The 56,781-nt window shown below is 42.9% G+C and overlaps 1 protein-coding gene across 1 annotated transcript; it reads right to left on the bottom strand.

The window, feature by feature from the left end:
- Positions 1–8,535: 8,535 nt before the first annotated feature.
- LOC141134039 (nodal homolog 2-A-like) lies at positions 8,536–16,699 on the bottom strand. The gene is made up of 3 exons (XM_073623628.1): positions 16,411–16,699; positions 10,892–11,646; positions 8,536–8,688 (listed from the first exon to the last, which is right to left on the bottom strand). The coding sequence occupies exons 1-3, from the start codon at positions 16,697–16,699 to the stop codon at positions 8,536–8,538; spliced, it is 1,197 nt and encodes a 398-aa protein (XP_073479729.1).
- Between the last annotated feature and the right edge of the window lie 40,082 nt (positions 16,700–56,781).

Raw genomic sequence — 56,781 nt, 5'->3', positions numbered from 1 at the left:
TCAGATCAGGAGTGGAGATCAGCGCACAGTCACATGTGCGCCGAGCGGCGCTCTGAGATAAAGTATTAGGCAGCATATTTTTTATGAATCGCATACACTGGGGAACATCATGTTATCTAACACAGGGAACTATAGTAAGGAAAAAAAGTGGCTTTACAAACACTTTAAAGAGGGAGTCCACCTAAATCCACCTAAAAAAAAAAAATATTAAAAGCCAGCAGCTACAAATACTGCAGCTGCTGACTTTTAATAAATGGCCACTTACCTGTCCCAGGGTCCAGCGATGTCGACAGCCGACGCCGATAACCCGCTCGATTCTCGGCAGCTGCCGCCGCCATCCTAGGTGAGGGAATTAGGAAGTGAAGCGTTGCGGCTTCACTTTCCAGTTCCCTACTGCGTATGCGCGAGTCGCGCTGCGCATCGTAACTGGTTCCCGCTCTCTCCTGGGACCTGTGTGTTTCCCAGGAGACAGCGCGGAGGGACAGGAAGAGGCATAGACTCCCGTGGGAGTCTATGCCGGAAGTGGATGCAATCTTTGACAGGTATCTGCACCCCCCTCCCCCCTGAAAGGTGCCAAATGTGACACCGGAGTGGGGGAGGGTTCCGAAAAGCAGAAGTTCCATTTTTGTGTGGAACTCCGCTTTAACTCCTGGATCGCTATAGGGAGTAGTTATCCAAGAACAGTGCATAATTTAAGGCGAGGGCTCTGTACAACTACTGAATTTTGAAATTACATTTACATATTAAAGTTTATATGAGATTTTAGTGATTAGGGTTACATATGCTTTCTGTTTAATACATTTATATTAAAACACAATAAACAATAGAAAGATAAAAGTTGATACATGACTTTACCAGAAAGATGAAGAGAACAGAAAGCTTGTGATGAGATAAGTTGACCTTCACAAGGTTAGATGTATATGATCTGCTCTCAGTACTTGACTTATGGCCCATAGGGTGTCAGCTATAAGCCCAAGTAGATTGTAGCTAAGGATTGAATTTTCGAAAGAAAGAAACCTGATACAGCCACCACAACTAAGCTGCAATATATTACATGTTTGCTTTTGGTTTTAATACCGCTTTAAGGCTAACCAAAACTGAAAGTACTATAAAATCTTTATCAGAATCTTCAATGAAATCCATAATAATTACTTTTTCAAAGGAAATTGATGTTCGGTCCGAGTCACTCTGCTAGTTTATGCCAGAACTTCTTAATCTTGTCTAAATCATTTAGCATGTGGATTAGGTCTGGAAATGCACCTATTAAAGCCTTCTATTATATATTTTGCTGTACCATTCAATAGTAATATACTGTATGTTCCATTCATTCATAATTTTTGAATATACTTTAGTTAAATCTGTGCTTGTCATGGTCCTGCAGACCCTAATGTATACACCTGACACCAACTCTCCTACTTTATCTAAATGTGGGAATGATTTACCCCACTTTACCTTATAAAGGTCATCCACTCTCCAATCCTCAGACCTCAGCAAAAACTCATAAATATGGTACATCTTAATGGGAATTTACTGATTAAGTTGATAATAGCCTCGGTTTCATCTCCTAATTGCTTGTTTTTCCTAAAATAATCTCCAATATGTGCCTAGGAAGAGTCAAGTTCCTCTGGGATGCCCACTTTCTCTTTAAGTTTATCAAAAGGGCTTAGCTCCCCTATTTGTCCCTAAAAGGGATTCAACTATAGAAAAAGGTCCAGCCCTCCAAGCTTGATATACTTTATACATTAATCCTGGTACAAACCTGGGATTTCCCAGTTAGGGCATATTGTTATAATGTTCAAAACAAAATTTTAATCCATTTGAAAACGACTCCAAGCCTTAAAGGAGATGTCCAACCTAAGTTTGTTTAACTTGGCTTCTCCTATGGGTCACAGGAGTGCAATTCGTTTTGCACTCCTGTGACCCGTTTTCAGTGCGCTCTCTATGCTGACGTCACAGGAATCAGTCCAGGGACGCGTCGGGTATCTGCGAGAACCGAGCCATCGTGGTGTTCGATCGATCGATTCTCAGTGTATAGGCGTCAGGCGACAGATGCAGCATCAGACCGGTGCTGCATCAACCTAGGTAAGTATGATGGGGGAAAAACCCCCAAACCCATACTTCTCTTTTAAGTGTGCCCCCCCCCCCCAAAAAAAAAAAAATAAAATTCTACAGAATTTGTAGTATTTCCTTTTTTTTTGCATGCAGCCAGTACACCACTCCCCTTTTCCAGAAGGGAAAGGGGAGACATGATTGAAACCCAGTACATCAAGGCGGTGAATAAGGTTCAGGAGGGCAGTTTTTTTAATATAAAACAAATATCAAGAACATGGGAACATGACCATAAAATAACTGGAGGAAAGTTCAAAACGAATCTTAGAAAGTATTTTTTTACTGAAAGGGTAGTTGATGCTTGGAATAAACTTCCAGCAGAGGTAGTGAGCCAGTCAACAGTAAATGGCTTCAAACATGCTTGGGACAATCATAAATCTATATTTAGACAAAAATAATAACTGAAAAAAAAATATAAAACATGTATAAAAAAAAAAAGGCAGACTCGATAGACCACTCAGTCTTTTTATGCTGTCACTTTTCTATGTTTCTATGTAGACCCTCCTTAACCACTTGCCGACCGCCTAACGTAGATATACGTCGGCAGAATGGCACGGGCAGGCAGAATCACGTATATATACGTGATCTGCCTCCCGCGGGCGGGGGGTCCGATCGGACCCCCCCCCGGTGCCATCGGCGGTCGGCATCTGACTGGGAGCGTCGGGAGGCGAGGGGGAGACCATCCGATCGTGGCCCCCCCCTCGCGATCGCTCCCAGCCAATAGGAATCCTCCCCTGCCTGTGTGTAGTTTCACACAGGCAGAGGATGTGATGTCATCTCTCCTCGGCTCGGCAGTTTCCGTCCAGCGCCGAGGAGAGAAGACATGTAAGTGCACACAACACACACACACACACAGTAGAACATGCCAGGCATACCTTACACCCCCGATCCCCCCCCGATCGCCCCCCGATCCCCCCCCAATCACCCCCCCCCCCTGTCACAAACTGACATTAGCAGTATTTTTTTTTTTTTTTTTTTTTTTTTTTTCTGATTACTGCATAGTGTCAGTTTGTGACAGTTACAGTGGTAGGACAGTTAGTATTACCCCCCTTTAGGTCTAGGATACCCCCCTAACCCCCCCTAATAAAGTTTTAACCCCTTGATCACCCCCTGTCACCAGTGTCACTAAGCGATCATTTTTCTGATCGCTGTATTAGTGTCGCTGGTGACGCTAGTTAGGAACGTAAATATTTAGGTTCGCCGTCAGCGTTTTATAGCGACAGGGACCCCCATATACTACCTAATAAATGTTTTAACCCCTTGATTGCCCCCTAGTTAACCCTTTCACCACTGATCACCGTATAACTGTTACGGTGACGCTGGTTAGTTTGTTTATTTTTTATAGTGTCAGGGCACCCGCCGTTTATTACCGAATAAAGGTTTAGCCCCCCGGTCGCCCGGCGGTGATATGCGTCGCCCCAGGCAGCGTCAGATTAGCGCCAGTACCGCTAACACCCACGCACGCAGCATACGCCTCCCTTAGTGGTATAGTATCTGTACGGATCAATATCTGATCCAATCAGATCTATACTAGCGTCCCCAGCAGTTTAGGGTTCCCGAAAACGCAGTGTTAGCGGGATCAGCCCAGATACCCGCTAGCACCTGCGTTTTGCCCCTCTGCCCGGCCCACCCAAGTGCAGTATCGATCGATCACTGTCACTTACAAAACACTAAACGCATAACTGCAGCGTTCGCATAGTCAGGCCTGATCCCTGCGATCGCTAACAGTTTTTTTGGTAGCGTTTTGGTGAACTGGCAAGCACCAGCCCCAGGCAGCGTCAGATTAGCGCCAGTACCGCTAACACCCACGCACGCAGCATACGCCTCCCTTAGTGGTATAGTATCTGATCGGATCAATATCTGATCTGATCAGATCTATACTAGCGTCCCCAGCAGTTTAGGGTTCCCACAAACGCAGTGTTAGCGGGATCAGCCCAGATACCTGCTAGCACCTGCGTTTTGCCCCTCCACCCGGCCCAGCCCAGCCCACCCAAGTGCAGTATCGATCGATCACTGACACTTACAAAACACTAAACGCATAACTGCAGCGTTCGCAGAGTCAGGCCTGATCCTTGCGATCGCTAACAGTTTTTTTGGTAGCGTTTTGGTGAACTGGCAAGCCCCAGCGGCCTAGTACACCCCGGTTGTAGTCAAACCAGCACTGCAGTAACACTTGGTGACGTGGCGAGTCCCATAAGTGCAGTTCAAGCTGGTGAGGTGACAAGCACAAGTAGTGTCCCGCTGCCACCAAGAAGACAAACACAGGCCCGTCGTGTCCATAGTGCCCTTCCTGCTGCATTCGCCAATCCTAATTGGGAACCCACCACTTCTGCAGCGCCCGTACTTCCCCCATTCACATCCCCAACCAAATGCAGTCGGCTGCATGAGAGGCATTTTCTTTATGTCCTCCCGAGTACCCCTACCCAACGAACCCCCCCAAAAAAGATGTCGTGTCTGCAGCAAGCGCAGATATAGGCGTGACACCCGCTATTATTGTCCCTCCTGTCCTGACAATCCTGGTCTTTGCATTGGTGAATGTTTTGAACACTACCATTCACTAGTTGAGTATTAGCGTAGGGTACAGCATTGCACAGACTAGGCACACTTTCACAGGGTCTCCCAAGATGCCATCGCATTTTGAGAGACCCGAACCTGGAACCGGTTACAGTTATAAAAGTTAGTTACAAAAAAAAGTGTAAAAAAAAAAAAAAAAAAAAAACACATACAAAAATATAAAATAAAAAAAAAAATAGTTGTCGTTTTATTGTTCTTTCTCTCTCTCTATTGTTCTGTTCTTTTTTACTGTATTCTATTCTGCAATGTTTTATTGTTGTTATGTTTTATCATGTTTGCTTTTCAGGTATGCAATTTTTTATACCTTACCGTTTACTGTGCTTTATTGTTAACCATTTTTTTGTCTTCAGGTACGCCATTCACGACTTTGAGTGGTTATACCAGAATGATGCCTGCAGGTTTAGGTATCATCTTGGTATCATTCTTTTCAGCCAGCGGTCGGCTTTCATGTAAAAGCAATCCTAGCGGCTAATTAGCCTCTAGACTGCTTTTACAAGCAGTGGGAGGGAATGCCCCTCCCCCCCCAACGTCTTCCGTGTTTTTCTCTGGCTCTCCTGTCTCAACAGGGAACCTGAAAATGCAGCCGGTGATTCAGCCAGCTGACCATAGAGCTGATCAGAGACCAGAGTGGCTCCAAACATCTCTATGGCCTAAGAAACCGGAAGCTACGAGCATTTTATGACTTAGATTTCGCCGGATGTAAACAGCGCCATTGGGAAATTGGGAAAGCATTTTATCACACCGATCTTGGTGTGGTCAGATGCTTTGAGGGCAGAGGAGAAATCTAGGGTCTAATAGACCCCAATTTTTGCAAAAAAGAGTACCTGTCACTACCTATTGCTATGATAGGGGATATTTACATTCCCTGAGATAACAATAAAAATGATTAAAAAAAAAAAAAATGAAAGGAACAGTTTAAAAATAAGATAAAAAAATAATAATAATAAAGGAAAAAAAAAAAAAAAAAAAAAAAGCACCCCTGTCCCCCCTGCTCTCGCGCTAAGGCGAACGCAAGCGTCGGTCTGGCGTCAAATGTAAACAGCAATTGCACCATGCATGTGAGGTATCGCCGCGAAGGTCAGATCGAGGGCAGTATTTTTAGCAGTAGACCTCCTCTGTAAATCTAAAGTGGTAACCTGTAAAGGCTTTTAAAGGCTTTTAAAAATGTATTTAGTTTGTCGCCACTGCACGTTTGTGCGCAATTTTAAAGCATGTCATGTTTGGTATCCATGTACTCGGCCTAAGATCATCTTTTTTATTCCATCAAACATTTGGGCAATATAGTGTGTTTTAGTGCATTAAAATGTAAAAAAGTGTGTTTTTTCCCCAAAAAATGCGTTTGAAAAATCGCTGCGCAAATACTGTGTGAAAAAAAAAAATGAAACACCCACCATTTTAATCTGTAGGGCATTTGCTTTAAAAAAAATATATAATGTTTGGGGGTTCAAAGTAATTTTCTTGCAAAAAAAAATTATTTTTTTATGTAAACAATAAGTGTCAGAAAGGGCTTTGTCTTCAAGTGGTTAGAAGTGTGGGTGATGTGTGACATAAGCTTCTAGATGTTGTGCATAAAATGCCAGGACAGTTCAAAACCCCCCCAAATGACCCCATTTTGGAAAGTAGACACCCCAAGCTATTTGCTGAGAGTCATGTTGAGTCCATGGAATAATTTATATTGTGACACAAGTTGCGGGAAAGAGACAATTTTTTATTTTTTTAATTTTTTTTTGCGCAAAGTTGTCACTAAATGATATATTGCTCAAACATGCCATGGGAATATGTGAAATTACACCCCAAAATACATTCTGCTGCTTCTCCTGAGTACGGGGATACCACATGTGTGAGACTTTTTGGGAGCCTAGCCGCGTACGGGACCCCGAAAACCAATCACTGCCTTCAGGCTTTCTAAGGCCGTAAATTTTTGATTTCACTCTTCACTGCCTATCACAGTTTCGGAGGCCATGGAATGCCCAGGTGGCAAAAAAAAACCCCAAATGACCCCATTTTGGAAAGTAGACACCCCAAGCTATTTGATGAGAGGTATAGTGAGTATTTTGCAGACCTCACTTTTTGTCACAAAGTTTTGAAAATTGAAAAAAGAAAAAAAAAAAATGTTTTTTCTCGTCTTTCTTTATTTTCAAAAACAAATGAGAGCTGCAAAATACTCACCATGCCTCTCAGCAAATAGCTTGGGGTGTCTACTTTCCAAAATGGGGTCATTTGGGGGGGGTTTGTGCCACCTGGGCATTCCATGGCCTCCGAAACTGTGATAGGCAGTGAGGAGTAAAATTAAAAATGTACGCCCTTAGAAATCCTGAAGGCAGTGATTGGTTTTCGGGGCCCCGTACGCGGCTAGGCTCCCAAAAAGTCCCACACATGTGGTATCCCCGTACTCAGGAGAAGCAGCTAAATGTATTTTGGGGTGCAATTCCACATATGCCCATGGCCTGTGTGAGCAATATATCATTTAGTGACAACTTTGTGCAAAAAAAAAAAAAAAAAAAAAAAATTTGTCACTTTCCCGCAACTTGTGTCAAAATATAAAATATTCCATGGACTCAACATGCCTCAAAGCAAATAGCTTGGGGTGTCTACTTTCCAAAATGGGGTCATTTGGGGGGGTTTTATGTCATCTGGGCATTTTATGGCCTTCAAAACTGTGATAGGTAGTGAGGAGTAAAATCAAAAATGTACGCCCTTAGAAATCCTGAAGGCAGTGATTGGTTTTCGGGGCCCCGTACGCGGCTAGGCTCCCAAAAAGTCCCACACATGTGGTATCCCCATACTCAGGAGAAGCAGCTAAATGTATTTTGGGGTGCAATTCCACATATGCCCATGGCCTGTGTGAGCAATATATCATTTAGTGACAACTTTTTGTAATTTTTTTTTTTTTTTTTTTTTTTTGTCATTGTTCAATCACTTGGGACAAAAAAAATGAATATTCAATGGGCTCAACATGCCTCTCAGCAAATTCCTTGGGGTGTCTACTTTCCAAAATGGGGTCATTTGTGGGGGTTTTGTACTGCCCTGCCATTTTAGCACCTCAAGAAACGACATAGGCAGTCATAAATTAAAGGCTGTGTAAATTCCAGAAAATGTACCCTAGTTTGTAGACGCTATAACTTTTGCGCAAACCAATAAATATACACTTATTGACATTTTTTTTACCAAAGACATGTGGCCAAATACATTTTGGCCTAAATGTATGACTAAAATTGAGTTTATTGGATTTTTTTTAGAACAAAAAGTAGAAAATATCATTTTTTTTCAAAATTTTCGGTCTTTTTCCGTGTATAGCGCAAAAAATAAAAACGGCAGAGGTGATCAAATACTATCAAAAGAAAGCTCTATTTGTGGGAAGAAAAGGACGCAAATTTCGTTTGGGTACAGCATTGCATGACCGCGCAATTAGCAGTTAAAGCGACGCAGTGCCGAATTGTAAAAAGTGCTCTGGTCAGGAAGGGGGTAAATCCTTCCGGGGCTGAAGTGGTTAAGTTGCTCCTCAAGGTCTACCTTCTGACTTCCTAATTGACAGAGGTTATAAACCTTTCCTATTCTACAGAAAAAAACATCTGCCTAGAGGTGAACTTTAAGAAAATAATCATGTAAAAAAAAAAAAACTTGAATTATATTTAGCATTTCCCAATCAGATAGTATGTTAATTTAGCAGCGTGTTTGTTAATCTGATTTAGCCAATTCAGTCAAAATAAATGGCAAAACAAGGGAAAGTGAAAGTGCGTTTGTTTTTATTACCAATAAATATACAGTTTCTTTAAACATCTCTTATTTACAATATTTACAAACTACACATTTTTATGACAAATTTGGAAATAAACTAACAAGACATAGACTTCAGTTGCATCCGCACGTATCGACCACCATGTCCTCGTGGTGCTTCAGTGAGATTTTGTTATCTTCATACATCAACATTGACCTTGAACTCATCTTTACTGGTACACAGGAGGAACACTCAACTTTCTCTGAATCAAACATCTTCACCAGACTCTAAAAAAAGTGTAAAAAAAAAAATATTTAAGATAAATATAGCCCAGAATATACTGTATAAAAGACTCGCTGTTCACTTTATAGATTTTTTACGTTATTGTTTTACATAGCATTAACATATTCAACAGTGTTTCAATCAAGGAGAAAGCTGTATGTATTTTTGGGGCACAAGAAGCACATGGGACCCAGCATCATCTGGATACCCAGTGATTTATATTGGTAGCAATGGAATTTGGCAAATACATTTGAATTAAATTATTGTATAAAACATTTCAGCAATTTATTTTTGCAAATTTAGTATTTTCTATGAATAGAGGATTTGCCTTTGAAATGAATATTAGAAAGGCAGGGGGACCCTTAATGGTTTTGCTATGGGGCACAATATACAATTATGTATTTGCAGTGTAATGTCCCTTTCACAGTCATGCAGACACACACAAAGCCAGAATTAGGATGTAAGCTGATTAATCCATGATATGGTTGGATTGTTGGTTGGAATCTAGACTACCTTGAAGATGCTCATGAACTGCGATGAAACAATTATATCACATAACTATTACCAGCTTACACATTAACATACCAATTGGAAAAGATGCCCAAAGACATTACATCTAGCATGATTCTCAAAGTAATGGGAAGGTTGTGTTATAGGACTAAATAGCAACCTCTAATTGACACAGGCTAAAAATGTTCAGCAGCATTTTTTTATTTGCCAAACATGCTGACATCCAGGGCTGGCCCAAGACATTGTGCTGCCTGGGTCCAAGAATGAAATGCTGCCCCCCCCCCCAAAAAAAAATCATGCCCACCAAAAGGGCTGCATTGTGGGGGGAGGGGGTTTAAGGGGCTGCTTTGTGTGTGTGATGGGTAAGGGGCTGCTTTGTGGGGTATAGGGGCACCCCCCCAAAAAAAAAAACAGTAATAACTCTATAAAATATAAAATTTAGAAAATATTATATATACTATTATCTTCCTCTATAACTCACCACTGGACCTGTCCACCAAACACCCACTGTCTGTCCTCAGTCCTCCTGTCACTCCTGTGTCTGTCACGGTCACCACCCTAGAAGATCCAGCCCGCCCTGCGTGAGATGGAGTGCGCTGATGTCTGACATCATTGCGCACACCAGGATCACGCAAGGGATGTTCCCTGGAGGAGACGCTCCGCCTCCTCATACTCATCAGTTTGCACTACAGGCAGCAGTATGAGATGGGAAAATGCCGCCTGTAACGCTCGCAAACTGATGACACACAAAACTACTGGAAAAAAAATCTTGGGCGTCAATTTGCTGCCCCTCTCAAAGTTCCGCCTGGGTCCAATGGACCCAGCGAGACCCATTATATGGTCAGCCCTGCTGACATCGCAATAGGTTTTTGGCATTGGCTGGGGAGTTTTGGGTGTTGTTGGATTTGTTGGAGTTATTTATAAAACTTTACATCTGAATTAAGTGATGTTTTCACTGAAGAGGTGTTTGAAAATCTTTAAAAAGTAAGTGAGGAATCAAGCAGTAAGGTCTGGTAAGTGCTGAGTGATAATTTCAAGAAAAAGGGAAAATATTAAATTGGGATAAGAACGGAATGATAGATCTGTTTGTTTATGGCAAGCATTATGAGTTCATTAGATCAAGTAGTTTTGCAACATTTTTCTTGAGACGATAAATAAAAATGTATACTTTTTTCTTTGACACTTAATTTAAGCGTAGGTCTGGGCAAAAAGAATATACATGGAGTACTTCTATGCAATACATGCACATTTTTTCAAAGCAAAGTACCTTTTGATCTGCCATAAAACCAGTGAGCACCTAACTTCATTTAGTGAGCTGACAGCTGTGACTTTGCAGCATTGAAATTGCAACAGTGTTATCACCCCTGCCCAGTTTTCCTATGCTGGACAACAAAACAGTTTTGCTACAGAGATGAGAAGAGGAGGAGGAGTTCTGTAGCCCATCTGATCAGGGATGACAACATTGCTTGGGATTTTAATGCAAAGAGACACTGTGTTGTCAGCTTAAACATGAAGCTAGGAGTACATTGGGTTTCCGGATGATCAGAAAGTATTTTTCTGTATTTGCTGCATTTTAAGATGTTCTGAATATGTTTTTTTTCTGAGACATACATTTTCATATATCTATTGAGTCAAATATGCTGAAGTAATTTTTCCACATTCTTTACTAAATTAAATGGGTGCTTGTTAAATAATTACCTTGATGAATGCATGATTGGTTGACTTGAAGTTCTCATTCAATGGAATTGGACATGCCCCCTCACATCTGTAAGCATTGTACCTTCTTGGGTAGATGATTTGATTTCCCCATTCGATTTTGTCAAACTCTACCCACATGTCTACCCTTCTGCAGAGCGGTCCACTAGATTCTGTTCTTGTTGGGAGTCCATTGACAAATATGCTGTTTTCAGAAATGTGGTTTCTCCGATGTCTCCTTAGACCAGTCACCTTGGTTGGCCAATCTCTCATGACGTACTTTGAAGACTGGACAGTCTTAATGAGGCTTGGAGAGCCAAAATGGTTGTCAGAGGTCTTTTCCCGAGCAAACACAACTAGCATCACTTTTTCTGCAGAGAAGTGATCTTTATTTTGATGTGGAACTTGACCAGGCTCTCTAACATTACCAGATTCTGTGTGTCGCTCTGTCGTGTCCTCTGCTGCTACGAAATCAGTATTTAGCATTGGCTCCCCATGGTGGATGAAGTACTGGACAATTCTGGTCAAATTAAAGATCTTCCATGAGTTGCCTTTTGCAGCTGAAGGGTTAGACATGAATGACCCCATGAAGAGTTTGTCATGACCGTCCTTGGAATGGTATATCTCCACTGTGATATTGCTTGCCTTTTTGAAAGAGGGAAGACGAATCCGGAGTTCCACCAGCTTGAGCTCGGTGTTGGTTGAGATTGAAGACATATCAAACGACATCTTCCAAAGGTTTCCTGCTTCACTGCAACCTGGATTAATGAAAGAAAGAGTTTAGAGTTCTAAATATGCAAATCTTACCAGTTTCAAATAGTTTTGAAAATATTTTTGTAAATGGCATACAACTTTATTTGAAAACTTGATACCACAAAAATAAGTTACATTGATAGTTGATACCCTGAAAGATAGCTGAACTGATAAAGTTTGACTATACTTCTGAAGGCTGTGTAAACCAGACTTTGTGCCTCTTGCTTAATTTTGCCCAAAATGTCTTAGCTTCATTTCTTTTGCTATATCGTTTTATATTGTTTATGAAAATGTTTGAATAAAAATTTAAAGCAGCTGCATTGTAAATATAAATCATAGAAGAACACTGACAACACAAGCTGATTATACTAGTGAACAGGAGCAGTATTATTAATGACAAATGGGTATGGGAATTGGCACATGCTGTAAAATCTCTTAACCAATAGTGATCATTCTTTTATTTCACAGTAGCACGGATTGATTCCGTCTCTCTGTAAATGAAATAGAAACTTGTAAATCAGTTGGGAACGGTTATTGTAGCATTACTAGCAGATAAATATGATTTTGAGGACAGGTGAATCACATACTGTTAAGAGGTTAAGGATAGTTGTACTTTAAGAAAGTACAGTTTTATTTTTGCCTACCCCATCCCAACCTAAAGTCCCCCCGTCCCCAAGGCTCTAGATACGCTCCTACCTAAATTGGATGTTCACAGCCTGAAGAAATCTTCAGAGCCTTTGGGCAAAATCTAATTTCTCCTGGCTGTGCCTGTGTAGCTGATCCTCTCCTCTGAGACTTCTATGAGGCTGTTCCTGGGCATCTTCTGTATCAGGAGACAGGTGACAGTCCCAAAAAAGTCTATGGGGATTGACAGCTCAGACATGGCTAGGGGAAAGAAATAGTTCAGCTGAAAGGCTCTGGAGATTGCTGCAGGTTGCTGCCATCTGATTCAGGTAAATATACAAATATAAAAAAAAAGGTCCTTTAAAAAAACTAACATTGATTGATAGAAAATATAAAAAATAAGAAATCTGATTAAGCCTAAGTTCACACTGAATGCGAGTTTGAAATCGTGTGAGTTCAGCTGAACTTGCAAGATTTCAAACCGATATTTCAGTCCGACTTTGGGGGGCGATTTGGGAGACATCTGTGCTGGTTCATGCACAGATGTGTATTCAAATCGCCCCCCGAAGTCGCCAAAAGTAGTGCAGGAACTGCTTTTGGGAATCGGTGCATTGCCACAAAGTCGGCGTTGCACGATTCAGACCGTGCCGTTGCTGGCAATAGGCTCCGATTTGGCATGCGATTTGACATGTCAAATCGGCCCGTTGTGAACGAGGGCTAAAGAGCTTCCAGTAAATGTTAAGTTGATTTCATTCATACTAATTTTAAGAAAATATACAACCTCAGAAAACATACAAGACTCGGTTGAATGAAAATAGGAAACAAAGCAAAAAGACAAACAAGGATACAGTAGAATAGACTGGAAAAGTCTTTGCAAGTGGAGTTTGACACTTTAGGCCCAGTTATCAGCAACATTAGAATTTACCCAGGTGTGCCGAGATTATAATAGAATATAACAGCTTAGATATTTTATTGTTAGGATCATAAGCGTGGTCATGAGATAACTGCTCTACAGGTTGTTTGCATGCTAAATTGGTATAAATGTGAATGCAGCTATCCTTGTGAATGGCTAAATGTATTAATAATTAGTGATGTCATGTTCTTGGGCCAGCATTTTGTAGGCTTGTATTGCTGCATTGAAAGAAAGTTCTTGCTACTCAAAAGATTGTGGTAAATCCAACAGTCTCAAATGTTTAAGCATTTGCTGAGCAAACTCTCCAGAATATGCTGTACAGGCATACCCCACTTTTAAGTACACAATGGGGTTTCTTTACTAAAGCTGGAAAGTGCAAAATCAGGCTCACTTCTGCATAGAAACCAATGAGGTTCCAGGTTTTATCACCAAAAATTGATTGAACAAGCTGGGATTAGAAGCTCATTGGTTTCTATGCAGAAGTGAGCCTGATTTTGCACGTTCCAGCTTTAGTAAATAAACCCCATTGTGTACTTAAAAGTGGGGTATGCCTGTAGTTTCATCATCTTTTCTCTCACTTATTTTAGTCATAAATAGCATCTACTATAAAGCATTGATTACAATAAATGGGCTTCTTCTGTTGTCCTAAGGGGCAAAAAATCTTGTACTTGTACTGTACTTTAATGCCTGTACTTTACTTGCACTCATTTGTAGGAGGTTAAATAAACCCAGACTCAACAAAAAACATTTAGACAATTGTCAGAAGTAAGGATGTGTATTGAGCCGACTGCATGCTTTTTCAATACAGGGCTGATGCTGAATACACATAATCTAATGACATAATGAGTGCTTAGCACCCAGCGTCTACATAGTGAGGTCTGCCTACCAGCCATCCATCAGTGCGCTGAAAGAGTAGTGTAAATAAACAAATCACAAAAAAAGGGGGCACTTAGACTGCCTGATTACAGTATTTCGACTCCTCTGGAAAGTGGGAAATGATAGGCAATTTAACCTTACAGATAAAGGATCTTATCAAGAACTAAGCAAATACAGGCATACCCCACTTTTAAGTACACAATGGGGTTTATTTACTAAAGCTGGAAAGTACAAAATCATGCTCAATTCTGCATAGAAACCAATGAGCTTCTAACCCCAGCATGTTCAATCAAGCTTTGGTAATAAAACCTGGAAGCTCATTGGTTTCTATGCAGACGCGAGCCTGATTTTGTACTTTCCAGCTTTAGTAAATAAACCCCATTGTGTACTTAAAAGTGGGGTATGCCTGTATAATACTATTCAAGCACAATTATCACATGCAATAGATAGCTATGAAACAGAAAACACCTAGGGCAGATAAAAATATAAAGATTGGTCTGGATTTTTCATTTATACATAATTATCTGACAAATCAGACATTTTGGCAGCAGTCATCAGACAGTGTATAGAGGAAGGAACCAATGATTCCCTGAATTATCATTATTCCTTCAGATGTGGGCTGTGCATTACACATGCATGACATCATTAATGGTTGTTTCAGAAGCCTCCCAGGTGATCTAGACAGTTGGCAGAATCACCAAAAGTCTGAATCTTTCAGGCCAAGCATACATCTTATGTGACTGTCAACTTTTTTCTATAATATTAATTTATCTGTTTAGGAGGTACAGGCATACCCTGCTTTTAAGTACGCAATAGGGTTTATTTACTAAAGCTGAAAAGTGCAAAATCATGCTCACTTCTGCATAGAAACCAATGAGCTTCCAGGTTTTATCACCAAAGCTTGATTGAACAAGCTGGGGTTAGAAGCACATTGGTTTCTATGCAGAAGTGAGCCTGGTTTTGCACGTTCCAGCTTTAGTAAATAAACCCCATTGTGTACTTAAAAGTGGGGTATGCCTGTATACAATACAGAGTACTGGTTATAGACAACATGTATAGTTTTTCATAGTTAAAAATGTTGTAATCCTGAACAATCTTGATACACTAGAAAGCGATAGAGATTTGCTTAATATAGTGAAAATATGGCAAACTTCCATTAAATTCAGGTACATGCATATAACCCTGTGGGTTGATTTACTAAAAGTGGAGAGTGCAAAATCTGGGGCAGCTCTGCATAGAAACCAGAGAGACTTAGACAAAAAAAGCTATCCCAAAGCACTTATACAAAGAGATCTTTGCATAGCCACTTTTAGACTCCAGCATTGATTGTAAAAATAAAAGTAACAAACAGCACAGTAAAAAGTATAGAATTAAAGATAAATTAATTCAGTTGCAAATCCTAGTGCAGCGCTGCAAAGAAACCAACCAACTTCCTGTTTTTTTGTCAAAGCTTAATTGAACAAGCTGATATTGGAAGCTGATTGGCTACTATGCACAGCTGCACCAGATTTTGCACTCTCCAGTTTTAGTAAATCAGACCCTGTAAGTTCTATCAGAAGTAGATAATGAAATTAAAGTGTGGACAAACGTATTAAACTAACAAACTGAAGAATAGAAAAGGACTTGTCAAGGACTTGTCAGGGAAACAAGTGCCGTGAAAGTGCTAGCAAGGTAGCTAAGACAAAAAAAGAAAAGGAAGGAAATGACAATTCAATACAAAGTTAGAAAATAATTCTGAGTCTCATTGCTGTTTCTAGTCATCTATCTGTGTCAAATATAAGTACATTATGGAGGAAGGTTACACATAGAGCCATGTGTGAGGTAGCTTATGAAGCTTCTAAGCCATTACCTTTACATGGGTATGGAATGGGCAAGGTTGTGTGAGGCCTAAGATGTAAATTGGGCTGTCTTGATTTGGGGAAAATGACTGTCAACTTTTTTCAACCTTTTTTTTTTTTTTACTATGACCTAACCTTAATATAAGAACAACCATATAGTGCGCAATACATGCAGAAGTGTCCAGTTAAGGCAGTTAAGAGTAACAAAAAACATTTCTAATGCTTGATGTGTGCCATGCTTTAAAATTGTTAAACATGCAAAGAGACAGCCCTTACCTGTGCATATATAACAAAGTCACAAGAGTAAAGCCCCATACACACTATCAGATTTTCTGCTGAGTTTTTCCTTCAGATTTACCAAAACCATAAAATATGAGGTCAAACCTTCAATTTGTATGCAATCAGGCAGGCCCTTGCACTACATGGTTTTGGTAAATCTGAAGGAAAAACTCTGCAGAAAATCTGATAGTATGTATGGGGCTTAAGTAAGGTATTGCACAGTAGAAAGAATGACTTACTCTTGGCAGTGAGGCTCAGAACCATGTCGGATTCCTGCAGGACTGGATGTTCCACGCCAGGAAAATCAGTCCTATTTCCCATGATGAGTGACTGGTAAAGCTGCATCATATAGACCGGGTAATCCGTTTTGTGTGAGTGCCTCTTCCAATTTGATGGATTCTGTTCATCTGTATGCCTACCCAAAGGAGTAGCAAAAACGAAGGAGACAAGTGCAAGGCAGATGATGCTGCCAAGTAGAACCATGTCTGCAGTGGACTCTTGCTTGTAGAGTAGATCTGAGCTGAACATTGCCAACTGACTTTATATAGCGCTGAAACTTTTTCACACCTTTGGCCTGTCACACCTAATGCCTATTCATATGAATAGACTGTACATTGTAAGACACAGGTCGGTCTTTGACAGCGTCTGGCTAATGTTTCCTAAATGTTATGTTAATGCCGGTGTCTGAATCTGCTACCTGTTAAGTTTATTCATGACCTGCTCAAGAATAAGCATTCATCAGAGTATCTGTAAATCACATATTCACCAGCAATAGGGTTGAATTAGCATAGATTCATTTACTGTCAAGATAATCCATTAATTCCAGCTGTACAAGTTGATTATTGGTTTCAGTTAACACCTGATAAGTGTTTAGGAGCGTGCAGAATGAAGGTGGCCACAGACCTTTGCGAATAGTCGGTCTCTCCTAAAATTCTTATTTTTTTTTTACATAGAAACTCACACTTAAGTCAGAGCATGGATGTTTCTGCTGCCAGACACCTTAACCACTTCAGCCATGGAAGGATTTGCCCCCATAATGACCAGGCCATTTTTTGCGATACGTGTCTCTTTAACTGACAATTGCGTGGTCGTGCGAAGCTGTACCCAAACAAAAGTGATGTTGTTTTTTTACCCACAAATAGAGCTTTCTTTTAGTGGTATTTGACCACCTCTACGGTTTTCATTTTTTTGCACTATAAACAAACAAAGACAGACACTTTTAAAAAAAAATATATATATTTTTTTTACTTTCTGCTATAATACATATGCAAAAAAATGTATTGATCAGTTTAGGCCAATATATATTCTTCGACATATTTTTGGTAAAAAAAAAAATCACAATAGGCGTATACTGATTGGTTTGCGCAAAAGTTATCACGCCTACAAACTACGGGTTAGATTTATGCCCTGTACACACGGTCGGACATTGATCGGACATTCCGACAACAAAATCCTAGGATTTTTTCAGACGGATGTTGGCTCAAACTTGTCTTGCATACACACGGTGGCACAAAGTTGTCAGAAAATCTGATCGTTCTAAACACGGTGACGTAAAACACGTACGTCGGGACTATAAACAGGGCAGGAGCCAATAGCTTTTGTATCCTAATTTATTCTGAGCATGCGTGGCACTTTGTGCGTCGGATTTGTGTACACACGATCGGAATTTAACCGATCGGATTTTGTTGTTGGAAAAATTTATAGCCTGCTCTCAAACTTTGTGTGTGTCGGAAATTCCGACGGAAAAAGTCTGATGGAGCCCACACACGGTCGGAATTTCCGACAACACAATCCGATCACACTTTTTCCGTCGGAAAATCCGACCTTGTGTACAGGGCATTATTGTTTTTTATTGTTTTTACTGGTAATGTGAAGGAATGTGATGTAGATAATAATAATAGTAATCTGAAAATGTCTATTTTCTTATGTGCATACATATTTTTCTCCTTACTCATTATATAAGTATACAGATTTGCTCTGTTCCTATATTTTCTCAAAATGGCGTGTACCCCCTACCTCCCACACACAGAAGAACGCGGAACTGGAGATAAGAACAAAGAGAGCCAAACCTCGTTATGAAAATTATCCATCTTCTTTTCTATCTTAACCAATGAGATGTACCTATTAGACTGACATAGCAATGACGTATTTGTGTGTATAAAACATTAACACCGCCTTGAATAAATTAGAAGTGTAACAGTAACGAAACTGAGCGTGTCTCAGTGTGTTTACTTTTATATGCATGCATATCAACACTTTTCAAATTAGAGACAGCAGCAGATAACCTTGAGCTCGATTGGAGCTCTTAATCATTTCCATAACAGTTGGTGCCGAAACCCGGGACCTCAGGCTACGGTCGAAGTTATACCGCGACAAGCATTCGGGCGTTAACTGATTAATGAGAGTGGGGTTTGCGCAGCCCTAACAGTACCGGTGAGTTGATTTATATTCTTACCACTGTACGACTCTCTTATCTTTCGGTTGACGGCTGGATTCTGTCGGTATGCTGAGACTGTTTTAGAGGCAGGTATTTCCTCGCCTGAGGTTGTTTTAACGAACCTGCCAATGGGTTTCTGCTGACTGTATTCTTTGTTCACTGTCTGCCATTCTTTGGGCTACGAAACTCAGCAGTCTAAGGGTGCTACATGTGTGAATGGGTAGTCTCATCTCCAGATGAGCTTTTGGCCTCTGGCATGAGATTGTTTCCCGTGTAGCAAACGTTGTAGACTTGTTACTCTAGGTTCGACGAACCTTTGAGGGGAATTTCAGCTGCTGGCTTTGCAGCCTGAAGTGCTACATGTGTGAATGGGTAGTCTCATCTCCAGATGAGCTTTCGGCCTCTGAGATGAGATTGTTTCCCTTGTGGCAAACGTCTATAAACGTGTTTATTTTGCAGGGTGGTCTGCCCTTGTGGTCATTTTAGCCTGCTGAAATTTTGCAGTTCGAAGAGTGGCAGGTGTAATGTCCTGTCGTGATTGTATTTGTGGTTTATTGTTTGATATACACGAGAGGGGGAGGGGGGCTGCCCGGGGGATCTGTTGGGTCGCGGGCCGTTGCTCCTCACTACCCCTGATGTGTTTGTTCTTGTTCTGAGATTAACTGTACATTAGTCTTATGTGCCCACACCGAAGGAATTTGCTGATAAGAACGCTGAGAAAAATATTAACTCCTTGGTTGTATGTATTCCCCTCTCAAGCCGTTAGCCGAGAAACAGAAAGTGATATTGTAATGAAAGTGATATTGTAAAGAAGGAGAGAAGAAGATGTTGAAATAGTTAACAAAGTTGAAAGAAGTGACGAAAGTTATGTTGCAGAAGAAACAGGGAGAAAAATCCTGTGTGATAAAGAAAATTGGATAAAGGAAGTTAAGAAAGATGGCGATTGTATTATGTATGTTTATCACAAAACTGATAATATGTTGGAACCTGAAACAAAGGAGGGGAGGGACAGCACTGCCCTCCGTCTAACAACCACTCCTTTCTCACTACCCAAGCACAACCCACTGTGACAACTCAGCCCGGCGGCCATCTTAGTGCACCCATGCCTTCACTTTCTACCCAGTCCAGTGCACTTCCTGCCGGCGGCCATCTTGGTACACCCAGTAAGCTTAAACAGCCTGTACCCAGCCCTCCCTGTTTTAGACCAAGATGGTTCATACCACACACCTGTCTTCCCCAATACGGGAGCATCACATTCCCAGGCCGGATATGTTAATGATGAAGAAGCATCTGAGTGGGAAGCCCGACAGCAGGCAGCAAGGCCACCCACTGATTTAACCCCCAATCCGGCTCCAGACTCTCAGTTCCGAGAGGATCTCAAACACATGCTGGCAACCGTAAAGAACAGTGCCTCTTGTCAGCCCCCGCCCCAACAACAGTCTCGGTTACCAGAAGGGGCACCAGTGATGTATGTCGCTTTTACTCTATCACAAGCAGCGGCCTTAGTGACAAGTCTGCCTGACCCAGAGAAGCAGCCAATTCCCTTCTACCACAGGATAGTGCAAATACAAGAAACTTACTCAGCTGCCTGGAGAGACTTGATCAGCCTATGCCAAATCAAAGCAGGATATGTCTTTTGGCCAGTCATGCAGATGGCCTTCAATGATGCCTGCCTGACAAGTGCCACTTCCTACACCTCAGGCGTGGAGTTCTGTGCACAACTCCACGACTGGGCAAAGGAGAAGTTGACGGATCAGAAGACCACAATCCAAGATATTACCCAAGATAAAGGGGAGTCTGTGAAGAAGTATCATGCTAGACTCATAAAGGCACACACACACATGTTATCAACTGCTTTTGTTTCAGGGCTCAGAGAGGATATCAGAAAAGGCCTGATGGTGGCCCGCCCTGAATACTATTCAATGAAAATGTCTGATTTATTGTTGGTGGCCAGAGGTATAGAAAATCAAAAAGGTAAAAAACCAACGCCCCTCATGGTAACCCATGACGAAGATCCCACCTACACTAGTCCACCACCACTGCCCAATACCAGGGAAAGGATCACCTGTTACAACTGTGGGAAACGGGGTCACTTCAAAAAAGAATGCAGAGCCCCAAGATGTCCCAGACGAAAAACCTACCACTTTCCTCATTGACAGGGGTGCAGCCAAAAGTGTGTTGAGAGCGGTGAACCTGCCTAATAATTCTTTCCTTTCCACTTCCTGATTTGCTTGCCAGATTTGTGGTGTCCTCTACATGTCCCTTGAATCTACTAGGAGCTGATGTGTTGTCCAGACTACAGGCCTCAATCAGGACACGCCTGAAGGGGGGTGAAGTTACATACTCCCCTATCTTTAGAAGACTCATCTGCTTTGTGTTCTCTGCCTCTCCTGATGACACTTAATGAAGAAAAAAACTTCAAGTTCAATACTGCAGGAAGTACTTGACAGAATCCCTGCGTGCCTATGGTCCACAGGACCGGAAGACAACGGTCACTTAAAAGGTGCCACCAGTTTCAGTCAAGCTAAAAGAGGGCGCTTCATTGCCCCGGAAACCACAATAACCCCAAGAAGAGAATCCTAAAAAGAGAACCAGGTACCTACTGTGGATGCCTTTGACTGCAAAGTACCTCACAGAGGTGGACCTTACAAACGTTTTCTTCAGTGTCCACCCTCACCCCTCCTGCTGGTACCTTTTCGCATTCATCCACGGAAAGAAACGGCAACATACCTAAACCGTTGTGCCACAAGGGGCACAGAACTTTCCAAGCCAGTTTGCAAAAGCTATGGCTATCATCCTTGACACATGACAAGAGGAACACCCGGAAGTGATTCTCTTCCAACATGTTGATGACCTTCTCCTTTGTGTAGCTGACTTACCCCCTGTTGAAGTCACCTCAGAAAGCCTGTTGTGCTATCTTGCCAACCAGGGCTGCAGAGCCTCAAAGCCCAAATTGCAGTGGTGCTCAACACCTGTCATTTTCCTTGGACTAATTTCCTAGTGCAGAGCATGGATTCCAGAAGCCTTCCTACTGATGCTCTGCAATCAGACCCTTCCAGATGTCTCCTGAAGAAATATCTAAAGTTTGAAACCCTTGAGTGCGCCACCCCCGGCGCTAGGGCTCCCAGCCTACGACAAAACGCTCAAGCTCTTTGTATCCGAACGTCTGGGACATGCTGCAGGTGTACTCACCCAATCACACGGCATCAGCCTACGCCCCATAGGATATTATTCCTGTCGGCTGGATGCGGTAGCAAGAGGAGGCCTATTGTGTCTGCGAGCTGGATTTGCTACACAAGACTTGCTTGACAAAACTTTGAACTTGGTCCTCGGACACTGCCTCGTTCTGCTTGTTCCCCATGACGTTGTTGCCATATTCAACCAAGATCCAGCCGAAACACTTGTCCACTACCAGACACTTGAGACTCCTGTGTTCCCTCCTACTGGACAGCATTACTCTATTAAGTTGTCAAACACTGAACCCTACCACCCTTCTTCCACTTCTCGAGGGGGGAAAGGAGGAGGAGGAGTAGAGTCTTGACTTGTTACCCCCGTGACCGCACAGGACACGCGGTCACCACTGAAAACACTGTTCTACAAGCTGAAGCCTTAACACCGGTGATGTCTACACAGGAGGCAGAGCTATAAGCACTTACTACAGCACGTAAATGGGCAGAGGGAAAAAGAGCCAACATTCATGGACTCAAGATATGCTTTCAGCATTGCCCATGATTATGGTGTTATCTAGGACAGAGGATTCCTGATGGCTGCAGGAACACCTGTGAAAACTTGATTGATGCCTTGCTTCTCCCAACCCAAGTGACTATTCTGAGTAAAAGCACACGACAAAATGAACTCAAAAGAAGCTTAAGGCAATCATCAAGCCAATACAGCTGCCAAACAGACAGCTGGTGGTCCGCGGGAAGTGGACAGCAGGGTGGTAGAAGAAGACCACCCCGTGCTTACCTTACAGACTTTCCCAGTGGACAGAGTTTATCTAAAAGAACTACAGGAAACAGCAAGTCCGGATAAGAAGGAAAGCTGGAAACGGAGAGGAACAACTCTCAGAAATGGACTATTCGAGTGCAACAAGAAGCCTTGTCTACCCAGGAGTATGTACCCAGCCGTGGTGCAATGGGCACATGGAGCTGCCCACTTGACAAAGACTTTTATGAACTCTCTTATCAACAAGTGTTGCACCAAGAGTTACTCCACTGACCGACAGCTTCTGCAGATCATGCATTATCTGCACCAAATGTAACCCAGAATGCACAGAAGAAGCACCTGGCAAAAGCCCTATACCCCATTCCAGAGGATGCAAATTGATCATTCTCAAGTGCCAAGAAGTGGCAGATTCGAATACGCCCTAGTGGAAGTGGTCATGACTGCCAGGACCACAGCTAAGAAATTACTGAGTGAGATAGTATGTAGATTTGGGGTCCCAGAGGTGATATTGAGAGATCAGGGACCAGCCCTAACAACAACCCTTACTAAAGAGATTTGGGCAGCACTGGGGGTTCAGTTGGCACTACACATCCCATACCACCCTCGAAGTAGCGGGAAGGTAGAAAGGATGAATGGGACACTAAAAACAGGATGTTAAAGATGGCCCAATAGACTAACATGAGTTGGCCCATTGCCCTGTTCAGTGTCAGACACACCCCCAGGGGAAACATGCCCTATCCCCTTATGAAATTTTGTTTGGTTCAGCTCCCAGACTTGGTTGTTACTTTCCACAACAGTTACAGTTACAGTCTGATGTGTTGACTAATTATGTAACCACATTATCACGAGAATTAACCTGAATGCACGTCCAGGTGTTTTCTTCCATTCCAGATCCTGAATTAGATACAGGAACACACCAACTACTGTCTGGAGATCCTTGAGCCAAGTTATGATGGTCCATTCCAAGTTTTGCTGACCACAGCCACCTCAGTCAAGTTGGCCAGGAAGAACACCTGAATGCACGCTTATCACTACAGGAGAGCGTGTTTTCGGGTGCTGCATATCCTTTTTCTGTTTGATCTAGGGGGGAGGGGCCCAGGAGGTGGCCATCACAAAAATGATAACATAATTACGTTTTGGTGTAACTCTTCAGGTACACATGTGACCACCTTTACCTTAGATTACTGTGACATAGTACCTTGTCCGTTTGACCCTTCATGGTGATGCCATTGGTACAGTGATATCCCTGACGGTAAGGACATATATGTATGCCACACAGACAGTTACTGGGGACAGAGTTGTGGTTTCTGTGGGGGCCAGTGGGTTGGAACACAGGGCCAAAATGGGCGACCACAGAGTGCATTAGACAAAAAAGATGAAAATAGAAAGCCCCCATATCCTAACCAAAGATATCCCTGATACATACACTGACCCAGCACACAGTCAGAGGAGGAAGCGAGCAGCTCTCTCCGGAAGCTTTGATCCTCATGTATACATACATGTCATAGGGGTTACAAGGGGGGTCCCTGATGAGTTTAAAGCCAGGGATCTGGTAAAAGCTGGTTTTGAGTCTTTGGTCCCCATAACAACTGTCAGCAAGAATGTAGATTGGATTAACTACATGTCATGGTTATGCAATAGAGTTTGTCGATCAGCATACCTGTCTCCATGTGTTCATCTCTAGAGACCAGCTGACCCTCACCTGACTGCTTTTGTAACCTCCCCTCTAAGCATGACCCCACCCCAGGCCCTATCAGGGAACCCTATATTAACCTGTGCACTGCAAGCCAGCAGTGCTGATCAACCACTGTGTGTTAGCCTATGTGTGTACTTGCTATGTTTCCTACATCTGATTTCTGTTACCGACTTTGGCCTGTTCCCGGCCATCCCTGTTTGCCTGTGACCCTGATGTTCCAGCCAGCTCCCTCCTTCCTCTGCTCCTGTAGTCTACCGTGAGCGTGAGCTGTGAGACCCTGGGGGCCGCGACCTGGAGCCAGACTGCAGCGCAGTCCATCCTCACCACTAGAGGCTCTGGTGAACACCTGCTGGCTCTTAGACTCCGCGCCCTGGGGAATCTATGCTCTAGCTCCCAGTGGGATCTGTGTCAGTGATCCAGTAGACCTGCTTCCTGAACCTCCCAAGGTACAATCCGCAGCAGTCACCCGTAGGGTCCACTACCTTGCAGTGCACTCCTGATCCCAACGGTGTGCATCTGTCACCCAGCCTCTAGGTGACCTGACACTACACATATTATAACCAACAGAGATTTGTAAATTACTCTAAAGATGCCCTCCAGGGAATTTCTGATCAGTTAGCCCCCACTTCCTACATGACATTCCAGGACCGGAATGTCATGTAGGAAAGGAGGTGTTTTGTAAAATCTGGGAAAGGAGGTGTTTTGTAAAATCATAGGAAAAAACGGGAACCTGTTGTACATCCATTCCTGATAATACTGGCCCAAATGGTAAGGTTACTTTAGCTATAAAGAAATTAGAAGATCTGTCACTAGAGTTGAAGAAGAACTCAGGTATCACAGACCCATGGGACCAATATTTTAGCTGGATGAGTGGGTGGCAGAAGGTGCTCGCCCAGATACGGGTAACGGTATTAATAATCCTGGTCCTTTTAGCCCTGATTATATGCTGTATTCTACCTTTTGTAAAAAAGTTAATGAGCAAGGCTGTAGACAATAGCACACCTACATTTCTCCACCAAGAAGAAGAGGACCTCCTTATGATGGAAGATGACAAACCCTTCACTCCTCTACAATCACTCCCTGTCCATAATCTCACAATCCTATAGGGTTATAGGGATAGATAGCGCCTGACTGCACCTCTCCAGCTGTATCGAGGAGGGAAGTGAACAGTTGCTGCCCAATTCTATATACAGCCTAAAAGAGTTGCTGAGGAGAAGGGCCAGGCTAAAAAGTAGGACCTTTAGTATTAGGGACAGAAAAGAGAAAATAGTCATTTTAGGGGGGATTGTGAAGGAATGTGATGTAGATAATAATAATAGTAATCTGAAAATGTCTATTTTCTTATGTGCATACATATTTTTCTCCTTACTCATTATATAAGTATACAGATTTGCTCTGTTCCTATATTTTCTCAAAATGGCGTGTACCCCCTACCTCCCACACACAGAAGAACGCGGAACTGGAGATAAGAACAAAGAGAGCCAAACCTCGTTATGAAAATTATCCATCTTCTTTTCTATCTTAACCAATGAGATGTACCTATTAGACTGACATAGCAATGACGTATTTGTGTGTATAAAACATTAACACCGCCTTGAATAAATTAGAAGTGTAACAGTAACGAAACTGAGCGTGTCTCAGTGTGTTTACTTTTATATGCATGCATATCAACACTTTTCAAATTAGAGACAGCAGCAGATAACCTTGAGCTCGATTGGAGCTCTTAATCATTTCCATAACAGTAATGGCGTCGATCTGCGATTTTTAGCATGACTGCGACATTGCAACGGGCAAATCTGACCCCAAATGACACTTTTTGGGGACCAGTGACATTATTACATTGATCAGTGCTATAAAAATGCACTGATCATTGTAAAAATTACACTGCCAGGGAAGGGGTTAACACTAGGGGGCGATCAAGGTGTTAAGTGTGTTCCCTAGGTGTGTTCTAACTGTAGGGAGGATGGGCTGCCAGGAATATGACAGAGATCAATGTTCCTGATCACTGGGAACAGTAGATCTCTGTCATGTCATCTGGCAGAATGGGGAATCGCCTTGTTTACATAGGCAGTTCCCGGTTCTGCCTCTCCTCGCCGCTATCCTCCTTGCACGGACTGACGTACAGGTACGTCAGTTCGCGCAGGAGAGCTGACCTGCCGCAGTATATCTGCGTGAGCTGGTCGGCTAATGGTTAAGCACTCATTTATCTTGAGCAATCACTAGAGGTTTTCAACTACAGTGCCTTGAAAAAGTATTCATACCCCTTGACATTTTCCACATTTTGTCATGTTACAACCAAAAACTTAAATGTATTTTATTGGGATTTTATGTCATAGACCAGCACAAAGTGGCATATAATTGTGAAGTGGAAGGAAAATGATTTTCAATTTTTTTTACAAATAAATATCTGAAAATTGTGGCATGCATTTGTATTGTAAAATTGAGTGGAACCAATTGCCTTCAGAAGTCACCTAATTATTAAATAGAGTCTACCCGTGTGTAATTTAATCTCAGTATAAATACAGCTGTTCTGTGATGCCCTCAGAGGTTTATTAGAGAACCTTAGTGAACAAACAGCATCATGAAGGCCAAAGAACACACCAGACAGGTCAGGGATAAAGTTGTGGAGAAGTTTAAAGCAGGGTTAGGTTATAAAAAAATATCCCAAGCTTTGAACATCTCACAGAGCACTGTTCAATCCATCATCCGAAAATGGAAAGAGTATGACACAACTGCAAACCTACCAAGACATGCCCGTCCACCTAAACTGACAGGCCGGACAAGGAGAGCATTAATCAGAGAAGCAGCCAAGAGGCCCATGGTAACTCTGGAGGAGCTGCAGAGAACCACAGCTCAGGTGGGAGAATCTGTCCACAGGACAACTATTAGTATGCACTCCACAAATCTGGCCTTTATGGAAGAGTGGCAAGAAGAAAGCCATTGTTGACAGAATGCCATAAGAAGTCCAGTTTGTAGTTTGTGAGAAGTCATGTGGGGGACACAGCAAACATGTGGAAGAAGGTGCTCTGGTCAGATGAGACCAAAATTTAACTTTGTGGCCTTTATATTGTAAATCGCTGCGTAAACTGTTGGCGCTATATAAATCCTGTATAACAATAATAAAAATGAAACGCTATGTGTGGCGGAAAACTAACACTGCACATCAACCTGAACACACCATCCCACCATGAAACATGGTGGGGCAGCATCATGTTGCGGGGACACTTTTCTTCCGCAGGGACAGGGAAGCTGGTCAGAGTTAATGGAAAGATGGATGGAGCCAGATATAGGGCATTCTTAGAAGAAAACCTTTAGCATCTGCAAAAGACTTGAGACTGGGGTGGAGGTTCACCTTCCAACGGGACAACAACCCTAAACACACAGCCAGAGCTACAATGGAATAATGGTTTAGATCAAAGCATATTCATGTATTAGAATGGCCTGGTCAAAGTCCAGACCTAAATCCAATTGAGAATCTGTGGCAAGACTTGTAAATTGCTGTTCACAGACGCTCTATATCCAAACTGACAAAGCTTGCGCTATTTTGCAAAGAAGAATGGGCAAAAATCTCACTCTCTAGATGTACAAAGTTGGTAGAAACATCCCCTAAAAGACTTGCAGCTGTAATTGCAGCGAAAGGTGGTTCTACAAGGTATTAAGGGGGGCTGAATACAAATGCACGCCACACTTTTCACATATTGATTTGTAAAAAAATTGGAAAACCATTTATCATTTTCCTTCCACTTCACAATTATGTGCCGCATTGTGTTGGTCTATCACATAAAATCTCAATAAAATACATTTATGTTGTTGGTTGTAACATGACAAAATGTCAAAAATGTCAAGGGGTATGAATACTTTTTCAAGGCATTGTATGTTATTACTTCCCCTGAAATCAGTTGGTCAGAAATGCCTGATGGTGCCTATAGACATGTGATTGGCTGGCCATACATTATACAATCTCCCTTTGGATTTACCAAAATCATATAATATGAGGTCAACCCTAAACACTTTTAGCCCGGGTTCACACCACGACGGGCTGCGGATCGCACAGGAGCGCTGTGCGTCCCTGTTCACCGTTTCAGGGGCGAATCAGGGCCGATTCTATGCCTGAATTCGGCCCTGAAACGCAGCCAAAGACGCACAGCGTTTTTGTGCAGTGCGCACCGCAGCCGCCCCGGAGATATGTGAACTGGCTCCATAGGGAGCCAGTCACATTCTCCTGCTATGCGAATTAGAGGTGCGAAAACGCACCTCTAATTAGCATAGGTGTGAACCCGGGCTCAAGTTGTATGCACTCAGGCAGGCCCTTGCACTACCTAGTAAAGGAAATTGAATAAAAAAAAATGTATAATGTACAGCCAGTCATTGTCACCCAGTCCAGTTAAAATAGGTAAGATTGGGATACAACCATCTATGCAGCCAGCTTAAGGAAGCCAAAAAATATAATATGACTATTGTTGATCAGTGGGTCTAGGATTACAGTATATGACAACACCCCAGATGATTGCTCACATTGGCTGGGGTTGGATATTGATGGTCAGTCACTATTATTTCTCCAATGTAATGCATGACAACTATGCTAGGGTAACAAAAGGGCTTTTGCTTAATGATCACTTTAAGAAAGTAGTTGCTTAGTGAGTATATCAGGGCAACTTTTTCCAACAGACATCTTAGGTGCAGGGTGTAAACTTTTCAACCCCTACTTGCTTATAATGCAGAGGTAAGCCACCTTCTTGCAAGAGACCTGAATAGACAGATTGTCCATCAAGCACTGTTTAGTGAATGAGCACCAATTAATTATATGATTGTTTTAGATCTCAACACCTTCGTAAAGCATGCTTTACAGAATGGAAGAAAAAAGTAATGTTTATAAGTTCCATATTAACAATGAAGTTTGGTTCATACTGAACCTTACTGAGAAATATGTGGAAACTATGATTGCTGACCCTCACTTAGGCAAAGTAGTTACTGCCCTCAACCCTATTACAGTTATGGTAATTGAGAGAAACTGGTGCTCTGACCCAAAAATAAGTTAGGCCACCTGTAATTTAAATTATGGAGTATTGTTCCCAATTTAAAGATCCACCATACCTCTCTTTCTAATAACTTACAATGTATATTACCTCCTCTAATGCCCCGTACACACGATCGGAAATTCCGCCAGCAAAAGTCGGATGTGAGCTTTTGGTTGGAAAATGCAACCATGTGTATGCTCCATCGGACTTTTGAGAAGATTGAGAGCAGGTTCTCTATTTTTCGGTCGGAAAAAGTTCCTATCCAAGAATGCGATCGTCTGTATGCAATTCCGACGCGCAAAAAACCACTCATGCTCGGAAACAATTCAACATATGCTCGGAAGCATTGAACTTTATTTTCTCGGCTTGTCGTAGTGTTGTACGTCACCGCGTTCTTGACGGTCGAAAGTTCAGAGAACTTTTGTGTGACCGTGTGTATGCAAGCCAAGCTTGAGCGTAGGAATTTTGCGCGTTGGAATTGCTACAGCGATTGCATTTTTTATAGGAACTTTTTCTGACTGAAAAATTGAGAACATGCTCTCAATCTTTTGCTGGCTGGAATTCGGCCAGCAAAAGTCCGATGAAGCATACACACGGTCGCTTTTTCAGACCAAAAGCTCTCATCGGTCTTATGCTGGCTGAATTTCCGATCATGTGCACACAGCATAAGTCTCTCCTGTATACCATCACACTCCGCTGAGAATGCAGTATCATTTGAGCAATTTCTCCTCTCCTCGCACTCCTCCAGGAATAGCCTCAATTGTGTGAGCAGGATGATAGCTCACCACCTGCAGAATGAAATACATATATTTAGAGGGCAGGGACAGTTAACCCTTAGCACCACATCCCTATTAGATAGGAAAAAGAAAGAAGGGGGTTGGGGTAAGGTTACCCCTGGGACTTTTAAGGTGCTTATCAATATTAAATTGGATCAATGCAATAGATCAAAAAAGGAAAATAATAATGTATGCAAAATGCCAAACTGTCTAAAATTAATCTTTTAATTCAAAATCTTTAATAGTTACAAGTATCACCAAGACATCTAAAAACAAGCAAAATTTCTATCAATCTAAATTAGTCAATAGTGAATAGGATGTTTAAATAAACCACTTTATGGATACCACTCTCAACATGTTTCGCTCAACTCATGAGCTTCATCAGGAGTTTTTTGGTACAAGTGTGGCATACGAGCCCAATTAAGTTTGAAGAAAAATAGTAGACAACTAGATTGTAGGTATAAACAAAGTTAAGTGGTTCAAATTCACAGGTAAATTGGATGCGTCTCACCCGCCTAGAACCTCCCAAACCATTTTGGTCCACAGAGGGGCCAAAGTGTAGAGTAAGATAGCTGAAAGCTTTGGGTAGAATCAAGGAGTAATTGTTCAGGGCTGATATAGCCTTATAAACAAAATCAAAGAAGAGCTATGCTCAAGTATCTCCACTGGGTGGCACTCCAAACTAGCAACCCTTATATGTCAGACAAGGAGATCCATGTTCAGACAGCCCCAATAAGCTGAATGATGAGGTGGATGTGTACGGAGGGGGAGAAAAGCATACACCTCCCCTTGCAGCCTCAGAGCCACAGTGGCTCTGAGGCTGCAAGGGGAGGTGTATGCCTTTCTCCCCCTCCGTACACATCCACCTCATCATTCAGCTTATTGGGGCTGTCTGAACATGGATCTCCTTGTCTGACATATAAGGGTTGCTAGTTTGGAGTGCCACCCAGTGGAGATACTTGAGCATAGCTCTTCTTTGATTTTGTTTATAAGGCTATATCAGCCCTGAACAATTACTCCTTGATTCTACCCAAAGCTTTCAGCTATCTTACTCTACACTTTGGCCCCTCTGTGGACCAAAATGGTTTGGGAGGTTCTAGGCGGGTGAGACGCATCCAATTTACCTGTGAATTTGAACCACTTAACTTTGTTTATACCTACAATCTAGTTGTCTACTATTTTTCTTCAAACTTAATTGGGCTCGTATGCCACACTTGTACCAAAAAACTCCTGATGAAGCTCATGAGTTGAGCGAAACATGTTGAGAGTGGTATCCATAAAGTGGTTTATTTAAACATCCTATTCACTATTGACTAATTTAGATTGATAGAAATTTTGCTTGTTTTTAGATGTCTTGGTGATACTTGTAACTATTAAAGATTTTGAATTAAAAGATTAATTTTAGACAGTTTGGCATTTTGCATACATTATTATTTTCCTTTTTTGATCTATTGCATTGATCCAATTTAATATTGATAAGCAACTTAAAAGTCCCAGGGGTAACCTTACCCCAACCCCCTTCTTTCTTTTTCCCACCTGCAGAATGAAGTTTCAATAGATCTTCTGATATGTCATTGTTCCTATATCCCCTGAATCACTATCCTCTTTTAGTGTAATGTCAAGGTAATTGTTGGTCTTGACATTCTTAAGTGAAATTCAAGTCTAAATCGTTGTAGTTATCATATCATACAAACTTCTGTAGATATCCACCATCATCATTCCAGATGAGCAGGAGATTGTCAATAAACCTCCCATACCAATAAATGGAATCTTTAATGTTTTTTCAGGGAAAATTAACATCTCCTCCCACCAACCCATGTTAAGGCTTGACCAAGGAAGGGGTGAACTTTGCTCCCATGGAAGCCCCACATAATTGTAGGTAAAAGGCACCATCAAAAAGGAAAAAAATATGTTTAAAAAAAATCCTGTAGCTAAAAGCAGGGACTCTTGATGCTCACACTATACCTGTCAAAATTACGTTTAAGTGAAAGTAAAGCCAAATGATGTGGAATTGATGAGCACACAGCTTTTACATCAAGAGTGACCCAGACCATTTTAGTCTCCCAACTGTATCTCAAGATGGGGCTGTAGGTCCATATTTATCCATTCATCTTGACGTTCCAAGAGAGAACCCATTCCGGCTACAATGGGTCACCCATGGATCAGATCAGTCAATTACTGTCTTTGATGCATTATAAGTTGATGATCTGGAACAAGCATGGAGTCAACAAAGGCAGAATACCTAATTTTCATACATGTTTGTGTCAGTGGCGCAGACAGTTTGGAGCCTTTGGATTAGTGTTATAGCATTTTAAGGGGTTCAACTGTGGCATTTTATATATCTTTCAAAGTACAAGTTTACATCAGATCAGATCTAAAATGGTCACATTTGTTTTAAATGAAGTTTAAATGAATCTTAAGTTAAAGTATAACTAAATGCAAACCTTTTTTTTAGTTTTGGATAGAGTGGAGAGGTATTAGAACATCTGTCAATTACCGTATTTATCGGCGTATAACGCGCACAGGCGTATAACACGCACATTCATTTTAAGAGGGAAGTTTCAGGAAAAAAACTTACATTTTAAATAAGGAACTTGGAAGCAAAATAAGGGTCAGTGCCCATCTGCAGCCTCACCATTGCCATCAATGCAGCCTCATCAATGGCCATCTGCAGCCTCACAAGTGCCATCAATGCAGCCTCACCATTGCCATCAATGCAGCAGCCTCACCACTGCCTTCAATGCAGCAGCCTCACCACTGCCTTCAATGCAGCAGCCTCACCACTGCCTTCAATGCAGCAGCCTCACCATTGCCATCAGTGCAGTCTGATTGATGCCCATCTGCAGCCTAGAGGGGACAGGGAGGGGGTGGGACAAGCGCCGACAGATTACATACAGTGAGAATCTCCTTTTATAGACAGAATAGTGATCCAATGGTGGCCCAGGAAACGGGACTTCCTATTACAGAGGCCGTCAAGTAAACAGGAGATTCTCACTGTATGTAATCTGACAGCGCTCGTCCCGCCCCCCTCCCTGTCCCCTCTGAGGCAGCTAAAATTGAAGTATTGGCGTATAACACGCACATGCTATTTGCACCCGATTTTCATGGTGAAAAAGTGAGTGTTATACGCCAATAAATACAGTATTTTTGCTGTCTGTGTCCCCGTTAAAGAGATTTACCCTCTCTATTTGTCCTGTTTACCACTATCATTGAAATTGAAAGTAAAAGAAAATCCCAAATTTTGGATTGTCCCCAGAAAAATAATAGAGGGGAAATCTTCCAAATGGAGGCACCAGTTCCCTTAATTTTCAGGGTTTTCTTCCCACTTCCTGTTTGTCTATGGTACAGGAAGTAAAGGGAAATCTCCCCAATGGGACACAGATGGCGAAAAAAAATCTGACAGAGGTTATAATCCTCCCTTACTCTATCCAAAATGAAAAAAAAAGTTTTGCCTATAGTTCTACTTTAAAAGTACAATAAAGAAATAGTGACAGATTATCTCCCTAAAGCTGACAATGGAACCTTCTGACACCAGCATCAGACTTCAGGTTACAGAGAGTGGGAAGGTCTTGTGAGATACCACTTAAAATAGAAATATGGGTTTTGGCAGATTTATACTTACCTAGGTGGATGCAGCATCGGTCCAATGGCGCCTCTGCACTGAGAACAGATCGATTGAATACCACTGATCGCTCAGTTCTGACAGCTCCCCGAGCTCTGCCTCCTCCTCGCTCACTGGAGCGCTGGGCTGTGGAGGGGGTGGAAATGGCCGGCTCAGGCTCTCAGTGACTCGCTGAGAGCCTGAGCCGGGTGTCGGACCAAGCACCTGGCGGATCCCGACTTCCATTGTCGTGATGACGCGGCGCCTGGACCAACGTCTGTGACGTCAGCAGGGAGCGGGCTTCCGTCTCTGCTGAAAACGGGTCAAAGGAGTGCAAAACGAATTGCACTCCTGTGATCCATAGAAGTACAGCCAAACAAGCTTTGGCTGTACTTCTCCTTTAATGCTAGTTTGTGAGCAAGGAAGAAAAAAGTGAGCTTTTTGGAATATTTATTGCTTTGCTTTTAGTATTATAGTTCATTCAGAGCTTCTTGAACCGGAATTTTTTTGAACCTACGTATACAGTATGTATGCACCAAGTTCTGTTAACAAACAACATTTTCTCCACTATATTTATGGTAGATCGATGGGACAAAAGTTGTCTGTACACTGATAGTATACAGTGTGGATGAATGAATCTCCTGCTTTGAATATTGTCTTTCCACAGACGGCCCCGGCTGGGTCCTTCCTCCTGGGTCCTTTTTTTCAGTTGAGGCATATCAGGCAGGTGGCATCAGGAACCAGCAAAATTCATGTATGGCCAGCTTAACAGTGCGCACAATAAAGATATGGGGTTTTTTTTGTACTTTCTTTTAAGATCACAGATGTTCTTAGTCTAAAAAGTGAGAATTAATACAGACACCGCATCTATGGACTGGTAAGCTGCATTATGTGACATTTTGTGTTTTTGGGTTTAAACTTGCTTTAAAAAGACATTCCTAAACCTGTGTGCAGTTCTGAAGAAAAGAAAATCAATTCACATTTAATTGTCGCTTCAGGACTTTGTAAGTCTCACCCAGATCATTACTTCCCCATTTTGTTTGTTAATAGAACTGAGTACATACAATTAACAAAGTCCTAGAAAGTTACCCAGGCCCCCACTTTTTAATGCCTATAAGTGTGCGAATGAAATCTACATCACTTACAAGTGGCATCTCATGTTTGCACTGTAAGCAACTTTATATGTACAGTTTAATATACAAAATTCTAACACTAATGCTACGGGCGCAGTTGTTCAATAGCGTTACATGGCATCATAAGTGAACAACAGATTATTCTCAATCTCAAATTCAGAGACAGATGATTGTGTAGAGTTAGGTGCACATAGAGATGAGATGATATTCGCCCAATTTAACCAGAAAGACCAGACTGGGCCATAATCTCATGTCCACAAAGTAAATGATAACAGTGCCTGCCAAGCCTCTTAGGCATAGGTCTTCAAACTACGGCCCTCCAGTTGTTCAGGAACTACAATTCCCATCATGCCTAGTCATGTCTGCGAATGTCAGTGTTTTACAATACCTCATGGGATGTGTAGTTCCATAACAGCTGGAGGGCCGTAGTTTGAGGATCCCTGCGTCTTAGGGGTGATATAATCAGACAGGTGGTTGAGCCCAGTGTTTCAATTCAAGAATCATCTGAAAGATATAGAATGGTGGTCATTTAGTGACTGAATGTCTGACCTCTCTCTAGTATCTACAATGTTGATGACAATTTTCCAGTTGTACAGAATTTGCTTGTTTTTATTATTTGATCAGAAGAGTGTATAGATCGTAATGATTTTTCAGTTGTTCACTTATTTTGAAATTTTTCAGGTGTTTGGGTCAATTAAAGTGATTGTAAAGGCAGTTTTTTATTTAAAAAAAAAAATGTCATACTGCTCTGTGCAATCTTTGGTCCCTCGCTGATGCTCCTGGCTTATCCCCCCCACCATGTGCCCCCATAGTATGCCCCTTGCTATGGGGGAACTTGTGCGTGCTCACTCCCAAGCCAGCTCTGTGTTTCCATAAGACACACAAAGCACGGCTCAGCCCCAAACTCCGCTCCCACCTCACTGGCTTTGATTGACATTGGCAGTTCAGATAGCTCCTGCTGCTGTGCCTGGGCCAATGTGGAGGGAGCGAGTCGAGGGAGCCTTTGCTCTTGTGCACCTTGCTGGATTGAGATCAGGTTCAGGTAAGTAATTAGGGGGGGGGGGGCTGGGCGGTAGCTGCTTGCAGAAGGTTTTTCACCTTTATGCATAGAATTCATGAAGGTAGAAAACATTCTGTCTTTAGAACTACTTAACACTTTTTATTGTGAGTCCTTGCCACAAAGATAAGCTCTAATGCAAATGTAAGTGTGGAAATTCAGTAGCGGAAAGCATTTGGTTTGTCAATCATTTATGTTTGTTAATCCTTTGTGCAGTAAATTTAGTTTTTTAAGCCATTTTGGCTACTTGGCTTTTTCACACCATTAATGATTATCTTGAGATGAAGCATAGGACTGTGAAGACAACACATTGCCCAACCACTCTCCATCCTAACATTTTCATCACGATGGGTCACTGAAGATATAGTGAATATACTGTACAGGCATACCCCACTTTTAAGTACGCAATGGGGTTTATTTACTAAAGCTGGAAAGTGCAAAATCAGGCTCACTTCTGCATAGAAACCAATGAGTTTCCAGGTTTTATCACCAAAGCTTGATGAACAAGCTGGGGTTAGAAGCTCATTGATTTCTATGCAGAAGTGAGCCTTATTTTGCACTTTCCAGCTTTAGTAAATAAACCCCATTGTGTACTTAAAAGTGGGGTATGCCTGTAGTTTTATCATCTTTTCTCTCACTTATTTTATTTATTATTTATTTATTTCAGGTACTTATATAGCGCTGTCAATTTACGCAGCGCTTTACATATACATTGTACATTCACATCAGTCCCTACCCTCAAGGAGCTTACAATCTAAGGTCCCTAACTCACATTCATACATACTAGGGACAATTTAGACAGGATCCAATTAACCTACCAGCATGTCTTTGGAGTGTGGGAGGAAACCGGAGTACCCGGAGGAAACCCACGCAGGCACAGGGAGAACATGCAAACTCCAGGCAGGTAGTGTCGTGGCTGGGATTCGAACCAGTGACCCTTCTTACTGCTATTTTAGTCATAAATAGCATCTACTATAAAGCATTGATTACAATAACTGGGCTTCTTTTGTTGTCCTAAGGGGCAAAAAATCTTTACTAACAGGAGATGATTGTTATTAAAATGTAAAGCCCAAAATGATTTTCTAGATTTTACACTGGAGTGGTAAGGGTTAGAATATCTACCCACATTAATTGTGGTCCATTTCTCCACTAGGGAGATTCACCCTCTCTGTTTGTCCTGGTGACCACTGGCATAGGGACTAAAAGTGAAGAAAAATCCATAATAAGTTATCACAAGAACATAAATAGAGGGGGATATTTCAATGGGGACACTTCCATGGCATCTAATGCCCCGTACACACGGTCGGACATTGATCGGACATTCCGACAACAAAATCCTAGGATTTTTTCTGATGGATGTTGGCTCAAACTTGTCTTGCATACACACGGTCACACAAAGTTGTCGGAAAGTCCGATCATTCTGAACGCGGTGACGTAAAACACGTACGTCGGGACTATAAACGGGGCAGTAGCCAATAGCTTTCATCTCTTTATTTATTCTGAGCATGCGTGGCACTTTGTGCGTTGGATTTGTGTACACACGATCGGAAATTCCGACATCGGATTTTGTTGTCGGAAAATTTTATAGCCTGCTCTCAAACTTTGTGTGTCGGAAAATCCGATGGAAAATGTGTGATGGAGCCTACACACGGTCGGAATTTCCTACAACAAGGTTCTATCACACATTTTCCGTCGGAAATCCGACCGTGTGTACGGTGCATAAGAGGGCATTTCCATGTAAGACAGCAAGTGAAGGAAAATCTACCCAATGAGATATACATGGCAAAAAAACAAAAAACATTTTAATTCTTCCTTACTTTATCCAAAATGAAAAAAAATATTTGGTTTTAAATCTTCTTCAAAAACTCTCTATGTGAGTGGGCTAGGCCTTTCAATGTTCTATGTAGAAGAGTAAAGGAACAAAGTACTGCCATTATCACACTCAATTGAGAATCCTGGTGGGTCGCTGTGTTCCACTTGGTTGCTTATGGACAGGCAGATATCTTCTGACCAAACATTTTGGAGTTTATATATGCTCATAATGACTTTTTTTTAAAGCATAGTAATTATTGATAAAGATGTTAACTGTTTTAGACTTTAAGGAGAACTAAAAAATCTAAAATCCAAAACACAATACCACCAAACAATAAATAAGTGAACCAAAAATCCTAATTTCAGATCATTTTGAAATGATATTCAATTGAAAACACATTTGGGGGAATGTATTGGGGAAGAGGTAACAGTCAGGATATGAGCATCTGCATATACAGATGTAATCATCTTTGTGACCACATTGTTTCTGAATTGATAATGTTGGGTGAAACAGTTCTTTTTTACATTTTGCAGTCAGTCTCCCGTGTTGCTGAAATGCTTTTTCAGAGAAAAAGAAAAACAGAGACGTGAATTGTCCATTCAACATTGTTGTCTGAGATAATGCTTGATTCAGTGCAATAACTATTTAATGATCATTGTAAGGGAACCCACAGTCAATACCTTAAGACAATGTTGGTTTGCCAGGGAAGGATGTTGTATGCTAATTTCCCAGGCCCTTGCCATGAGCCATGTGCCTTTAGACAAAACAGAAACTGCCTGGCCAGTTGTCAAAACATAGGAGATGTTTACTGAAGCCTCCTGCAATCCATTTTAGCAGAGAGCCTAGACCCAATACACAACCTTATTGAGATAATGAGTATTTAATACCCAGACTAGTGGACAGCAACTGTTCATGTATATCATTTAAAATATGCATTATTTATCCATGTATAATCGTTACTAAACAAGAATTTATGTGGCTTGTGCTATACTTTCCTGTGATTATAAACTTTTATTAAATGCATTTATTGTTGATTATTTATTTATTTATTTTTTTGCTTAGCACTATACTGTGAACTGTATACACAAAAAACAAAACCTAAAAAGATAAGGGGGGGCATGTACTAGCTATGGAGGAGTGAGGATGTGCATCACCACAGCTCTGTACCACCGCCGCATACAGCATAGCTCCAGTAGAGACAGCTGGAATCTTACTTCCCCGGGAACCCACGGACAAGGCCGCAAGGATTCCAAGATGGTGCTGAACGGGAAGGCCCAGAAGGCCGCAAAATCCTTTCAACTCGCTGCAGCTCAGCTTCAGAAGAACGCAGCTTCCCCGGTCCCCTCCCCAGGTTCAGTGAGTGAATCAGCCCCTCCTGCCTCCCCTGCCTCTCCAGATAGAAGCTCTGAAGTACCTGACTTCCTTGGGGATGAGAACATCAGACGCCATATTATGTCCCTCCCCACTAGAGAAAACCTGGAGCACTTCACTAGCAGGGTAGAGAAAGCTTTTACAGAGGACATCGCACAGCTCAAGGCTGACACCTCACACCTGGGAGCCAGAGTAGAATCCTTAGAGGAGAGAATCGAGGAAGCTCTCCCAGTTATTGCTATGCTACAGTCTAAATTCCTCATGCAGGATCAGCAAATTGATACCTTACTATGTCAATTGGATGATGTGGAAAATCGCAGTCGGAGGGCAAATATCAGGATCTGTCAGAAGCCACAGCTTCCAGGGACCGTATCCCCACTCTGGTAGACATCTTTAGGGAAATACTGGAACTACCAGTCTCTGCTCCCATCAAAATAGATGGCGCACATAGAGCACTTAGACCTCCATCTCAGGATGTGGACAATCCCAGAAACATAATTTGTAAGCTTAATAAGTTCAAGCCTAAAGACTGCATCATGCAAAAAATGTGTGGCAAGCCTTTTTTTGATTTTGATGGAGCACATTTATTTTTCTATCAAGATATCTCTAGACGTACCCTCATGCAACGCAGGGCACTCCACCCCCTCTTTGCTGCGATCCATGAAGCAGGACTGAACGCTGGGGTTTTCCCTTCTTTTTACAGGCGACTAAAGATGGCAAACAGGTCACCCTACACTCCAAAGACCTCCCACACTGCCTATCTACTCTTGAGCTAGACTCTGTGGATTTCCCAGACTGGAGAGGTTCATCTGATGCCCTGGCGATACAGCTTCCCCAACCATGGTTGCCTGCTAAACGCAGAAGTCGCAAGAGAGATAGACAGCATCCGGATCCTGATCCCTCGTCGGGCCCCTCCACTTCTGGGGACTGACAGGGCAGGCTCTCTTGGACTCCACGGTTGTATCCGAAATCCTTTGCCGTTGCTGCGGGGCAACACTGCTCCCTTACACATAACCTCTTCCTAAACTGTCCCACTTGATCTTACATTACTCTATCACTGCCGAGACTGTTCCAGATAGAGTCTACCCAAGACACACGCAACCCTGTTCTGGGTTTGTTATCTGACATACATTGCTGATACTGCCTATGTTATAGTTTGGTATACCCCGACCTTGCCACCACAAACTCCATTAGCAATCTGCGGGCACTTGATCTAGATAAGGTATCCCCCCATCCAATCTTGGCGTCTTGCAAGATGAGGTGGACGGAGGTGGGACTTCCTACCTTCTTCCCCATGTTGGCACATGTTCCCCACGTAGGCCTCCCCCTTTTGGGTATAGATCTCTATTGGGACTCTGGGTAGCAGTTTGAGGCCCTTACCCCTTGGGAGGAGGGCCCCGAATCCCACCTACAGATGTTTGTATTATTGATATGGTTTCTGACACATTGTCATTTTTTTTGTTTTAACTGATAATTTTCTGTGTTTGTCCTTTCTCCTCTCTTCCCCCTTTTCTCCTTTCTTCCCTCTCCTTTCTCCTCCTCTTCTCCCAGGAGCATCCCCTTGCTTCAGCGTCTGCATCGAGCGAGCTGGCACATTTGGCAACCCACCCGTGCTTCAGATCTCCCATGACTACACTTAAGGTAATATATTATAATGTACGCGGCCTCTGCTCCCCAGGCAAACGTAGCAAACTATGGTGGGGACTAAAAAAGTCAGGGGCGCAAGTGGTTTTCCTACAGGAAACCCATTTTACTCCCCATTCATTGCCTAAGCTGCCCACTCATCTATACAACCAGTGGTTCCATAGTACCTCCACGATCTCCAAATCCAGGGGTACAACGGTTGCGATTCACAAATCCTGCCCCTTCCAGGCCAAAGGAAACAAAATAGACCCTCAAGGTCGCTATGTATTTCTGAAAGGTACTATTGCAGGGAAATTGTACACGTGCTACGATCTATGCCCCCAATACCAACCAACTTACTTTGATAGATACGTCCCTAGAACTATTGGCGGAATTTAAGGAGGGTTTCCTTGTCCTTGGTGGCGACTTCAATGTCAGTCCCGACCCCTTACTTGACACGTCCCATACCCGACCCTCATGCTCTTATGGCTCAAGCACTTTCGCAAGGCCCTTCAGTCACACCTGATCAATATTTGGAGGGTGCTTCACCCCACAGGCAGAGACTTTAGCTACTACTCCAAAGTACACAACGTATATACCTGAATAGACTACATCTATGTAGACCGCCCTACACTCGAGCTTCTACAGTCTGCGTCTATTGGGAACATAACGATCTCTGATCACACCCCGGTCATGATGACTTTCACCTTACCGTCCGGAAACGATAGGGCCTGGATGTGGAGGCTAAACGAGAACCTGTTTGATGATACTGCAGTGGCAGCTAAGGTAACGGATGTCATAACTCATTATTTTAAAGAAAACACCACAGATGACCTCAGTAAAGGTATAGTGGGAGGGTCATAAGGCAGTTGTCAGGAGGGAACTGATATCGTTAGGCTCCAAGCTCAAAAAAACACGCCAAGCGGATTTCAAAAAGGTTCTTGATGTCCTCCAAAAGGCAGAACTCCAACATAAACATAGCGGAGACCCTGAGGCACTGAAGAAGCTGACCGACCTGAGGGAACTGTTCTTTCGGTTGTTAGATCGCCAAGCACGTAAGCAAGCTAGATACATGTCTCATAAAAACTATGAACATGGCAATAAATGTGGTCATTTGCTCACAAGGGCTCTTCGAAAGAAGCACTCAGGCATACGTACAGAAGCTTCACTCCCCCTCAGGTGAAATTGTGGTCCAGTCTTCTAAAATTGCCTTAGGGTTTGAAATCCTTACCCAACGGGAAAAGCCCTGGACCTGATGGATACACCAAGGCGTACTATAAGGCTTTCCTTCCCCTCTTGGTGACCCCTATGTGTAGTCAGTGGCGTAGCGTGGGGGGTGCGAGGGGGGCATAGGCCCCGGGCGCAACATTTGGGGGGGGCGACATCCTGCTCCAGTATGTGTCACCCTCTCTCCATACAGCTAAATTCTGTTCTGTGACCCCGCGCTCCGGCCGCCATGATAATTCTCAGGCCGGCCCCTGGCGCCCTGTGATTGGGCGAAAGGGGTCATGTGCGGCAGGTGGGGCTGGCCTGTACTCAATGGGGGGGGGGGGGCGGGGCTGGCCTTTGTTGTGGCCGCCGTCTTCTCCTGCTCCTCCTCTCCAGCCCGGGTCACCAATCATGACGGCCGTTGCGGAAGGCAGTCTGTGGCCGCCGTCTTCTCCTCCTCTCCTCCTCCTCTCCGGCCCGGGTCACTGAACATCATGACCCTGTCGGCCGTCGCGGCAGGCAGTCTGTGGCCGCTGTCTTCTCCTCCTCTCCTCCTCTCTGGCCCGGGTCACTGATCATCATGTCCCCGCCGGGGCAGGCAGTGTGACAGTCGGCGGGGCAGAGGCACAGCAGATGGAAGAAAAAAAGGTAAGAGACTCACTCGGCCCGGGGGGGAGTAGATATGGTCTGAGGAGAGTGAGCAGCCAGAAAGTTAGCGTATAGTGTAATGTATAGTGTTGTAGGTAGTGTATAATGTATTGTGTGTAGTGTATTGGTCTGTGGGTAGAGTGTTGTGTAGCAGTCAGTATGTAGTGTATTGAGTAGTAGTGGTCTGTGTCTAGTGTATTGTGTAGTGGTCAGTGTGTAGTGTAGTGGTCAGTGTGTAGTGTAGTGGTGTGTAGTGGTCAGTGTGGTGTGTGGTTGGTGTGTAGTGTAGTGTAGTGGTCAGTGTGTAGTGTAGTGGTGTGTGGTTGGTGTGTAGTGTAGTGGTCAGTGTGTAGTGTAGTGTAGTGGTCAGTGTGGTGTGTAGTGTAGTGGTCAGTGTGGTGTGTAGTGGTTAGTGGTGTGTAGTGGTTAGTGGTGGTCAGTGTGGTGTGTAGTGGTCAGTGTTGTGTGTAGTGGTCAGTGTGTAGTGGTTAGTGGTCAGTGTGTAGTGTAGTGGTCAGTGTGTAGTGTAGTGGTCAGGGTGTAGTGTAGTGGTCAGTGTGGTGTGTGGTCAGCGTGTAGTGGTCAGTGTGTAGTGTAGTAGTCAGTGTGGTGTGTAGTGTGTAGTGGTCAGTGTGTAGTGGTCAGTGTGTAGTGTGGTCAGTGTGTAGTGGTCAGTGTGTAGTGGTTAGTGGTGTGTAGTGGTCAGTGTGTAGTGGTTAGTGGTGTGTAGTGGTTAGTGGTCAGTGTGTAGTGGTTAGTGGTGTGTAGTGGTCAGTGTGTAGTGGTTAGTGGTGTGTAGTGGTCAGTGTGTAGTGGTTAGTGGTGTGTAGTGGTCAGTGTTTAGTGGTGTGTAGTGTAGTGGTCAGTGGATAGTGTAGTGTATTGTGTAGTAGTATAGTGTAGTGGTCAGTATAGGAATCAGGTAGGTCAGTGTGTGGTGTTTAGTGTAGTGGTTAGTGTGGTGTGTAGTGGTCAGTGGATAGTGTATTGTGTAGTGGGTAGTGTAGTAGTATAGTGTAGTGGTCAGTATAGGAATCAGGTAGGTTGGTGTGGTGTGTAGTGTAGTGGTCAGTGTATAGTCGATTGTGTACTGGATTGTATAGTGTAGTGGTCAGTGTGTAGTGTAGTGGTCGATGTAGGAATCGTGTAGGTTGGTGGGGTGTGTAGTGGTCAGTATAGGAATCAGGTAGGTCAGTGTGTAGTGTAGTGGTCCTTGTAGGAATCGGGTAGGTCAGTGTAAGGGTCAGTATAGGAATGAGATAGGTCAGTGTATTGTATAGTGTAGTAGTATAGTGTAGTGGTCAGTATAGGAATCATATTAGTGGTCAGGTAGGTCAGTATTATTGTAGGAAGGGAAGGGACTCAGGGAGTGCGAATTGTCCGCAGGTTAGGGGGCGCAAATTACTTGCCTTGCCCCGGGTGCTGGCAATCCACGCTACGCCACTGTGTGTAGTTACTTTAACTCTAGAGCTGAGGGCAATACTATCCCCCCCGGGGCGCTGCTGGCTCACATCTCTGTACTTCCAAAAGAAGGCAAAGACCCTACTGTTCCCCAGAGTTACCGGCCCATATCCCTCCTCAACGTGGACGTTAAAATCCTGGCAAAAATTCTAGTGAACAGGCTGAAACACCTTATGCCCCATATCAGCCACCCCGATCAAACAGGATTTGTTACAGGTAGGGAAGTTAGAGACAATTCCATTAGAGCTACCCAAATTATCCACTGGGCCTGTGCCCATCCCGACCCTAAGCCTTATATAATTCTATCGATGGATGCTGAAAAGGCTTTGACCGAGTTGATTGGTCATATCTGCAAGCAGTGTTAGAGATCCAGGGGCTAGAACCATGTATGCTGACATCAATTATGGCACTATACTCCACTCCTTGCGCACAGGTCAAGGTAAACGGGGTGCTTTCCTCCAGGTTCCCAATCAGGAATGGCATGAGACAGGGGTGTCCCCTTTCACCCCTCCTTTTCGCCTTGGTATTAGAGCTGTTGCTACGTACCGTAAAAGCGAATGCAGATATAAAAGGTCTGAAGGTTGGCAATGCAGAGCCTAAGCTATCAGCATACGCTGATGATGGGCTATCGCTCTTCAGAGGATCCTCAATTGGCGTTTCCACACTCATTCCAAGCAATGGGTCTCCCTGGAGAAATGTTTTTTCAGGGAGGAATCTAACGTACGCACCGTGGCTGTCCCGGGAACACAGGGGGCTGTTTAATACCACCTCCCCACTGACAGCCTACGCTCTTTCAGTCTGGGACCGAATCAACCTAATCCTGAACCTGGCCCCCCTTTGTTCCCACTGGCTCCATTGGGTGGGTTTCTGTGGTTCCCTCCTGGTGAACAAATGGCCTTTTCCGGCTCCTGGGTGGATGATGGCAATGCCAGTTGTGGCAGACTCATGAGGAATGGTAAGCTACTGAGTTTTGAAACCCTACAGGCCAAACATAGCGGTTCCCAGGTAAATTTTTGGAGGTACAGACAGCTCCACCACCTTTTGGAGATCCATGACCACTCTATAAGAGACATTTCCTCTCTCACACCCTTTGAACACCTCTTCGTGGAGGACAACCTGATACCCACATGTTCTCGGAACAGTTTAGGCCGATATGTATTCTTCTACATCTTTTTGGTAATAAAAATCGCAATAAGCGAATATTGTTTGGTTTGTGCAAAAGTTATAGCGTCTACAAGTTATAGGAAAGATTTATGTCATTGTTATTGCATTTTTATTATTATTATTTTTTTTTTACTAGTAATGACGGGAATCTGCGATTTTTATCGGGACTGCGATGGTGGACAGATCGGTCACTTTTGACACATTTTTGGGACCATTGACATTTATACAGTGATCAGTGCTATAAAAATGCACTGATTACTGTGTAAATGTCACTGGCAGGGAAGGGGTTAACACCAGGGGAGATCAAGGGGTTAACTGTGTTCCCTTGTGTGTGTTCTAACTGTAGGGGGAAGGAACTGACTATAGGAGAAGACAGATCGTTGTTCCTAGTTAGTAGGAACACACGATCTATCTCTCCGCTCCTAATGGAACAGGGATTTGCGTGTTTACACACACACGTCCCTGTTCTGGCTCTCGTGCCTGCGATCGTGCATCGGTTCCCCTGCAGTGCAGCTGTTTTCCCTGCTTAAAGGCCCGACGTACAGCTACAACGGCTCGTGGGAACATGCTGACCTGTCGCAGTATATTGATGGCGGCTAGTCGGCAAGTGGTTAATGAAAAAGGGGATTTGCGCTAATAGTGTCTTTAGAAAGTAATATTATATCAAAAGTAATGGAGCAGTATTTGCAGGTATATCCTCCAATAGTTCCAGTATTGTATGTACTGGCAAAAATTCATAAGGACACACAATGCCCGGTCACCCTCCAGTGGAGGGTTCAGATTGAGTATTTGACCCCTTGGCTTCTCTCTTATATAGTGTCCTACCCACTTTGGTAGTGAAGAATAGTGTTTTTTTTCGTGAAGGATATGAAAGTCAGCCAAAAGGTTGTGTATATTCTGAAACAAGGTAAAGAGTGGAAGTGCAAAAATGGAAAAAAATAATGTGTGCTACAATTTTGTTACCTCAAGGGTAACAAGCTATAAGGCCGGCATTACTAAATGGCAGACCAACTCACTTTCCTGTCCGGACTGCCACAGTCCTGCCATTTAGAAGCCTGTTGTGCCCTGTAGCCATCACCGCTGTCATCCTCGTGGCCTACAGCAGCGGGACTTAGGAGGCAGGACCGTTTTGGACAGAGGATTTTGCTTCTCGAGTTCACAGGCAGGTGAATAGCTTGCAACTCCCACCCTCTGTGCAGACCTGCTGTGCCTCCCGCTGTGTAAGGAGGTAGGACGGGGGGGGATGTCAAGAAAGGCTGCTTTAGACAATAATGGAGGGCTGAGGACAACCATGGGGGGGGGGGGGGGGCTGAGGACTGTAATGGGGATGGGGGCTTAGGACAGTAATAGGGCAGCTGAAGACAATTATGGGTGGGGGGGGAGTATGGATCCTTTTTTTAAATCCCCAATAAAATGTGCCATAGGTGGTGATGTGTAGGGATGCCTTTAAGAATTAATGCCACCCCCACACATCTGCTAAAGTGCAGCACATTTCTCTGCTGGTCAGGAACATTTTCAATATTGTGCATGTTTCCTAGCCACACAGATGTGAACCTAGTCTAATGCCGCGTACACACGACCGGTTTTGCCGTCGGAATAAACTCTGAAGATTTCTCCGACGAAACTCCGACGGAATTCCATTCAAGCGGTCTTGCCTACACAAGGTCAACCCAAAGTCCGACCAAAGTCCGACCGTCCAGAACGTGGTGACGTATAGCATCTACGACGGGACTAGAAAAAGGAAGTTCAATAGCCAGTAGCCAATAGCTTCCGTCTCGTACTTGCTTCAGAGCATGCGTCGTTTTTTGTCCGTCGGAACAGCATACAGACGATCGGTTTTCCCGATAGGAATTGGTTCCGTCAGAAATATTTAGAACATGTTCTATTTCTAGGTCCATCAGAATTTTCGAAAAAAAAAGTCCAATGAGGCCTACACACGATCGGAATAGACGATCAAACGCTTCCGTCTGACTTTTTCTGTCGCACATTCCGCTCGTGTGTACGTGGCTTAAGAGGAGAGGGGGGCTGTGATGTGAAGAATATGTGTCATCACACAAACATGAGATTTGGACATCTGCTAGTAGAATATTTTACTGACTCTTCCTCCACGATTGTTTGATTCAGTACCCATGGTATAGGGGGATCTTTCCCACTGCATGCACCTGACGATGTATTCTGTGAAAGGTTGGTGTGGGATGTATTTGCATATAAACGGTGCCTTGAAAAAGTAGTCATACCCCTTGAAATTTTCTACATTTTGTCATGTTACAACAAAAAATATAAATGTATTTTATTGGGATTTTATGTCATAGACCAACACAGTGGCACATAATTGTGAAGTGGAAGGAAAATGATAAGTGGTTTTCAAATTTTTTTACAAATAAATATCTGAAAAGTGTGGCGTGCATTTGTATTCAGCCCCCTTTACTCTGATACCCTTAACTAAAATCTAGTGGAACCAATTGCCTTCAGAAGTCACCTAATTAGTAAATAGAGTCCACCTGTGTGTAATTTAATCTCAGTAAAAATACAGCTGTTATGTGAAGCCCTCATAGGTTTTTTAGAGAACTTTAATGAACAAACAGAATCATGAAGGCCAAGGAACACACCAGACAGGTCAGATATGACATTGTGGAGAAGGGGGCTGCACATTCAGGGGGTTCTTCCAAAGAAGTGGGGTTCTTTAAAGAAGTGGCACTTCCGCTCTAGCATCATCCATCTGAACATTTTCTTCTCTCTTCACAGGTAAATCTGCATTTATACTTCCATCTACCTTAAACTGAACATTGACTTACTGCTCAAATGCATATTTGGTAAATCTGCGTTGATACTTCCATCTATCTTAAACTGAACATTGACTGACTGCTCAAATGCATATTTGGTAAATCTGCGTTTGTCACCGCTGTTTCAACTCCATCTGTAGCCATGCTCACACTATTTCGATGTTTATTTAGCTATTAAGTCTTACCTAAATTATGGATTCCCTTATCTTTACAATTTTGGCTTTTTGGTCCTCTTGCAGTTTGATTGTGGTGTGAAAAGTTTTGCTCTGCAAACTATGTGCCTAAGATTACCTCCTGATTGATTATTTGCCAGATTCAGTCCACACCCATCACAGTATAAAAACAAGGCCTTCTTTACGGGGAACACATGCAGGGTGTTCTTCCAAAGAAGTGGGGTTCTTTAAATAAGTGGCACTTCCGCTCTTGCACTTCAGCGATTTGTACAAAGCAAACAGCAGACTGCAGGTGACCTCATTTCCAAATAATCTCACCTTCCTCTCTGAAACATGCACTCTTTACCTCTCCTCCTTTTCACAATTGCAGCCTCTCTCCTCAAACTCTCTTTTCTTCACCCCTCTTCTCCACCCCACAATCTGTACATATCACCCTCACTTCTCCACTCCCCCTATTACTGCACTCATCACCTCTTTGTAACTCTAAGCCCACTTGCTAACAAACCTCCCAGGATACTGAAGAATGTCCCCTCATACAAATCGTATTCTCATATTACCTCCCTTACTCTTCTGCTCCTCCTAACTGCTGGAGATATTTCCCCAAACCATGGGCCTCCCCTATTTAACTGTACCCAACGCACCCATCACCATCACCCCACACCCTCTGGCAGTAGTTGCAATCTACGCAATTTAGTCTCCATTCCTCTTCTTCCCAACGCCAGCCTCCCCCTCTCCTGTGCACTCTGGAACGCCTACTCTGTCTGCAACAAACTCACCACTGTTCATGACCTCTTTGTCACTAATTCCTTTAATCTACTTGCTGTCACCGAAACCTGGCTCCACGAATATGACACCCCTTCTCCTGCTTCCCTCTCCCAGGGTGGCCTTCTCTGGACACACTCCCCTAGGCCTAATGGACACAAGGGACGTGGAGTGGGACTCCTCCTATCCCCCCAGAGCACCTGCCAGGTTATTCACTCTCCTCCCTCTCTTTCCCTCTCATCATTTGAAGCTCACTGTATATGTCTATTCTCTCCAACTTCCCTAAGAATTGCTGTGATCTACCGGCTCTTGGAACATTATCGACTTTCCTTGATGAGTTTTCTGCCTGGCTACTCTACTTTCTCTCTTCAGAAATTCCCACAATCCTTCTCTGTGATTTCAACCTCCCTGCTTATACAAACACTCCTGCTACTTCTAAACTTCTTCTTCTAACCTCTTCATTTGACCTGAAGCAATGGGTACAGGCTTCTACTCACTCTGATGGCAACACCCTTGACCTTGTATTCTCCTACCTATGCACTTTATGCAACTTCTCCAACAATCCTTTTCCTCTCTCCGACCACCACCTTATTAGTTTCTCTCTCCCCCTGTCTTCCACCACCTTTCCCTCCAATCGCCTAACCATCACCTGTAGAAACTTTCACAACTTCAACTCTTCCCTCCTCTATTCTGCTACTGACCACCTCTATGACAAAATCTCTCCCCTGTCCTGCCCCAACCAAGCCACTTCCATCCACAATAAATCCCTGTCCTCTACCCTAGACAAGCTTGCTCCCCTCACTACATGCAGAATCAGGCCTCGACCCCTACAACCCTGGCAAACAGATGACACTTGGATTCTCAAAAAATGTAGTCACACTCTTGAGCGTCTGTGGCACAAGACTAATGCCGCGTGCACACGGTCGGACTTTCCGAGGGGAAATGTTGGATGTGAGCTTGTTGGCTCAAAGTCCGACCGTGTGTATGCTCCATCGAACATTTGTTGTCTGACTTTCCGCTAATAAATGTTGGCTAGCAGGTTCTCAAATTTTCCGCCAACAAAACTTTGTTGTCAGACTTTCTGATCTTGTGTACACAAGTCCGTCGCACAAAAGTTCACGCATGCTCGGAATCAAGAATGAGCTGGAAGCACTCAGTCTTGTAAAACTAGCGTTCATAATGGAGATATCACGTACGTCTTGTACGTCACTACGTTCGTAATTATTGGCCAACATTTGTGTGACCGTGTGTATGCAAGACAAGTTGGAGCCAACATCCTTCAAACAAAAATCCACGGTTTTGTTGTCGGAAAGTCTGATCGTGTGTACGGGGCATAAGTCTCTCAAAGACTTCAACCAATACAAATCTGCCCTCCAACAATACTATTCTTTCCTCCACACTGCCAAGCAGACCTATTTTACAACGCTTATTAACACCTTCTCATCCAGTCCCCTTAAACTCTTCTCTACGTTCAACTCTCTACTTCATCCCCCACCACCTCCACCCACTGACTCACTCACTGCCTGGGAGATTGCTAATCACTTCAAAAACAAGATTGATACAATCCGTGATGAAATCTCCACTCTACAGGTATCTCCCCCAGTTAATATTCCATGTCAACAGGTACAATTGACACTCCCCTTATTCAAATCTGCTACTACAGACGAAGTTGCTAAACTCCTTTCTAACGCCCACCTAACCACCTGTCCCCTGGACCCTATTCCCTCTCAAATACTACGGTCGCCCTCTGACTCTATCCTACACTCTCTAACCCACATCTTCAATCTTTCCCTCACCTCTGGCATCTTCCCCAATGCTCTAAAACATGCATTGGTCACCCCCATACTTAAAAAGCCGTCCTTGGACCCTACCAATCCTAACAACCTATGCCCTATCTCCTTGCTCCTCTTTTCCTCTAAACTCCTTGAACGCCTGGTTTACAACCAACTGAGTGACCACCTCATTAAGAATAACCTTCTTGATCTCCTTCAATCTGGATTTCGCCCTCAACACTCCACAGAAACTGCTCTTTTAAAACTCACAAATGACCTACTAACTGCAAAAACCAATGGACACTATTCTATACTCCTACTTCTGGACCTTTCAGCTGCCTTTGACACTGTTGACCACCCCTCCTCCTCAAAAAACTTTACTCGGTCTCTGTGACTGTGCTCTTCAGTGGCTCTCATCCTACCTATCCCAACGCACCTTCAGTGTCACTTAAAATTCGACTTCCTCCACTCCCTTCCCTTCTCCGTGGGGATCCTCCAAGGTTCTGTTCTTGGACCTCTTTTATTTTCAATCTATACCTTTTCCCTGGGTCAGCTGATAGCCTCTCACGGCTTTCAATATCATTTCTATGCTGTAGACACACAAATCTATCTCCCCACTCTTCAACTCACTCCATCAGTCTCCTCACGCATCGCTAACTTACTAACAGACATATCCGTATGGATGTCACAACACTTTCTCAAACTCAACTTGTCCAAAACCGAGCTTATAATATTTCCTCCCCCACGTGCCTCTTCCCCTGACTTATCTGTCAATTGTAATGGCACAACCATCCACCCATCCCCACATGTCAGCGTGCTAGGTTTTATCCTGGACTCTGAACTCTCCTTTTGACCCCACATCCATTCACTTTCCAAAGCGTGCCGCCTCAACCTCCACAACCTCTCTAAACTATGTCCCTTTCTAACCAATGAAACCACAAAGCTCCTGATTCACTCCCTGGTTAACTCTCGTCTTGACAACTGCAACTCCCTCCTCATTGGCTTACCTTTAAATAGTTTATCCCCCCTTCAGTCCATCAAGAATTCTGCTGCCAGACTCATCCACCTCACAAACCTCTCAGTGTCTGCTACCCCTCTCTGCCAATCCCTCCATTGGCTGCCACTCGCCCAACAAATTAAATTAAAAAACTAACAATAAGTTACAAAGCCATCCACAATTCTGGCCCCAGCTACATCACTATCCTAGTCTCAAAATAACAACCTAATCGCCCTCTTCGTTCCTCCCAAGACCTCCTGCTCTCCATCTCCCTCATCACCTCCTCCCACATCCGCCTCCAGGACTTCTCCCGAGCCTTGCCCATCCTCCGGAATTCCCTACCCCAATCTGTCAGACTGTCTCCAAATTTATCCACTTTTAGGCGGTCCCTGAAAACTTTCCTCTTCAGAGAAGCCTATCCTGCCTCCGTTTAACAACTGCACTATTTTAATCTATCAATGGGTCCACGCTTCAGACTATTAAAACACTGCTGCCCCCCTATGTAAGTAGGGAACACCTCAGTGATACCCCAAAGAGGTTAAAGTCAAAATATAGGGGATGGCGCTGTGTAAAAACAGAGAGTGTAAGTGTGAGTGTTTTAAAGTGACAGGTGCTTTAGTGTGTGATACAATCCTACATAGATAGAAGATAAAAAATAAAAAAATGTGAATTGACCAAAAATTAATAAATATTATAAGGTGATAAATCCTTGTTTGAATTGTCAACTATATATACAAACAATTATAATCCCATCCAATAAGCAAACTCAATCCTTATATTATCAAAATTATAGAGCCTGTGTTAGCAAAATCCACTGATTAAAAAATGCAAAGTGACAAGTGCCAAATATAGAAAAACCGTGGTTATCAGACCACAGTGCAATACACACAGTGCAATAATGTGCAAAAAACGTTAAAAATTAAAAACAATCTATTATATAAAAAATGTGTATCAAAAAAATATATATAGTCCCATATACTATTTAATATAAAAGTTCATAATGTTGATGCAATGTGCAGTGCAATAAATTCTCATGCAAATCATATAACGTATTTCCCAGGAGATTCTTCTTTAATAATGGAGAGCCGTGCAATAGCTTTTAGCAATTTCCCCCAATCTGATGGCACTCACCGGAGCGCCCTGCCCCTGCAGGGGTATGAGCGTGTGATGTTAATCCTCAGCCTTTAATCGGTCCAATCCCACCGATGCCAGTATCCTTCCACTTGACCCAATCCAGGTAAACCACTCGTTGAGAGGGGGGGGGGGGACTCACTGCAATCAGATTGGGGGAAATTGCTAAAAGCTATTGCACGGCTCTCCATTATTAAAGAAGAATCTCCTGGGAAATACGTTATATGATTTGCATGAGAATTTATTGCACTGCACATTGCATTACCATTATGAACTTTTATATTAAATAGTATATGGGACTATATATATTTTTTTGATACACATTTTTTATATAATAGATTGTTTTTAATTTTTAACGTTTTTTGCACATTATTGCACTGTGTGTATTGCACTGTGGTCTGATAACCACGGTTTTTCTATATTTGGCACTTGTCACTTTGCATTTTTTAATCAGTGGATTTTGCTAACACAGGCTCTATAATTTTGATAATATAAGGATTGAGTTTGCTTATTGGATGGGATTATAATTGTTTGTATATATAGTTGACAATTCAAACAAGGATTTATCACCTTATAATATTTATTAATTTTTGGTCAATTCACATTTTTTTATTTTTTATCTTCTATCTATGTAGGATTGTATCACGAACTAAAGCACCTGTCACTTTAAAACACTCACACTTACACTCTCTGTTTTTACACAGCGCATCCCCTATATTTTGACTTTAACTGCACTATTTTATCCATTAGCTCATCCCCCACAGCTATTATGCCTTTTGTATAACTTGACCCTCCCTCCTAGATTGTAAGCTCTAACGAGTAGGGCCCTCTGATTCCCCCCTGTATTGAATTGTATTGTAATTGTACTGTCTGCCCTAATGTTGTAAAACGCTGCGCAAACTGTCGGTGCTATATAAATCCTGTATAATAATAATAATAAAATAAATAAAGTTAAAACAGGGTTAGGTTATAAAAAAATATCCCAAGCTTTAAACATCTCATGAAGCACTGTTCAATCCATCATCCGAAATGGAAAGAGTATGGCACAACTGCAATCCCAAGACATGGCCATCCACCTAAACTGACATGCTGGGCAAGGAGAGCATTAATCAGAGAAGCTGCCTAGAGGCCCATGGTAACTCTGGAGGAGCTGCAAAGATCCACAGCTCAGGTGGGAGAATCTGTCCACAGGACAACTATTAGTCGTGTACTCCACAAATCTGGCCTTTATGGAAGAGTGACAAGAAGAAAGCCACTGTTGAAAGAAAGCCATAAGAAGTTCCATTTGCAGTTTGCGAGAAGCCATGTGGGGGACACAGCAAGCATATGGAAGAAGATGCTCTGGTCAGATGAGACCAAAATTGAACTTCCTGGCCTAAAAGCAAAAACTTATGTGTGGTGGAAAACTAACACTGCACATCACCCTGAACACACCATCCCCACCGTGAAACATGGTGGTAGCAGCATCATGTTGTGGGGATGCTTTTCTTCAGCAGGGACAGGGATGCTGGTCAAAGTTGATGGGAAGATGGATGGAGCCAAATACAGGGCAAGCTTAGAAGAATATCCGTTAAAGTCTGCAAAAGACTTGAGACTGGGGCAGAGGTTTACTTTCCAGCAGGACAACGACCCTAAACATACAGCCAGAGCTACAATGGAATGGTTTAAATCAAAGCATATTCATGTGTTAGAATAGCCAAGTCAAAGTCCAGACCTAAATCCAATTGAAAATCTGTGGCAAGACTTGAAAATTGCTGTTCACAGATGCTCTCCATCCAATATGACAGAGCTTGAGATATTTTGCAAAGAAGAATGGGCAAAAACGTCACTCTAGATGTGCAAATCTAGTACAGACATCTCCAAAAAGACTTGCAGCTGTAATTGCACTGAAAGGTAGTTAAAATATTGACTCAGGGGGGCTGAATATAAATGTCTACATGCTTTTCCCATATTTATTTGTAAAAAATTATGAAAACCATTTATCATTTCCCTTCCCTTCCACTTCACAATTATGTGCCACTTTGTGTTGGTCCACCACATAAAATCCCAATAAAATACATTTATGTTTTTGCTTGTAATATGACAAAATGTGGAGAATTTCAAGGGGTATGAATACTTTTTCAAGGCACTGTGTGTGTGTGTGTATATATATATATATATATATATATATATATATAGTATATACACGAGGGGTCTTCAGTAAGTTTCTTCACTTATTTATTTTCATTGGAAAGGGTGAGGGCGGGAGGAGTAGTAATTGGTCGTGTCTGAGAATGTCGTGTATCTAAGTCTTTTAGGCAAGCCAGGTGACCTTGCAGTTTAGAATAGGAGTTGTGTCACGCTGTGGCAAAGATGGCAACAAAACTTATAAGGTGCACCAAAGAGGAACAGTGTTCTGTCATATGCTTTTTGTGGGCAGAAGGTGTGACGGGAGCAAAAATTAATCTCCGCATGTGTACTCAGTATGGGGATAAAGTTCTCTCTTGTAGAGAAGTTTATGAGTGGGAGGTTATGGAACACCCAGCTTATAGTCTGAATTTAGCAGTCCATTTTCCACCTTTTTGGACTGCACAAAGAAGCTTTAAGGGGAAGAAGATTTTCATGTCATGATGATGTGAAAGCAGCGGTGCATCAGTGGCTACGTGCTCAACCAAAAACAATTTGTTGATGGCATTAAAAAGTTGGTACATCACTGGGAAAAATGCATCGCAAAGGAAGGTGACTATGCAGAAAAGTGATGTAATTTGTTTTTGAAATTCATAATAAAAAGAGTTTAAAAAAGTGCGGAAACTTTTTGAAGAGCCCATGTATACAGTATCTCACAAAAGTGAGTACACCCCTCACATTTTTGTAAATATTTTATTATATCTTTTCATGTGATAACACTGAAGAAAAGACACTTTGCTACAATGTAAAGTAGTGAGTGTACAGCTTGTATAACAGTGAAAATGTGCTGTCCCCTCAAAATAACTCAACACACAGCCATTAATGTCTAAACCGCTGGCAACAAAAGTGAGTACACCCCTAAGTGAAAATGTCCAAATCGGGCCCAATTAGTCACCCCCCCCCCTCTTTAGTGTTACAAGGTCTCAGGTGTGAATGAGGAGCAGGTGTGGTAAATTTGGTGATATCGCTCTCACTCTCTTATACTGGTCACTGGAAGTTCAACATGGCACCTCATGGCAAACAACTTTCTGAGGATCTGAAAAAAAAAATTTGCTCTAAATAAAGATGGCCTAGGCTATAAGAAGATTGTCAAGACCCTGAAACTGAGCTGCAGCATGGTGGCCAAGATCATACAGCGGTTAAACAGGACAGGTTCCACTCAGAACAGGGCTCGCCATGGTCGATCAAAGTAGTTGAGTGCACGTGCTCAGCGTCATATCCAAAGGTTGTCTTTGGGAAATAGAAGTCTGAGTGCTGCCAGCATTGCTGCAGTGGTTGAAGGGGTGGGGGGTCAGCCTGTCAGTGTTCAGACCATACGCCGCACGCTGCATCAAATTGGTTTGCATTTCTGTCGTCCCAGAAAGAAGCCTCTTCTAAAGATGATGCAGACTAAGGACATGGATTACTGGAACCATGTCCTGTGGTCTAATGAGACCAAGATAAACTTATTTGGTTCAGATGGTGTCAAGCGTGTGTGGTGGCAACCAGGTGAGGAGTACAAAGACAAATGTATATTGTCTGCAGTCAAGCATAGTGGTGGGAGTGTCATGGTCTGGGGCTGCATGAGTGCTGCTGGCACTAGGGAGCTACAGTTCACTGAGGAAACCATGAATGCCAACGTGTACTGTGACATACTGAAACAGAGTATGATCCTCTCCCTTCGGAGACTTGGCCGCAGGGCAGTATTCCTACATGATAACGACCCCAAACGCACCTCCAAGACGACCACTGCCTTGCTAAAGAAGCTGAGGGTAAAGGTGATGGACTGGCCAAGCATGTCTCCAGACCTAAATCCTATTGAGCATCTGTGGGGCATCCTCAAACGGAAGGTGGAGGAGCGCAAGGTCTCATGGAGGAGTGGAAGAGGACTCCAG

This window comes from Aquarana catesbeiana, linkage group LG03, assembly GCF_042186555.1.
Source record: "Aquarana catesbeiana isolate 2022-GZ linkage group LG03, ASM4218655v1, whole genome shotgun sequence".
NCBI lineage: Eukaryota > Metazoa > Chordata > Amphibia > Anura > Ranidae > Aquarana > Aquarana catesbeiana.
This window is presented reverse-complemented; position numbering and strand designations above follow the sequence as displayed.

What these genes read in the sequence shown, in the direction of transcription:
- LOC141134039 (XM_073623628.1), bottom strand. Translation starts at nt 16,699, where the DNA reads ATGTTCAGCTCAGATCTACTCTACAAGCAAGAGTCCACTGCAGACATG. An exon ending in TCTGAGCCTCACTGCCAAGA is followed by an intron (nt 11,647 to 16,410) that starts GTAAGTCATTCT and finishes TCATTAATCCAG; the next exon opens with GTTGCAGTGAAGCAGGAAAC. An exon ending in CCAATCATGCATTCATCAAG is followed by an intron (nt 8,689 to 10,891) that starts GTAATTATTTAA and finishes CACTTTTTTTAG; the next exon opens with AGTCTGGTGAAGATGTTTGA.